The sequence below is a fragment of the Helianthus annuus genome, chromosome 9 (assembly GCF_002127325.2).
Source record: "Helianthus annuus cultivar XRQ/B chromosome 9, HanXRQr2.0-SUNRISE, whole genome shotgun sequence".
NCBI classification, from domain to species: domain Eukaryota; kingdom Viridiplantae; phylum Streptophyta; class Magnoliopsida; order Asterales; family Asteraceae; genus Helianthus; species Helianthus annuus.
Window position 1 is genome coordinate 134,200,352 of NC_035441.2, and position 72,089 is coordinate 134,272,440.

The window sequence follows — 72,089 nt, forward strand, 5'->3', positions numbered from 1 at the left end:
CCTTTGTCTTTCGGATCCTCAGTCTTTTTCACCTTCTGGGCAGTTGGTTTCTTCCTTCGTCCGCGTTTCCAGTCCAAAATTCCCCTCCTCTTTTTAGGCTTTGGTTTCTCCTGTGGCTGGGCCTGGAACATTATTGGCTCCTCAGTATCTGCTTGATAGCCGGATAGGGCCCCGATTGTATCCATATCGGTGGTATGGATAGTAAAGTTTCGGAGTGCCTCCGACAGTTCATTCATGCTGTTAGCACACATGAAGAAACACACAAAATTTTAAGTTAAAATTTTATTAAATTAAATCCTCACATAATCACAAAATGGCAATCTAAAAAATTAAGTATTTCTAAATACTTAATTAGCTTAAATCAGTGGCTCTAATACCACCTTTTTCTGTCACGGCCCCCGACCCAGTTTCCCGGTTCGGATGTCGCGGGACAGAAAACCCGTGGTATTTGTATTAAATTTTGGCAGCGGAAATTTTAACAGGATCATTTAAAACTGAAAACATCCTTTTATTTCATTTCAAATTTCGGGACAAACCCTGTAATTTACAATAAAGGAATTTTACTGGGAAATTCCCTGGTTACAAAAACATGTTTATTTATTTACTGAGCCACTTTCTTCAAGCTGTAGTGCTACGCGGCACTTTTCCTGGTTCACAGTAAATCACCTGAAACATGTTTTAAAAAAAATTATCAGCGGGGAAATACTGGCGAGTCATTCAATTTATACAAAATGACACATTGTTATAATTTACAGCATTAAGAGTTTTCACATTTGCCCCTATCTATTAGTTAGCTGGTTCAGTTATCACTCGACCGTATCTATGATCGTGGACATATCACTAAATTAGGCTTGCCCACCAAATGTGATAAATCATTAGTAGTAATGTGCACAAAACCCCCACATGCTGCCAGTAATTAAAGATTAGCAAAGACTTAATCACTGCAAAGTATAACTGGAAAACATTTAGGGTTTTGTAAAACAATTTGATAAAAAGAGAATGACTCACATTGCAAGTTTAGTTGGACAGAATTTTGCCTACTGATTTAGCCTCGTAACCTAGTTAAATAACAATGCACACGAAACTAGGTTAGTAACTTAATACAACATTTACGATAAGCTCGAGAAATCAAAACCCTCACGACAAATGACAAAGTATAGCCCGAATTCGGGCAGCACTTAGACATCCATCGGATCGGTTTCAATCGATCGGACATCGTATCGTAACAGTGATCGAGTTATTACCCCGTAATCGTAGCAGCGTTTCCCTACTTTGATCTACGAAAATAAGCAGAATGTTTCGTTTTTTGAAGAAGTTTACGAACACAGATGAAAGCCCCATGCACGACCTATTTATAGCTGAAAATTGAGTCTCTCGCGGCCCGCGTAAACATGAAGAAGAACCTACGGGGCCCGCGAGGGCCACCCTAGCTACGGCTAGGGCTACCGTGTCACGTGTAGGCTTGCCACGTAGCCCTAATCGTTATCCGGAGACTCTCAAGCTGTCGCGGCCCGCGTAAGCTTTCCTTAAGTCTTACGCGGCCCGCGACAGCTCAATAAATTCAGATTTCTTGGTTTCTCATAAGGATTAGGGTTTTAGGGGTCCGGGTTTCCACTTACGGAGTGTTTTAGGACAATTTCGTGCAGGTCCTTACAACTATTGTCTAGATATATTATATATATATATATATATATATATATATATTCAAACATACACACATACTATATATGTCACACCCCAACGGATGGCGGAAACATCGGGGCGTGGCACTGAGCGAAACAGATTGTCAAGAAGTTTCCATAACAGCTATGATTACCAATTATTTAAAGCATCATGTCCCATACCATGACATAATAAGTAGCATAGTTATTACAGACAAAATCAAGTCAAATAGTTATGTTCCGACAACTCAGATTTCAAATAAAAATAAATTTTCTTTATTTATAGACTCTTTCCTAGCCTCGATTTCACAGCAAGCCAAGCATTTTAACATCTTAAGCACCTGCCACATACGTTAATCTAAAAGTCAATACACATAGTGTAAAGGTGAGCATACAAGTTTAATAGATATAATATAGTTCGAAATTATTTACGCGTAACCAGCACGTACAACATGTGAAATAAAGCACGTAAGTTATTGACATGATCCTATCAATACCAATGACTGCGGGTTAACTGCGCAAGGCAGTTCGTAATACATATTCACCACTGTGAATCATGTGATTAATTGTCCTTAACAACCCCTGAGTGAATAGGTGCTGAGTCCAAACTATAGTACAATCGTTGCTAAGGCAGGTAGACAGCAATCCATGTGTAAACATAATAAACAAGCAATCATTGAGTCACGTATACATGCGGTAGCGGTTAGCGTTAAAGTATTGCATAGTGTGTTTGATGTGATGTAGAATAAGTAACGTATGTAACACCCAAAAGTGCGTAAAGCAAAAATGGTTCTAGTATACTCACAGCGATGATGGATTGATGGAAGCGCTAGAGTGAGTATAGCCTGATCAGAACGATAGCATAAACGCTAAGCGGCGTGTAAAACGGTGCAAAGTGAAAAGTGTTGGATGGTAATCCGATCGGATGGCAATCGGATCGGATGGCCAGTCGATCGGGTGGTAATCCGTTCGTATGGTCATCCGATCGGATGGCGATTCGATTGGATTGCCACCTCGTTTGGTGAGGATGTGTTTGTGTTTGATGGTTTACCTATTGAAGTTTTCGTTGTAGCATTTTGAAAATAGAGTAGTATCTCTACCCTTCAGGTCGGTCGATCGAACGATAGTTCGATTGGATGGCGATCCGATTGGCGAGGCTTCTCAGTTTGAGAACAAGTTCACAGCAGGACGGTCACTCGATCGGATGGCTATCCGATCGGGTGGCAATCCGCATGTATTGAACATGTTGAAAATAGTTTTAGTGTTGAAGTCCAAACATCACATGGTCAGATGGTATTCCAATCGGATGGCAATCCGATCGGATGGCAATCCGATCGAATGGCAATCCGATTGGACGGCAATCCATTCGATGTTCAAAACCTTCTAAGTTGAAATAAAAGTTAAGTGTGGAACCAAGGTGCAAGTCGATCGGGTGGCTGCCCGATCGAACAGCAATCCGTCCAGTCGAACTGATCGTCTTTACACTTGGTTGTTTTGATAGTTTGCGGTTTTCTCGAGACTTGTACGATAACGTGCTAAACAACAGAACCTCGTCATGGCTCAAGTAACCCGATCGGATAGGATCACCCTGGTCCGACCAGGTTGACTGTCCGAGACGGTGTTTCATGTTTAACCCGAAATCGGTGGTCTCTTGGATAGAATTCAGATCTTGAACCAACGCATCAACAAGAAAGAGTAGAAGATCAGTACAAGCTCCGATTCTATCGGTTTTGAGTGCATTGAGTGTAAAAGAGTTGAAAGAAAGTTAGAAAACCATCTTTCAATCCTTTTCTCCATGAATATGTTCAGATATATGGAAGATCTTTGTTTATTTATGTGGAAATCGTTCAGATCTAAGTTGTTCTTGGTGGATTGAAGCCAAAACATGAAGTTCATAAGAACTCCATGATGACATCATCCTAGAACACCTCAAATCTAGTGATTTCACGGTTAAAAGTTAAGATTCAAAAGATAGAAAGGTGTAGGAGTGCGTGTAGACCAAGAAAGTACAAGATTTAGGTTGAAAACTTACAACAATCGCGAGAAATTGAGAGAAAGAGCGGTTGGAGCGAGTTGAGTTGAGTGAGAGCTATCACATCAAGTGATGTGACATATGAAGGGTATTTATAGGGTTACCAAAAAAGGAAAGTGGGGAAAGTGGCTGGTCGATCGGGTGGCAGCTCGATCGGGTGGCAACTCGATCGGGTGGCAACTCGATCGGTTGGCCACTCGATCGGTTGGTCACTCGATTCGAGTGTTCGGCGCGACGAGTTTTGCTGTTTCGATTCGCGTGTTGAGCGTTGCTATGCGATAAAGTTTCTCACTAATCCCAACTACTATATCTAACATACAATCATCCTAAATATCTTGTGTTTAGCGTTTGCGATTTGATTGCGATAGCATTACGATTGCGTTTTGATTAATCACCACAACATAAACATAAACATAAATAAACATGCACAAGTAACACATAAAGGCACACACACGTAAAACAATATCTAGAACGCATAATTTAAGCTGCGAATGCGATTGCGATGCGATAAGCGATAAAGCGATAAAACATGCGACAAACATCGATTAAACCTCGATCATTAATAAGTACTCCACATAATACAACTAACGTAACAACACAAAGAGACTATCTACAAGTGAAAGAAGTCAAAACAGGAATTGAGCAACGAGTGACAGATCACAATTAGCAATCTTTTCTTCCTTTGACTTCAATGTTGACTTTGACATTGACTTTCGAAACACAGGGTGTTACAACCTCCCCTACTTAAGGGAATTTTGTCCCGAAATTAGGCCGAAGCCGTAACAAACAACTGCGGGTACTTCGCCTTCATGTCGCCTTTGAGTTCCCAAGTGAACTCTGCGCCTCGTTTGCCTTCCCATCGGACCTTTACAATGGGAATGCGTGAGCGTCTGAGCTGCTTGGTTTGGCGGTCCATAATCTCGACAGGCTTCTCCACGATGTGTAGTGTTTCGTTCACTTGAAGATCTTCAAGAGGTACGTACAAATCATGCTCAGCCAGGCACTTTCTGAGGTTCGAAACATGGAAAGTCGGGTGGACGTTACTAAGTTCCTCCGGTAGTTCGAGTCTATAAGCCACTTTTCCGATCCTTTCAAGAATCTTAAAGGGTCCCACATATCGAGGCGCGAGCTTTCCTCTCTTGCCGAATCTGACCACACCCTTCCAAGGTGATACCTTTAGGAGTACGTGATCGCCAACGTCAAACTCAAGGGGCTTGCGTCGTCTATCGGCGTAACTTTTCTGTCGACTTCGAGCTTTCAACAGATTGTCTCGAATTTGGAGGATTTTGTCAGGCGTTTCTTGCGATAGCTCAGGACCGGTTAATTGCGAGGGTCCGATCTCGTGCCACACAATAGGCGATCGACATTTTCTTCCGTATAATGCCTCAAACGGTGCCATTTGAATGCTAGAATGATAATTGTTATTGTACGGGAATTCGACTAAAGGTAAGTATGCGTCCCAATTACCACCGAAATCTATGACACACGAACGGAGCATGTCTTCAAGGGTACGAATCGTTCTTTCAGTCTGACCGTCGGTTTGGGGATGAAAAGCGGTACTTAGATTAAGCGTAGTACCGAGAGCTGTTTGAAACGTTTCCCATAGACACAAGGTAAACTAAGCATCACGGTCAGGGATGATGTCGCGAGGCGTCCCATGTCGACAAATGATCATATTGGTGTAGATTCGGGCTAATCTTTCTACCTTGTAGTCTTCTCGTATCGGCAGAAAATGAGCAGATTTGGTCAAACGATCAACGACAACCCAGATGCTATTGTGACTTGATGGCGTGCGCGGAAGTTTCGTTATGAAGTCCATAGCTATACTTTCCCATTTCCACATAGGGATCGCGGGTTGTTCAAGCAAGCCAGAGGGTCTTTGGTGCTCGGCCTTGACTTTCGAGCAAGTCAGGCACTTCGAAACATAGAGAGCAATATCCCTCTACATGCTCGGCCACCAGTACTTGTAGTGAAGGTCCTGGTACATTTTTATCGGCACCGAGATGAATAGAATATCGGGATTTGTGGGCTTCGTCCATCAAAATCTGTCGTAAATCGGTCCGCTTAGGGATCCAAATTCGGTCCAGATAATGGAATATCCCATTCGACTTATTCACTAGCTGGGCTCCATCGTTGAGAATCCTTTCCTTCTTCATAGTGCGTTCGGTAAAACAAGCATGTTGGGCTTCGGGGATGAGGGTTTCGAGATGATGTTGGGGTGAAATATTACAAGCGCTATGCAAATAGCTTCGTCAGCTTAAAGCGTCGGCAACGACATTTGCTTTGCCAGGATGATAACGAATCTCACAGTCATAATCGTTGAGAAGTTCTACCCATCGGCGTTGACGCATATTTAGCTCTTTCTGGTCAAAGATATGTTGTAGGCTCCTATGATCGGCGAAGATCGTACACTTGGTACCAGACAGGTAATGTCGCCAAATCTTCAACGCAAAAACAACTGCGCCTAGCTCGAGGTCGTGGGTTATATAGTTCTTCTCGTGGATCTTGAGCTGACGAGATGCGTAAGCGATAACCTTCTCTCGTTGCATGAGAACACAACCAAGACCAAGGTTCGAGGCATCACAATAGACGATAAAGTCATCGTTTCCGTCGGGTAAAGTGAGGACGGGAGCATTGCAAAGCATATGCTTGAGGGTTTGAAAGGCAGTCTCTTGTTCAGTTCCCCAAACAAAAGGCTTGTCTTTATGTGCGAGAGAGGTAAGCAGCACGGCGATTTTAGAGAATCCTTCGATAAATCGGCGATAATAGCCCGCTAGTCCGAGAAAAGAACGGACTTCGGACATGTTCTTAGGTGTAACCCAACTCTTAACAGCTTCGATCTTCGTGGGGTCGACGTGAATACCTTGACTATTAACAATATGACCGAGGAATTGAACCTCCTCCAGCCAAAATTCGCACTTGGAGAACTTGGCATAGAGTCGATTCCCGTGGAGCAGTTCGAGAACCAAACGTAGATGTTGCGCGTGTTCGGTTTTCGACTTGGAATAGATCATGATATCATCGATGAACACGATGACGAAGTGGTCAAGAAATGGTTTACACACGCGATTCATCAGATCCATGAAAACCGCGGGTGCGTTAGTTAAATCAAAAGGCATAACAACGAACTCTTAGTGGCCGTAACGAGTGCGAAAAGCGGTTTTGGGTATATCCTCCTATTGAATGCGTAGTTGGTGGTATCCTGAACGTAGATCGATCTTCGAAAAACATGTAGCACCTTGTAATTGGTCAAACAAATCATCAATTCGAGGCAGGGGATAATGATTCTTGATTGTCAACTTATTCAATTCCCGATATTCGATGCACATCCGGAACGACCCATCCTTCTTTTTGACGAATAGGACTGGTGTGCCCCAAGGAGAGGTGCTCGGGCGAATGAAGCCTTTATCAAGCAATTCCTGGAGCTGACTCGAGTGTTCACGCAATTCGGACGGAGCGAGTCGATAAGGAGCTCTAGCAATAGGATTTGCTCCAGGAACGAGGTCGATACGAAAGTCGATATCACGACTTGGAGGAAGACCTGGAAGATCATCAGGGAATACATTTGGAAATTCACGTACCACAGGGGCATCGTTTACTCCCGGATTACCTTTCTTTTCCTTCTCTGCTATTACAATGTTAGCCAAGAAAGCTCTGTATTCCTTGCGGAGATACTTCCTAGCTTGGACACATGACATGAGTTTGAGACCTTTCGAGGGAGTTTCACCATACACACAAAGTTGATCACCATTTGCGAGCGAGAATCGAATCATCTTATCAAAATACACAACTTCAGCATGGTTTCACGAAGAAAGTCCATGCCTACTATGATGTCAAAACTACCGAGCTGCATCGGAATAAGGTCGATAGGAAAGATGTGATTGTTGAGTTTGAGAGTACAATCACGGAGAACAGAATTGACAGTGACGGTTCTTCCGGTGGCAACTTCAACATCGAACGTCGAGGGGAGATGGGAGTGCTTACGATTAAGGAGCTTCTCGAATTCAAACGATGCAAAACAATTATCGGCTCCAGTATCAAACAAACACGAAGCATAAATACCATTCACGAGAAACATACCATTGACCACATTGTTGTCAGCCTGGGCCTGGCGCACATTGATGTTGAAAGTTCGGGCGCAGGCGGCTTGTTGTTGTTGCTGCTGAGGCTATTGCTGTTGTTGGGGCTGCTGCTGTTGTGGCTCTTGCTTCACAACTCGGTTTGCGCACATGTTTGCGAAGTGGTTGGGATCACCACACGCAAAGCAGACTCTATCATTGATCGCGGGTGCCTGAGCCGCTTGTTGACATTAAGGAGCGGGAAGTAGAGCTTGTTGAGCAGTAGCTGGAGTTGTAGCTTGTCGAGTACCTGTACGGCAGTTGGCGGTGAAGTGGCTGTACATGTTGCAATACACACAAAATCTGCAGGCGATACCCACTGGATGATGGTAGGTACATGTCGGGTAAGCAGGGTGAGGACCAGTATAAGCACGCTTTGCAGGTGGTGCTTGAGTAACTGGTACTGCAGCTGATCGGTGTTGAGTCTGCTGTGGAGCTGGTACAGCTTGTAGCGGGGCAGCAGTAGTGACGGCACAATTCTTGTTGCTGGAGTTGCTGTTCTTCCTCTTGCGATGAGAGGACTTTGATGACTAAGGAGCGGCGACGGTTTCGGTAGTTGCAGCGGTGGTAGCTTGATGCAAGTTCTTCGACGCTTTGTCCCAGACACCAGCCTTAACTCGCTTGTCGTTGATTTCAGCGGCGAGCAGATAAGCTTCCTCGATTGTTGCTGGTTTCGCAGCTTGCACAAAATCTGCGACACAATCCGGCAGAGCTCGGATATACTTCTTGATCGTCACATCAGCAGTCTTGACTTGATCAGGACAGATTATACTAAGCCGCTTGAAGCGAGCAGTTAAAGCAGCATTGTCACCATCCTTCTGTTTTATATGCCAGAATTCGTCCTCCAACTTTTGGTGCTCATGGGGAGGGCAAAACTCTTCCAACATGACGTTCTTCAACTCATCCCATGTCAAACCATGAGCTGCATCATTTCCGCGATTGTTCCTCTCTGCCGTCCACCAGTCTAAAGCGCGGGACTTGAAGACGCCGGTAGCATTCAGAGTGCGGAGATTGTCCGGACAGCCACTCTGGCACAGGGTGACCTCGGTCGAATCAAACCATTGAAACAAGGCCGTAGGGCCATCTTCGCTAGTGAATTCTTTCTGTCCGCAAGCTTTAAACTACCTGAAGTTGAAAGCAGCTTTAGGGGTTTCAGTCCTGGACTCTTCGGATGACTTGCTAGCATTCTCGTGTAGGTCGCTAACAATCTGAGGGATAACCTTCGCTATCTGTTTAGCGACGAGAGCAGCAAGGCATTTGTCTTTCTAGTTTTGGCGAGCAGCGCGTGAGTGATGGGATCCATATGATGACATTTTCTGCAACAGACCCATAGGACTCAGACACAATATAATCAAATCTCACCTCACACGCCTAATACTACTAAAGCTCAGGAACACAATCACGTAACATAAACACATATAGGTCACATAATCATAGATTCACATATGCACAAAAGCACATAAGCACGTAAAGCACGAAAGCACAGAAGCACAAGAGGCAGTCAGAATACAGAAACCTATCATTCAAAGTCCGCGAGCGTTCGAGAATAGCGATGGCGATTAGCGAGTACACAGCGAGTGGTATAGCGTGCGTCCATCCATAAGTAGTAACGATTTGTTAGCGTTTAGAGATAGATGTTGTCGTGTGTGTCGATTAAAGCGAAGAGCGAAAGCGAATAAATCACCAAAAATCGAAACCACCTAACAGATAAAACCATATAAAACATATAAAATCCACATAAAAGCGACAAATATCAGAGTCGGCACTAGCAGGCTCAGAATCGAAACACATAAAAATCGAGAATGGATTGTCTGCGGCTGATAGACATCGACTATCCAAAGTAGTTCGACTATTCACAAGGACTTTTGGTACACACTTTAACCTTTGGACTGTGCTCTTGCCTCGATTTTGGGCGAATGGCACGAATCCTTCCAGTTATAGTGTGATTTCAAGTCGTTGGAGTCTGTCGAGACTTTCGTGAGAGTTTTGTAAAACCAAAGTAGAGATCGGAACAAGTCGTCAAGGTTCGGGTTTCACCCCTAACTAAACAACTCCGTTCCTGTTTCGATAAAATAAGGAAGAATTATGCGTCAAAGTATGGATTTCAATCCTGAGTCAACACAAATTCTCCTGTTTATAGATAAAATGTGGGTCGAACAAGCAACTTAGTCGAGAGTTTGCGGTTTTCACACCTAATCTCGACCTAATCGCTCGTTCATTTTCAAAAATTAGAGTGCAGTGATAGTGTAGCGTAGGCGAGAATAGCGAGAAATAGCAAGCAAGCTCGTACATAACCCCTACAGGGTATGCACAAGTCGGCTTGTTGGTACCTAACTATAGACTAGGTCGTTTCTAAGACATCGACTCGGACTAGGTCGAGTCTTGCCTAATTCCCTATAGTTATGGCTCTGATACCAATCTGTCACACCCCAACCGATGGTGGAAACATCGGGGCGTGGCACTGAGCGAAACAGATTGTCCAGAAGTTTCCAAAACAGCTACGATTACCAATTATTTAAAGCATCACGTCCCATACCATGACATAATAAGTAGAATAGTTATTACAGACAAAATCAAGACAAATAGTTCTGTTCTGACAACTCAGATTTCAAATAAAAATAAATTGTCTTTATTTCTAGACTCTTTCCTAGCCTCGATTTCACAGCAAGCCAAGCATTTTAACATCTTAAGCACCTGCCACATACGTTAAAGTAAAAGTCAATACACATAGTGTAAATGTGAGCATACAAGTTTAATAGATATAATAGAGTTCGAAATTGTTTACGCATAACTAGCACATACAACGTGTGAAATGAAGCACGTAAGTTATCGACATGATCCTATCAATACCAATGACTGTGGGTTGACTGCGCAAGGCAGTTCGTAATACATATTCACCACTGTGAATCATGTGATTAATTGTCCTTAACAACCCCTGAGTGAACAGGTGTCGAGTCCAAACTATAGTACTATCGTTGCTAAGGCAGGTAGACAGCAATCCATGTGTAAACATAACAAACAAGCAATCGTTGAGTCACGTATATATGCGGTAGTGGTTAGCGTTAAAGTATTGCGTAGTGTGTTCGATGTGATGTAGAATAAGTAACGTATGTAACACCCAAAAGTGCGCAAAGCAAAAAGGGTTCGAGTATACTCACAGCGAGGATGGATTGAAGGGAGCGCTAGAGTGAGTTTAGCCTGATCAGAACGATAGCATAAACGTTAAGCGGCGTGTAAAACGGTGCAAATTGAAAAGTGTTGGATGGTAATCCGATCGGATGGCCAGTCGATCGGGTGGTAATCTGTTCGGATGGCCATTCGATTGGATTGTCACCTCGTTTGGTGAGGATGTGTTTGCGTATGATGGTTTTCCTTTTGAAGTTTTCGTTGTAGCATTTTGTAAATAGAGAAGTATCTCTACCCTTCAGGTCAGTCGATCGAACGGCGGTTCGATCAAACGGTGATCCGATTGGCGAGGCTTCTCAGTTTGAGAACAAGTTCACAGCAGGACGGTCACTCGATCGGATAGCTATCCGATCGGGTGGCAATCCGCATGTATTGAACATGTTGAAAATTGTTTAAGTGTTGAAATCCAAACGGCAATCCGTTCGATGTTCAAAACCTCCTAAGTTGAAATAAAAGTTAAGTGTGGAACCAAGGTGCAAGCCGATCGGATGGCTGTCCGATCGCACGTCAATCCGTCCAATCGACCTTATCGTCTTTACACTTGGTTGTTTTGATAGTTTGCGGTTTTCTCGAGACGTGTACGATAACGTGCTAAACAACAGAACCTCGTCATGGCTCAAGTTACCCGATCGGATAGGAATCACCCTAGTCCGACCAGTTTGACTGTCCGAGACGGTGTTTCATGTTTAACCCGAAATCGGTGGTCTCTTGGATAGAATTCAGATATTGAACCAACACATCAACAAGAAAGAGTAGAAGATCAGTACAAGCTCTGATTCTATCGGTTTTAAGTGCATTGAGTGTACAAGAGTTGAAAGAAAGTTAGAAAACCGTCTTTCAATCCTTTTCGCCATGAATATGTTCAGATCTATGCAAGATCTTTGTTTATTTATGTGGAAATCGTTCAGATCTAAGTTGTTCTTGGTGGATTGAAGCCAAAACATGAAGTTCATAAGAACTCCATGATGACATCATCCTAGAACACCTCAAATCTAGTGATTTCACGGTTAAAAGTTAAGATTCAAAAGATAGAAAGGTGTAGGAGTGCGTGTAGACCAAGAAAGTACAAGATTTAGGTTGAAAACTTACAACAATCGCGAGAAATTGATTGAAAGAGCGGCTGGAGCGAGTTGAGTCGAGTGAGAGCTGTCACATCAAGTGATGTGACATATGAAGGGTATTTATAGGGTTTCCCAAAAAGGAAAGTGGGGAAAGTGGCTGGTCGATCGGGTGGCAGCTCGATCGGGTGGCAACTCAATCGGGTGGCAACTTGATCGGTTGGCCACTCGATCGGTTGGTCACTCGATTCGAGTGTTCGGTGTGACGAGTTTTGCTGTTTCGATTCACATGTTGAGCGTTGCGATGCGATAAAGTTTCTCATTAATCCCAACTACTATATCTAACATACAATCATCCTAAATATCTAGCGTTTAGCGTTTGCGATTCGATTGCGATAGCGTTGCGATTGCGTTTTGATTAATCACCACAACATAAACATAAATAAACATGCACAAGTAACACATAAAGGCACACACACGTAAAACAATATCTAGAACGCATAATTCGAGCTGCGAATGCGATTGCAATCCGATAAGCGATAAAGCGATAAACATGCGACAAACATCGATTAAACCTCGATCATTAATAAGTACTCCACATAATACAACTAACGTAATAAACGTAATAACACAAAAAGACTATGTACAAGTCAAAGAAGTCAAAACAGGAATTGAGCAAGGAGTGACAGATCACAATTAGCAATATTTTCTTCCTTTGACTTCAATGTTGACTTTGACATTGACTTTCGAAACATGGGGTGTTACAATATATATATATATATATATATATATATATATATATATATATATATATATATATATATATATATATATATATATATATATATATATATATATATATATATATATATATATATATATATATATATTAATAGTGGTACGGGTTCATCCAAAATTCCATATTGCGCTCGTCATATTTCCAGACGAGTCGTTTTCTTATCTGCCTCATCCTCTCACTTCCTTCTAAAATCCCCTCATCAAAGGTTCGGAGTTCTTGCACATTCTCTGTGCTCATGGGTGGTGGAGGGGTTGGTACTGGGTCTTGGAACTGGGACATGGGTTCCTCGTAAGGGTAAGGGTTTTCTAGAATCTCCCTGATGTATTGGTCTTTATCATAATAGGGGTCTAGAGGGTCCAGGTCTGGGTAAGCTGCTATATTTGGTATGGGTTCCTCTGGTATTGGGTAGCGTTGTTGGTAATCCTTGTGGTCATTAAACCAGGGGTCGTAGTCTGGGTTGGAGGGATGGGGTGCTGGTACTCTAGGTATCTCAGCGGGGTCAAAGGCTGGTGCTGGGATTTAGTTTTCTAGGTTGGCTTGAATTTCCATTGGTTATGTGGGAAACAGTGGTAATGGCTGGGGTGCTATGAGTTGCTCTAGATTAGGGTTTGCAGCTATAGTTGCTAAGATATGAAAGTTTGCTAGACTCCTATTGAGCATATCCATTGTGTGAGCATCCGTTTCTCTCTTAGTGGCTGCTAAAGCTCGCTGTTGTTGTAACTTTTTCATCCTCTTCCTACGTCCATGTGCTCCTCTGCTGAACCATCCTCTCTTCTTGGGAGGGAATGACTCTTCAGATTGGGCCTTGAACACGAATATCCCGTCTTCATTGTCAGCCGAATACCCTGAGAGGGTAGGCTATGAAGAGGTGCCTTCGTTCCTAGGTGAGCTGGACAACTGACGGTAGGCATCGGAAGGTCCTTGGTCGCTCATACTGTAAACTAACAAATTGTCAAATAACACACAACAATAATGTACAGATATGCACGTATCCATGTAAATTATTTTCTAACATATTGAATAAATTTTGGTGTCAGCAGAACACTTTTGTAGCTGAATCAGTGGCTTAGCTCTGATACCACCTTCTGTCGCAACCCACATCCCCTATCTACCTGGGAACGGGCGGCCGCGGCCAGTTTCAGTGGTATCGGTGTTTATCAGTTTGGCAGCGGAAATTACATCAGGACCGTAGTTAGGAAATATTTTATCAGAGTAAAATACCACACTTTTGTAATATTAAATACATGGGAAATTCCCAAGTTTCCAGTACACATATTTTCATAGGAATAAACCCTATTTTATTTAAATAAAAACATCTCTTTATTTAGGTAACTTTTATAGCCACTTTTCCAAGCCTTCAGTGTTGTCCAACTGGCTTCTATTTGGCTTTCACATTTTGTTACCTGAAACGCGTTTAAAAACATTTTTGTCAGTGGGAAATACTGGTGAGTGAATCCCAGTTTAATCAAGACAGGTAAAACCATTTTACAGTATTGAGGGCGATCTCACAATTATATTTGTTTCCATCTACTTTAATTACCACCCACGGTACTGTCAACCCGACTTGTGGTCATGTTACTACTCACAGTGTAGTAACAAATTTTGTATACAAAATCACAACATACCGACGATAATTGTAGAATACAAATACTCAATTACTGTTTAATATAATGTAAAATATTTGAGATTTTGTAAAAACAATTTGTAAAAAGGAGATTACTCACATTGCTAGTTTAGACTTTTTCCTGTGGTTTCCTGGTTATAATCTAATAAATTAAACAATGCACACGCTTTAGTATAATAACCCAATATTTACATTAGTAATACCCTCCCCGAGACAGAATTCCAACGACTACGTCGGGCAGAACCTCGACAACCGTTACAGAACCCTAGATCAAGCGGGCGGCGTATCTAATACGTAACCGGGGGTTATGATATTTACAACGAGGCAGAACTTCGTTAATTAGGGGGTATAATGCCCGAGTATAGTAATTGCTATGTAGAATTGAGAGAGAAAGCACGAGATTGAACGATTGAAAACTGAAGGTCGAAGGCCTCCATTTATAGGGCCTGATTTCGAGTTTTTCGTGCCCTGCGTAAGCTTCCGCCGGGGGCTTCGCGGCCCGCGAGCTAGGGTATGTAGGCCCTAGGCTTGCTGAATCGGACAACTAGCCTCGACACGGATTGCATGTGGCGGCTCAGGGGCTCGCCTGATATCCTAGCTGTCGCGCCCCGCGTAGCCAGAAGACATAGTCTTCGCGGCCCGCGAGCGCCTAAATTTTCTTGTTTTTATTTAATTTTTAATTATATAAGATATTTTGGGCTCGGTTTTCGCATACGGGGTATGTTTTAAGACATATATGGACATTTTAAATATATTAGGGGTGTCAGAAATAATTTTGGAGGGTTGTTATAAAACCAGGCCCTCCGGTCACACAAGTTGACTACATGAGATATGAAAAGAATCGTCCTCTGGGAAGAATACTGAGCTGGATGTTTGTGAAAGAACTTCATTATGTTGCGGTGAAGAGAGAGCATGGAATTCAGTATTTCAAATCGCTGCTAAGTATTCTTACCTTGCCATTTTACAATGTAGCAGCGTTAGCACGACTGGAGCTGATAAATCAGTCAAATTTTGAAGGTGTTTGCTCGGAAAATTGAGGATGGAACGACGAAAGGGTTGGAAGGATGAGTTATACAAGCCACAGTTCCCAATGTATGAACAGATAAAGTTTACGTTGGATCCAACGACCAATACAGCTAGGTGCAGGCTCGTGTACAAGCCGGTGAAGGTCTTGGATAGGATTCAGCTGATGCAGATGGAATAAGATACTGTTGAGAACATGGCTCTTTGGTGTTATGACTCAAACACACACGAGGCAGTCATCATCTTCTGGAACGAAAAGGAAAATGTTCGTAATCTCGACCCGATGTGGATTGTTAACATGTCGGCGACTGACATCGACAGGTTGTTTCGTCATGACATCTTCTGTGACACCCGGCTTTTCAGGCCGTACCGTACAATTGTAATATGTGTTGTGAATAGGTAACAGGGCTATAATTGACAGGTTATGATGTTTATATGTGAAATTTAATGTGTTGGTAAAATTAAACTTTGATAAAAATTATGTTGGCAACGGCAAGATAAACACTTATCGCGTAACGGTTAAAATGCGAAACGAACGTCAGTGACCACCCGATTAGTGTTAAAATCCTAAAAATAGTCTGTTATGATTAGAATAAATATTTTCATCATATTCGTGAGGAAAAATAAATTAAAACACTAAGAAACTCTATTTTTCGAGTTTAAGCGCGTACCGCGCGATGCAGCGCGTATACCGACAAAATACTTTCAACACAGCCCGTCAAGGCAACTGAAAATCATTTTAGCAATAATTTGATAAGTTTATTCTTATAGAATGACAAAAATAAATAAAAACGCTTAAATTCCTATTTTTGCGATTTTAAACGCGTACCGCGCAGCACAGCGCGCATACTGCCAAATACCGACAACATAGCCAGTCCAGGCAAATAAAATATTATCCCATAATATTTTGGCAAGTTTATTTTTATAGAGCACTAAAAATAATTTAAAACGCACTAAAACGGGTTTAAAGCGCTAGATAAAATACCCGGTATCCAGTAAAATACCTGTTTTATATCTAATTTACATATGAATACATATATATATATATATATATATATATATATATATATATATAAGATTTATGTGATGTGGGTGTGTGTAAGGGACAAGGTGGCGGCCTAAGAGCCCACCTTTTTCTCTTGAATGCCAAGTGTCTACTCTTGGTAACATAAGTTATGATTAAACCTTCACAAACACACCAAATCCTTTCAAAACCCAAGATATGATTTCAAAATTTACTCTCTCTCTCTCTCTCTCTCTCTCTCTTGAGCATACCTACGGCCAAACACCCTCTACATCACAACCGTTTTCATTTTCAAACAAAATCTTGAAGATTCATATCCCTTTCATGGTGATTTCAAGCTAAAATGGGTGTTTAGAAGTGATTTCAAGGCATTTCAAACAACAATCAAGACCCACATCACCAATCCTCACCAAAAATCATTCAAGAACTTGAAGGTATAAATTTACTTTAAAAAATTTGTTTTGATTCTTGATATTCTTGATAGAGATGGAAGTTTCTCTTGATCTTGAGTTTAAATCACAAACTTGAAACGTTAAACAAATGAGTTTTATTTGGAATGAAACAAAATGGATGTGTATATATATATATATGTATGTATGGCCATGTGTGTGTATATGTAAGTGTTTGTATTTTTGATTTTTGTTGAAAGATTCTTGAGTTACATGATTACTTGAAAAGTAGGATGCATGTAAGAATCTAAGTGTGTCATATAAGAATGTTCTAAAGATGATTTAAGATTTGAAAAGTGACATGATGAAAAGTGAAATTTTGGTGGTTTATGTGTGTATATATATTTCGTATATGTATGTATGTATGTATATATGTATGTATGTATGTATGTATGTATGTATGTATGTATGTATGTATGTATGTATGTATGTATGTATGTATGTATGTATGTATGTATGTATGTATGTATGTATGTATGTATGTATGTATGTATGTATGCATGCATATAAAAGTTTGTCATATGTTCTTAAATATGAAGGATATTAGCATTTATGTATGAATGATTGGATGATGATGATGTGTGTGTTATGTTTTGTAAGAACATGATATTAATGTGTCTTGATGTATTATTAGATCATAAATAATGTTGATGATGTTGTACGAGTGCATTAGATGCACATATGTGGACATGCATGTTAATATGAAAGCATGAAATGATCAATTGAGCATGATTTGATAAAAATTAATTTTGATCAGATTATAAACCTTAAAATAAAGTTATTTTGAAGTGTTTTAATGATATATAACTTTGTCATAATGTTTGTGTAGGATCGTTTTCAGACCCGAACGAGTCGATCAGAAGAGTTTATCTCAGTTTCAGAGGCGGAAACTAAGAAACTGAGTTCAATTCAGCAAGGAATACACTTTAAATTGTCGATTGTATAGATTGAATGACTTTTACAGTAATTCGACACTTCGGCAGCACTTCGTTGCAAACCGGAAGACTACTTTGTGATTTCGCTCGAGGCTGCCTATTTATAGGCTTTTGATTCCGCTTGAACATGCCATGACATTTCAAGCGGAATAACATCAACAACAACTCAAGCGAAATCAGCACTTAACCTTCGAGCGTAATCAGTATATATGTGATTTCGCTTGAAACTGACCTAGGTCATTTCAAGCGGAATCTCTATTAAACTCACTATCTTGTTTTTCGTGCCCTGATCTAACTAGAACAGTACAAGACTCGATACAAGACGAACACGACAAACGGATGCACCAACAAAATCCCCTTCGGATGTTGACGGAGTCTTCAGTGTCGAGTCTTCGCATCTTCAGTCTTTATCTGCCTTTGGGCTTCTCTTTGAAGTATCTGACGCTGTAAGCATCCTCAATCTCTATCTTCTCTTCTCGTTCAATCTTCCCTCGGATGATGACGTCTTTTCTATTCATCAGCACCAACATACACTCCCCCTCAAATGTTGAATCTTTAATCTCATCAGTTCAGAATCCGTTCCAAGATCGTGACCTGGCTCTCCTCCAGCTCAGGTTATCTGCACAATCTCTACCTCAAACATAAATTTTCTAATATAAACCTTTAACTCACTTAGACACCACTTGTAGAAATCATAAAATGATCTAACATTTAGTCTCTGATGAACCACTTGTAGGAATATAGTTTTTACCATTTGCAAAAAAAACATTTTCTCTACAAAAATTTCTGATGACCACTTGAAAGATTTAAACTCTTAAAACACACTCTCCCAAACCAACTGTCGTCATGTTTAGCACTTGGAATTTTGAAAGTCAGCTCTTCAACACCAGTTATTGAAAATCTATTTGAAATTTTTCAAAATTTATGCTAAAACACACACAAAATCTTTTTGGGATTTTTTACTATACAGAATGCAGTAAAGAAATATTTACAAACATATTTTTGTGAGTTTGTGTAAGAGGATCATATCAGTTTTTGAGACGAATCACCAATACCGTTAAGCTTGATTTCCTTTTAAGTTCTAAACAATTCACCTAGATTGTCAGTATACTTGTCCACTTAAATTTTCACACAAATTTCAACTGTTCCGAGATACGATATTAATGTTTTAAGCACTTAAACTTATTTGCGTGTCCCACTACTTAAATATACTCCTGTATCCAGATCCCATATTCAGTCTTACAGGTGAGTATACCACAGATGATATCTGTAAAGGGGTTAGATGCGAAACCGTGAGAGCTCAGGTCAGAACTTCCGTTCAGCAGAGAGATGACGGTTCGACTTTAGGTGTGTCCCCTTTAGAGGATCTTTTCTTCAACAGCAATGATTATCAATTTTATTGTTTCATCAATTTGCTGAGGGTTGTGCTATGTTTCAAGCATTTGCAGAAAGTATTATACGGGGACTAGGTCAAAATTTCTATTCAGCAGAAGTCCCGGGATAATACCACAGATATCACTGAGTATAAAGACCTAGTATCTCAGAAAGAGGGACCTTTCAAACAAGATTTCGGGGGTTACCCATATATCCAAGACATGTTACCCACGAGATAAGCAAGTTTGAAATTTTAGGTTTATATCTCGTCACAATCTATTAAATGTGTAAAAACCTACTGGCATATCCGCAGTGAGATTGTTTATCACATGATTGACTTATATTTCTTTAGCATGTTGTGATAGTCCACTGATGAACTATCATTTCGTCTTTTATACACCAAAACTCATTTTGATTTTATCATGTTTTTGTCTTTTTCAAATTTTCTAATGTTTTTGGATTTTCTGAAATTTTTACTCCCCCTAAAATGCAAACACATTTTTAAAAAAATTTGAAAACAAACTGTACAGAAATTGACAACTGTTGTTTCAAGCTTCAATTCGCCACCCACTTAGCATAAACAATCAGAACTCCCCCTTTCAACAAACTATTTTCTCATTATGATTTCAAAAACACTTAAGTTTGTTTTAATCAAAATGATTTTCTGGAAAATAAGTTTGGTTTTACTACTTGTAGGAACGCGGATGTGGTTCATCATATTGTCTTTCAACCACTTGTGTTATGATATCATCAAGTTCAAATTAATGACCTTGACTAATCATTTCAACAGAACAAACCTCAGTACCACTTGTATGTAAACACAAACAAATACAAAAATGATGCCGATTCATGATCCACGATTACCAACTTGGGATCTCCGGCAAGTCAGGTTTTTCTATTCAAAGAATATATCCACCCAAGCCTGACCAGCCTTGGGTGTTATCGAGCTACCAACACTCGGTTTCCTACCTCCCATCTTTTTCTCATAGAACTCTTTAACCCCTTTGACTTTTCGGTCAATCATTTTACCAAAGATATGTTTTACTCTGGGGTGAAATGCCTTTTTAACATCAAAAACCTGCTTATCAGAATAAAATTGGTTAGAAATTTCAACTTTTCCTCTTCTTAAAATTTTCAGCCCGAAGTAGTGGAAAATTCTCATCATCCACAATCGAAACTGATTTTTCACCATTTTCTGCAACCTGTGGCTCCTCTGATTTTGTGGAATCAGATTCATCGCCAGAAGATAGCTCCTCTGATTTTGACCTATCAGAATCATCGCTAGAACTATCAACAGACTTCTTAACAACCCATTTTTGGTTGTCAGATTTAGCTCTCTTTTTGTAAAACTTGTTTGAACATTCACCAATTTCAAATTTTGAATTTATGAATAATTTTGTTCTATCAATTGGTGGTTCAAACTCAACCACTTTCTCTTTGAGTTTAGAAACTCCCTGTTTGGTTTGAATTGCTTGCAAACAGTTCACCGCAAGATATCCAATTCTACCACATTTGAAACAGGTTCGAGTTTTCTTTCTCTGACCAGCATTCTTCATCTCTTCTTGCTTCTTTGCAAGGAACTCTCTGTTTGATTGTCTCCAAAATGCTTTCTTTTCTTCTTCTTCTTCTTCTGATGTACCTGAAACAAATGTCATTTTTGATTTAAAATCACGAACATATTTTTCATTTTTCTGTTTTTCTGTTGGTGTAAATCCAAGGCCTTTCTTTTTGAAATTACCGTTATGGTTTGGTTTCTTTTGAAAACCAGAACCAGAACTGTAACCCTTTTTCTTGTTTAATCTTTGCTGAACTCTTAAGGTGTATTTTTTAGGTTTATCAGTAAGATTTAAATCTTTTATTTCAGAAATATTGATTTCTGTTAGTTTGAAAACCTTGTTTATCAGTTCAGTTTTGACACCTCTTATTGGAAATTCATCATCAGAATATAATTTGTCCGAATCATTCAAAGTATATGCTACTTTAAATATTTCATCATTCAAATTAGATTTTGATAACAAGAATTCTTTATCATAAACTCTTTTGCCCTGTTTTTCATTTTGACTCGGAATGCTGGACTCAGACTTGGACTCTGACATAGACTCCGACTTTGACTCCTCAGTTTCATCGTTATCTAACACATGATCCACCACTTTCTTCATCAATTGAGATTGTTGATCAGTGTCAGACGATGTAAACGTGACATCAATATTTTCTGGCAAATTGACTGACGACTCCGACTCCCACTGTAAGTTTGTAGCCTTTTGGACTCTTTCAGAATTTGGATTTCTGGGCAATATACATTTTCCAGCGGGGGTGGACACTTGTTGTAACTGACACCTCGTTTCTTACCAGAATTCTTTTTGTCAGTCTTTTTCTTTGTGTCATTCTTCTTCTCAATCTTCTTTTCTGGAGTCTTTTCTTCAGAAACTTTTCCAGCATTCTTTTCTTCAGTCACTTCATCTTCTTCAAATGCCTTCATGCCTTCAACAGTTGGATAAATCCTGTCAATGACATAAGAAGTACATGAGTAACTTTTCAACAAACGGTTTACTCTTTCAGTTTCAATTCTTTGTAATTCCAGTTTCTATTCAAGAGCAGCACACTTCTCGATATAGTTGTTCACAACTTTTTGCTTGATCATAAAAGCTCCTTGAAGTGTCTTCATTGCTGTAGCCTGCTCTTCATTGGAATCATTGTACATGTTCATTGCTTTGTTCAAGACATCATAAGATTCCTTCAACCTGTTCATGTTGTGAATCAATGAACTGTTTTGTTTCTTCATAACTTCATAATTTTCACAAATTACTGGACTCTTCTTTGCAACAGCTTCTTCATCAATCTTGAAAGCTGGAACTTCTTTAACTTTTCTTCTCACTACCGGTAGTGTTTCATCATCACTGCTGACCGGTGTCTTTATCTTTTTCTTTTTCTTCTTGGCTTTCTCATCTTCACTGTCACTTTCTTCCAACATTTTAAAATGAGCTGCCAATCTTCTTGCATGATACTCTCTGTCATCGTCACTATCTTCTTCAACTCAGGCAACAAAAGCTGTGTGAATAGGAGCTTGGTTAGGAATATAATCATCCCAAGTAAAATTCTCCCAGCTAAACCCTTCAGGTAGCTTTTCGTCATCTTGATCAATCACACATGCTTTTCCATCAGCTGGTATATACTTATCCCAGTTGAATCCTGTTGATGGCTTCTTCTCATCTTGATTTACCATACATGCTCTCTTTGAAGAATCATCGATCACATTTCTTCCATGAGCAGTTTGTGCCTGATGTTGATGTTGAGTTGGTTGTTGAGCAACTTGATGGTAGATGGCCTTTCGGTAGTAATAATTGTTGTTGTTGAACGGATTTTGAGCTCCACTTGCCTCATGATTGGTGCACTCCCTCTTGAAGTGTCCTTTTTCCCTGCATCGAAAACAAGTGACTTTAGATTTGTCAAAACCTAAAGTAGAAACATTAGCCTCACGAATATCATCTCTTCCAGTGATCTGCTTGAATTTCTCAGCTCTCCTCAACACGCTAGCCAAGCACCACTTTATGCCCATCAGCTCTATCTCTTCAGCATCGATCTTGTCGTAATCCTCCTTAGTCAGCATTGGATTCCCGATCCGACCTGCAACAAAACTACCATAAGATTCAAGAACAGTTCCCAACAAAGACATATGGCTTTTAGCTAACTCTTCAGAATATTCCTGATCATTTTCAATATTCAACACAATATTGCATTGAAGCTTTTTGCCATTTCTTGTTGTTGAAACATTCGGATCAAATGATGGAAATGATGAGAAACTTGTGTTGCTGTTTGACCCTTTTGATGAACTACCAGATGAGTTCTTTGTGTTGAAAGCAGTTTCAACTTTTGGTGACAAGTTGGTTGTTTTATCACTCAACCCTGCTTTGTAGTACAAACTAATGTCTTGTTCACCATCAAACACTTTCATTCTAGAGATTTTTATCTGTTCCATTTCCTGAGCCTCCAACTTTTCAATGAATTTGCTAAGTGTCAGGTTGCTAAATCCCTTCTTGTTCCTTAGCATCATCAAATAAGTTCCCCATGTTTCGTGTGGTAAAGCATCAGCCAGTTTCTCGATCAACTCCTCATTATCTTTGTTGATGCTCACCCTCCTCATGTTCACCAACAGATTGCGGTATCTTTCGATAATCTGCTTTGTGCTCTCGTTCTTCAAACCACGAAACAAATCAAACTCTTTCTTTAGAAGTGATTTCTTGTTCTTGATCATTTCCTGACTACCAACAAACTTTGATCTTAGAGCTTTCCAAATCGAATAAGAACTTCCGTTATGTTGCAATAAGACCATGATATCTTCTTTCACAGCTTGTTGTAGCAGACTTAGCATCATTTTCTCATTCTTATATTTCCTTTTGTCATCCGCACTCATGTCTTTGATCGCAATCTCTTCTTCATCGTCATTTGTCGGTCTCACGTATATAGTTTCAACACATTCCCAAGCATCTAGATAGTTAGCTTGTACCCAGTTTTCAAACCGTCCTTCCCAACCCTTATATTCCTCAATGTTCATGAGCTTAGGCGGTTTTTGCATAGTCCCTGTTTCGTTTTCTAGCATCGTGTTCTGTGCAACAGTGATTGGGGTAACCGGAGTAGCAAATGCATTATAAAAATCTTCGTCCATGTTTCGGATTTCAAGAATTCTCAAAATAAACTGTTCAAGCGGAATATCAGTTTAAGCGGGATCACAATTCAAGCGAAAACACCAATTTGAAGCGGAATCAGTCAACACTTTTCAAGCGGAACCCTGTTTGGAGCGGAATAAACTGTACTTTCAAGCGGGATACCGTTCCAAGCGGAATCACTAAGAACTTTTCAAGCGGAAACTGATTTTGAGCGGAATCACCAGAAATTCCAAGGGGGATCTTGATTTCAAGCGAAATCAAAATACAATCTCAAGCGGAAACACAATTCTGAGTGGAATCAAGACCAAACTTCAAGCGGAATCACTGTGACGTCATCATTCAATCGAACACTTTCAAGCGGAATTAACAAAATGACCAGTTTTAGATTGAATTTTAGCTTGAAACTTTTAAAGATTTGTTAAATCATGATTACGCATGTACTGTGAAAATTTGAGCCAATTTTAACCGTGAAATGATGTTCAATTTGAAAAGAAGGTGTAGAAAAACAGAAACGCAGCTGAATTGGTATGAACTCTTCCTCCTGAGCTCTGATACCACTTGTAGGATCGTTTTCGGACCCGAACGAGTCGATCTGAAGAGTTTATCTCAGTTTCAGAGGCGGAAACTAAGAAACTAAGTTCAATTCAGCAAGGAATACACTTTAAACTGTCGATTGTATAGATTGAATGACTTTTACATCAATTCGACACTTCGGCAGCACTTCGTTGCAAACCGGAAGACTACTTTGTGATTTCGCTCGAAGCTGCCTATTTGTAGGCTTTTGATTCCGCTTGAACATGCCATGAGCATTTCAAGCAGAATAACATCAACAACAACTCAAGTGAAATCAGCACTTAACCTTCGAGCGTAATCAGTATATATGTGATTTCGCTTGAAACTGACCTAGGTCATTTCAAGCGGAATCTCTATTAAACTCACTATCTTGTTTTTCGTGCCCTGATCTAACTAGAACAGTACAAGACTCGATACAAGATGAAGACGACAGACGGATGCACCAACAGTTTGCTAGCTTTGCATGTTGTACTTGGTGCATTAAAAGTTGTAAAATACGTAAAATCGCATGATTTATGTGACTTACACAAAAACTGCACTAATCTGATTATAACCACTATTCTAATCAGTAAATAACATGTATTGTGTTAAAATATCAAATCGTTTCGAGTTGGAATGGTTATAGTAACGTTTAACGCAAAACCATGCGTTAAAACGGTCAAAAATCGGCTTTTCGGGTGACTTTTATAAAACAGATTTAGATCAGTAAATAAACTGATGTTTATAGTTTAAAAACAAGTATTTTAACAAATTTTAAGTTTACTTGGTGTTTGGTTGGTCATACATGACTTCCGACGCCCGAAAACGTTACCGAATCGCTAAAATACGCATTTTTCGATGAACACTAGTATGGGTGAATTTTGAGTGAATCTTATGTGATAAAATGTGTTAAGTGAATTAAACATGTAAATGTGATGATATGTTAAGTGTTAATTTGATAATGGGAAATTTAGACTATGCATGTATGTATGTACGTTTTGTGCGGTAGAAACGGTAAAATTGCGTTAAATGTGTAACTTGTTTGTCGAGCATGAAATTTGGTACATATGAGATGTTTTATGTATATTTGCTTTAAAAATAACAAAATAGATAAGTTAGTAATATTTTGTGTGTTCGGTGTTAAATTCTATGAACGTTTATGTATAAATATTACGACGCGCAAATCATAGATATATTACGTATAAACGGGGAGAGTTAACGGATTTACACAATAATGGTCACCAATAAAATTGTTCAAGTCGCAAAAATCATAAATATATATATATATATATATATATATATATATATATATATATATATATGTATATGGATTCATATATATATACATATTTTAACGTGCCAACATAATAAAAAATGGTAACTTTTCGAGAAAATCTCAAAGTTATGTGATAATTCTAAGAAACGAAGAAACTTAGGATTTTTGTGTTAAATATATATTGATATATAGGGTAGGGTTCGGCTACAAAGTCCATTTTTCCTACAAAGTGTACAAAGTCATAAAACACCACAATTTCAGCCATAAAACACACCAAAAACCCACAAATATCAGAGTTAAGATCACTAAAACACAATCTCCAAACCCTATCAGTCCATAGAAACTTCAAACACACCGTCATAGAAATATGAATATAAAACACAACATGATAATCAACATAAAACACACTAATGTTAGTCATTCGATAATCAAAGCCTTATCATTCAAAACACAACACAATACCCACAAGTATGGCGTTTTAGTAATCTTCACTTTGTTATTTGTGGGTTTTGAGTGTGTTCTATGGCTGAAAATGTGGTGTTTTATGACTTTGTACACTTTGTAGGAAAAATGGACTTTGTAGCCAACTCCCACCCTTGATTTAGAATTGTTCCTATATTAGGACGTATATAATCAATCTCTAGGATTGCGGTATTAAAATACGCACCCAAAGGTGAGTGTCACTAAACCCCTCTTTTTACTGTTTTGTATATATTTTGGGGGTGGAACACGTCGTTAAAAGGGTTTAATAATGTTTTCGAAATAAAACATACCTTTTAATATAATATATATTTTCGCTGAAAATATATGAATTTGATAAGTTATACGTTTCGAAGTAAAATGTTTTTGATGAATGAATATTGTATGTGCGGTATTTCTTAAGTGAAACGAGACCGTACGGATTGGGGATGAATTCCGGACTGGGTCTCAACATTTGAGTGATAGGGGAATTCGTAAATCGTCGTGTATTAAATTGTCATATTAGTAGGATATATATATTGTACGTGAGGCAGACATCATATTGTTCTTCGGGAAAGAACCCTGCGCCCATGATGTCGTTTAATCATTTAAGTAATATACGCGAGGAATTGTTGGTAGATCTATCGGGTTGACAACCCCGTCGTGACCGGTCACCCCGTGTCAAGTCAAGCGACGAATTTTGATTCTGTTTAATGTCTAGCATTGATTATCCCTGCATGGTTAATATATAGTTCGTATCGTCTAGCTAACATACGAGTCTGAAAGTTGATGCAATAATTTAATATACAAAACTTGGGTAGTAACAATATTGTCGGGTTCGAGAAACTGCGACGGAAGGCCCATGAATTTTATTAAGAAAGTAAAATGGACTTTCTAAGAATTAAATGGATGTTTTAAATAAACACCTAATCAGAAAGTTTTCCTTGAAATAAAATTGGTAGTAAGTGAATATGTGAACTCACCTTCCTTTGTGTTGACCCTTGATTTTAACGTGTTCTACAGGTACTTGAATTCGGCTTCGGGAAATCATGGCGTGTCTTGTGTTTGATGATGCATGTTGTTTTGTTTAAATATGTTGGACAACTTTTAAACTTTCTGGGACTTTTGTAATAAGATCCGCAAAGATCAAAGACATCTTAACTATGTAGTTGTGTCGTGTCTTAAAACGCAATGTTTAATAATTTATGTTTAAAATAAACCAATATGTCCAACAATAAAATGCATCGCTCGACAACATATAAATGGGCACCAACTTCCGTCTCCACTACGTTTAATATTCCGCTGCGACGTTTCTGGGGTGTGACATCTTCTACGAAGATAAGGATGCAAGTCAGGCTCTACGCTTTCAATGCGTCGCCTGTTTCTGTTACTATCGGGGTATTCACGCGGGAAGCTCGTGGTCTGAGACAGGCCACTAAGGGATGAAGACCAAAGACCAAGCAACAGACAAAGGGGAGTTTGTTGGTGCAGTTTTGTGTCTGTAGCTTGTTCTTATTACGTTGTAACTTGTACGGTCTTTATTTACGGTCTGTAAAGTTTTGGTCGAGTCGGCCAAGTCAAGATATCCTCCTATCTTGACTTAGCACGACGTTTACTTTGTTAGCATTATAAAACAGTTTGCATGTGTGCAACTGTTAGTGTTTTGATCTTACTGTTATGTTGTCTGCAAGTTGCTGTCTGTATGAAGGTTCCCCACAAAGAATCCTTGGTCTTTGTGGGATTGGATGTTTCACGAACCATGAGATTTATAAGGTTTGTTCACCACGAAGAATGACTCTTCGTGGTGATTGATGGTTCGTTGTAATAGTCCACGAAGACTCCATTCTTCATGGGCCTGTTAAGTGTTCATGAGCCCAGTAACCTTCTTCGTAGGGTTACTGGGTGTTGGGCCTATAAATACAGACACTTGTTTCACAATTCAGTAAGAGAGTCCTTTGAAGTTGTAAGCACTGTGTGTATGTGTTGTACTGATTCTCTTCACTTAATCAAAGCTTGTGAATCTTTGGTTACTTGTGTTTGCTTTACTTTGCTTTAGTTTGCATAACTACGTGGATTTCGCACTCGTTTTTGTGTTAACAAACAAGGAAGTAGGTTATCTTGATCCTCCAAGTGGACCTATATTGGGGTGTGACACGTTTGACTACAAACTAAACACTAGTTTATGACCAATTTTTTAGAATCTCTAAAATCAAAACTAAAATTGAATGAATAACAACATAAAATCAGACAAAATTTATGACCATCTATTAAAGTAGTAAATGAGCAACAAATTAACTAACATATTCACTTGAAGAATAAATTGTTGATCTCATTTATTACCATGATTCCACATTAAATACCAACATTCTTGATCTCATTTATTAAGATCATTCCACCTTAATACAAACAATCATTTGTACATGACTGAACATGTAAATGACAACTTACTCCAAGTCTTGAATATCGCTTTTTTACCCTCTTAGTTTCTTTTGGAGGTCGGCCAACGAACTCAAGACCTCCACCAAATAACAGATCCAGCAACATCTACATGATCACATTATACAACAGAGTAAGTAAAAATTTCCATTCTTAAAAATAAGCTTTTTTTACTTTCCGTTCAGAATTAATCCAGAATCCTTTTAGATTTCAACAGCTGAAAAGTCTTCCGTAACATCACCAACATGCTTTCAACAGATCACAAAACAACTAATTAAAATTTATTCAACCTGTTATTATAATGCCAGAAATAAGGAGTATAGTTATGATTTGCAGAAAGTAACAAAAATTACCTTTCCATTTCCTTACACTTTCCATGTTGTATAACAGACATCACATTCTCATGAGTTGCCATTTTAGAGATGAATTTGTCAAACTATAGAGCATAATCATTCCACACAGTATATCGCAAAACCGTAACCCTACATGAAAACAATATTCGTTTGACAACAAACTAAACACTAATTTATGACCAATTTTTTAAAATCTATAAAATCAAAACTAAAATTGAATGAATAACAACATAAAATGAAACGAAATTTATGACCATCTATTAAAGTAGTAAATGAGCAACAAATTAACTAACATATTCACTTGAAGAATAAATTGTTGATCTCATTTATTACCATGATTCCACATTAAATACCAACATTCTTGATCTCATTTATTAAGATCATTCCACACTAAATACAAACAATCATCTGTACATGACTGAACATGTAAACGACAACTTACTCCAAGTCTTGAATATCTCTTTTCATCCTCTTAGTTTCTTTTGGAGGTCAGCCAACGAATTCAAGACCTCCACACCAAATAACAGATCTAGCAACATCTACATGATCACATTATACAACAGAGTAAGTAAAAGATTTCCAATCTTATATAAAGAAGACATGATTACAAAAATATACACTACCAACCTTCAAAGATTTTACTATCTCTCCTTGAAAAATATCTTCATAAGCTCTGAAGTTAAAACCATACTCAACACCTTGCCAATCTCTCACAGGTGTAACAGTTGTGCATCGATAAATATTGATTTTATAGTCATGTGCTCTACCTTTATATAAATCTTTATTTTCACAAACACCAAATTTCGACAGGGGCACAACAGCATCTTCTTGAAGTTGTCCATTCAAAACAGATATCGAATGACTTTTAGTACCTCCTTGAAACTTAGCACCCTGAAGAACATTTAAACAAAGTATTTTTTTAGCATACAAACCTACAAGAACATTTATAATACAAACTTATAAACCATAGAAACAAGAAATCACACATATACATCCATGGAAAAACACAAATACACATTACCTTTTCATCAATGAAGATGATCCTCGCTTTCATGTGCCACAAATCTTTCCAAGGATTCAAATCATCAACAAAACTAAAACAGTTAATCTCAACTGATGTTGACATGCTTCTAATTTGGAAATCGGAATGAATTCAAATTCAAAATACGAAAGCAGAGAACATGAGAGTGTAATAAAACATGAAGAGGGAAATGAGAAAAAAAAACTTATAAGAAAAAAACTTGTATATAAGAAGATGATTCGACATTCATACAACAACATCTTCTTGAAGTTGTCCATTCAAAACAGGTATTGAATTACTTTTAATACCTCCTTGAAACTTAGCACCCTGAAGAACATTTAAATATAGTATTTTTTTTACCATACAAACATATAGGAACATTTATAATACAAACCTATAAAGTAAAGAAACAGGAAATCATACATATACATCCATGGAAAAACACTAATACACATTACCTTTTCATCAATGAAGATGATCCTCGCTTTCATGTGCCACAAATCTTTCCAAGGATTCAAATCGTTAACAAAACTAAAATAGTTAATCTCAACTGATGTTGACATGCTTCTAATTCGGAAAGCGGAATGAATTCAAATTTCAAAATACAAAAGCAGAGAACACAAGAGTGTAATAAAGTATGAAGAGAGAAATGAGGAAAAAAAAAAACCTTTATATAAGAAGATGATTCATAGAAGAGAGTGAGTGATATGCATTAATTGCAAATTACGTATTCCCAGGCATTTTGAATCTAAAATTACCAGGAATTAACATCTGCTGATATATAGGCATTGTATGAACCTTCAACCTCTGTTGGCTTTAAAGAATGGATTGATATGAACAAAGGTTTTGATGGCAGAGCTTTAGATAGATTTTAAAGTGTTTTATATATTAAGACTTATGATGCAATAATAACATAAGAAAAGCATTGTTGGACAGCCTCTATGGCTGCCACATCAGCTTTTCTTATGTCACTGGGATTTCTCCTTTTATAGAAAGTATAGATAGATTATGTTAAAAAAATCCGAATAAATCTAATTTTATATACCAAATAATAAAAAATTATATCTTTAAAAACAATGTGTATTAAACATGTTGAATAAATGTAATTTTGTATAATAAATAATAAAAAATATCTTTTAAAAACCACGTGTATTACACAGGTTGAATAAATCTAATTTTATATACCAAATAACAAAAATTTATTTCTTTAAAAATAGTAACAGATATACTCAATAGATAAGACTGTGGGGTATGGGGCTTGGGTTAGGGCGTGGGTTGGCTGAAAACGCCCAAGCCACCACCCCGGGTGGGCTTGGGTTGGGGCGTGGCCCAAGGGGCTGGAGTTTAAAGCCGGGCATGGGGCGGGTCTAGCAAGGTGACATGGCGGGCTCTCAATGGCCAAACCAAACTAGCCGTTGGCCAACTGCTATGTTAAAAAAAATTATTTTTTCACTATAAATATCACACTTGAATTCCTATTTTTACCACATTCAACCACAATAATCATCTTCAATTTCTATAATCATCTCTATTCTCATTCTACAAAACGAAAAATGCATCCTCAGTTTTGACCCGAACAACCCGCTTGCATTCCAAGAAAATAATCCTAGCCCACCACCCAATCGTCCAATGTCTCGTCCATTTTTAATACACTCTCTATGCCCGATATGGCAAGTTATGCATCGTATATCGGGAATCGTTTGTTTACTAACTTCCCACATACCGACGATTCAATACCTAGCCCGATGAACCTTCACAAACGCCCATCAACTTTTCACCAACCTCCATCAACCTTTCCCAAACCGAAACCGTCCCCGAAACTCAACCACCCACCGATGGTCCTTCCGCATCCCAACCCATAAAAAAAAGAAGTCATAAGAAAAAAACCGAGGCGGAGAAAGCACTTGAAACCGCCAAAGGAAAACAACAAAGATGGGTCGTTAATGAAGAACTTGCATTGGCGAAGGCTTGGCTTCATCAATCTCAACATCCAACTTTAGGTATTTTTAAATATTTTGTAGCCCTTATTTTAATATTTATGTTTATTTTTTATATAACTTTGTAATATATTAAATTTTGTTTTTATTAAAATAGGAAATTCTCAACATCAAAGCCATTTGTGGGAAGCGATTAGTAAAGCATTCCATCAAGAAATGGGAAGGGAGGCTTATCATGAAAACGATAGCTTATCCTCGAAGTGAAGCGAGATAAGCGGCCAACTTACAAAATTTAGTGCTTTTTAAATAAAGCAAAATGAAACACAAAAAGTGGTGAAACCGAAGCCGACATTGTGACAAATGCATTGGTTGCATTCAAAACAAATGTGGGGAGCGACTTCCGTTTCATGCATTGTTGGGAGATTTGTAAGTACCATCCAAAGTGGGCGAATATCCCCAGTGGTAGCGAAACGAACACGTCTTCCAAAAGGTCAAGGGCCTCGTCCCAAGCCCAATCTGATGTACGAGATCAAGAGTTTGAGGACCCTTTGGATGATTCGCCAAACCGGTCTGAATATGGAAGAGATGTCGCAAAAAGGCGCGCTCAAAAATCAAGATCGGATACGGCATCGCCTTCAGTTGGGAGTTCGGGCTCGCGTAGGGGGATATACAGCGATCAGTTAGATGACATTGCATGCAAGCTAGATACATTCAACGTATTCCAACAACAAAGGGCCGAAATTCGAAAAAGCAAAGAAGCTAGAGATGCCCTGAAACAAAAACGAGATGATTTGAAATTTCTATCCCAACCCATTGATCACCTAGAGGGAGAAGAGTTGGAACTAATCTTCGAGATGAGAGAAGAGATAAAGAAAAAATATAAGCGTTAGGAATTTTTTTATGTAATTTTCTTTATTTAAAAATATTAAAAAAATTAAATTTGTTGTTTTAAAAAATATTCAAATAGCGGTTTGGGATGGCCACGCCCCAAAGCCCCGCCCCACTATACCGTCTTCAATGTGGGTCATTCCAGCGAAACCCCCCAAGCCACATGTTAACCCATGCCCCAAACCCCCGCCCCACCATACCCACGGCCTAACCAAACTACTTTCTTTAATAATCTCTATACCACACTTATTATAAAAATAACAAACTATGGTGTAGCTACTTTGTTTAATTCATGACTTAAATAATTTAATTTATAGGTAAAGTTCAAATTACCATATTATAAATTACCATAATATTTATGCTTTATGGAATGTAATTCATAAAGCATAGGGAATTTATGGAATGTAATTCATGCATAGGGAGTTTTTCAAAAGAAATTCTAATTTTTCACTTCTAACCCAATGGTTTACATTGTTTGCATTTTAAGCTTTTTATTTTTTACTTTTAACCCAAAACTTTTCATCTTTTGCAATTTAACCCCAACACATTTTTATTTTCAACTTTGATCCACGTATTTTTCATCTTTTGCGAAATTTTTGTTTTACGTTTCGTTCTAATTTTGCGAGTAAACACACCGTAACGTACGTATGGGTTTCAAAGTTTTTTTTTTGACTATTTTTTCCCATTTGACAAGACCGTCACAACACGTTTATTTTCCCTGTTTGACAGGTTCGTCGCAACGCACGTGGTCTTAAATCGACTTAGTTACTCTTTTCTATTTTTACATTTCAGTCTAATTTTTTCGCATTAACATGTCGCAACTGGCATACGTGGTTCAACGATTTTACGTATGCTTTTCGTTCAGTGTTATTTTTTTCGTTTTTATTTATTTTGTTTTTACGAGCTTTTCCGGTGTTGTTGGTCGCTTGTAGTTGTGTAACGCGGGGGCCCTTAATACTAGTTATGTTTTATTTATAATCATCCAACTAATGATTAATGGTTGATAAAATATAAATACTAAAGATCAATTTGTAACTAATCAGGTGGTGGTCCATTAGTAAAGACAAAACCTTTAAAAATACCTAGGTTAGAAAGGGAAGGTCTTGATTCAAGTCCCACAACAGGGGATTAAAGAAATTATCCGTTAAAAAAATGGATTTGTAAAAATTCAAATATGATTAAAATTTATAAATTACAAGAATTGTTATTTTGAGAAGTTTTTTTTATTGGAAAATGATTTAGTACTTTTGAAGGGACACACGTCCCACTCATGCAATGGTTGTTGACAAGTGTTTATCAACAAATATACAAGTGTTGAAACATTGTACTTCCGTTTCATTGTGAAAATAACCAGAATAATCTTGTTAACTGGGCCAACACTTCAACTCTTGTGAACAACCAAAATAACCACGCATTATTTCTTTCTTTTTTAATATTTTTTGCGTAATATTTATTAAATATTGTTTTAAAATATAACTTCAATTTTTTTTTAGGATTGGTGGATCATGGACATCAGAAGCAAAGCTAGAGTAAGCTTTTACTTTTCAAACAAACTAAAACCAAATTATTTTCAATTATTAGTTAGTAATCCATAAATATTTTAAAGGAATTTCTTGGTTTTCTTTTTTTTTTTTTTTTCTATTTTGTTGTGTACATTTTTAGACTCTTAGTGGATCATTGGATGATCCACAAAAGCTTCTAAAGTGGAACTACGATGGATCAAGCACTGGTCAGGCTCATGGCCATCACACATCACAATTGTTAATTATGATTCTATTTTCATTTATTCCCAAATCGAATTATTAACCAATTTATCATATATTACTATGAATTCAATAGTCCTCAAGCTATTTTCAAGGATCCTTTCCGGAGGGGCAACAATATCTTGGTTAGTACTTTCATATTTAATTAATACTTTACTTGGGGTGTACACCTGTTATGATCTACTTCAGATCGAATCGATTATGTACTTGAATGAATTGAAGGTGTTGTGTGATGCTTACAACCCAACTGGTGATCCGATGTAAACAAACAAGAGATTTTAATTTTCATAGGTATGGGCTTGAGCAAGAATACACTTTAATGGAGAAGGACACCAAGTGGCCTTTGGGTTGGCCTCGAGGAGGCTTCCCACCTCAAGTAATTATTTAGAGGGTGTTTGGGGTTAAGTTTTATGAATAGATTATGCGTTGTGAATAATCAGAAACAGATAATTAGCTGTAACAAAATGTGCTGCAGAAAGATAGAGTTTGGATTTAATTATGTTGTTTGATATCATAAAAATCAGATAATCAACTATTTGAGTGTTTGGCAAATATATATATTTTAAAAAATAAATAAGTGAAATGACAAAAAAAGACATTAACCATGTTTGATATCACAATAATAAGATAATCAGATAATCTCGTTTTCCTGCAGTAAGAGGTGACCTACTTTTGAATTATCACGTTTTGATCTCTACAAAACGTAAAAAAATCAGTTTTTATTATTTTTTTTACCAAACACTCAAAATAGATTTTTTACGATTTCAAAACACAATAATCAAAAAATCAGATTGAAAAAGCAATCCCAAACACACCCTTAATCTAGCTTTTTAGATCAGTTTAATTTAATTATTACAGCTTTTTAACCTGATATTTTTGGTTGATATGTCACATTTTAATTCATGACTTAAATAATTTAGTTTATAGGTAAAGTTAAAATTAAATAATCAGTATCCTGTTAAAAGAAATTAGTATAAAAGTCTTAAAATGTATAAAGGTAAAGATCAAATAGGAAGTTAATTTTCGCTAGGAAGGATAGGAAGCAATCTCAGCCGTTCATCATCTTTTTTTAAATTTTTGGACGCGTTGGCTTTTTCGTCTTTTTACATTATCATATCTTCGTTCTAATTTATAGATTCTGTTACTTCTTTTCATAGTTCATCACTCTCATAACAGAATTGAAGATTCCATAAACCTAAATCGCCATCGATCGCAAATTCACCTCTTTTCAAACATTAATCTTCTTTCGTTTGTCAATTCGATAACTTCAATGTCTTCGTCAGACTCTGCTGGTATGTTTAGCTTCAATTTTGAGTTATTTTTTGTTATTTTTGTCCAAATTTCACTGTTTTACGTTTTATAATTCGTGTTTCTGTAATTAATATTTGATATTTCATAAGTTTAATTGTTATTGTTGTATAATTTAACATAATTTGTTTGTTTTGTTTCTTCATCATTTTATTGCGTTTTAGTTAAGAGTTGCGTTTTATGATATTAATTAAATTATATGCATACAAACTTGTAGTTTAAGATTTATGTAATATAAAGCTATATAAAGCTATAACTGTTATTGTTGTACAATTTTTGTTTGTTCATCATTGGATGCGTTTTACTGAATGTATTGCGTTTTATTCTTTTATTGATAATAGTTCATATACAAACCTTAAAGGTCTGTATTTCTAAATTATTATTAACATATTTTGAGATTTAACAGTAAACATATTATTATATAGGTTGTATTGCGTTTTATGATTTTTTTGTAAAGTGTTTCAGATCACATGATGCGTTTTACTGAACGTATTGCTTTTTATGCTTTTATAAACTTTAAAGTTTTGTATTTTTTAAATTTTTATTAACATATTTTTAGTTTTATCAATAAAAACATTATTCTGTAAGAGATATTGCGTTTTATAGTCTTTTTAATTGTTTCAGATAACATTTCCAAGTGGGAGGAACGTGTATGCATAAACAGTGGAAGAAAGTTTTTCAAACCTAAAGTCAGTGGATCTATTACACCTGCTGTTGGAATGCTTTTTAAGTCATTTGATGAGGCATTTGCATTTTATCAGAGATATGCACTTGCTGCAGGTTTTTCTGCAAGAAAAAATACCTCTTGGAAAAATGTTTGTGGTTTAGTAAAAATAAGATATATTGTCTGTTCAAAAGAAGGATTTCATGTTAGCAAAGAAATAGATTCTGGTTCAGTTGAGAATAGTAAAACGATTGTTAGACGTAATAGAGGTTCAAAAAGAGTTGGATGCAATGCTCATGTGAAATTAATATTAGAGAACAATAATATGTTTAAAATCTACTACTTTGAAGAAGAACATAATCATATCTTTGTTGAAGATGAAGATATTCATTTCTTGCCGGCTGCCAGAAGTATCGATTATGTGAAAGAAAGTTTTATATCTGGATTGTCTGCAATCAATATTGGACCTGTTAAAACATTCAATATTATGAAAACAATGTATGGTGGTTTTGGTGAAGTTGGAGCTAGTAAAGTTGATTGTAAGAATTATAGAAGGGATTTGAATCTTTACATTGGAGAGTATGATGCAGAAATGGTAGTTAGACGTCTTATTAGGAAGAAAGAATGTTGTCCTGGTTTCACATGTGATTATGTTATTGGTGAAGATAGAAGATTGAAAGGGCTTTTCAGGGCTGATGAGCAATCAAAAAAAAAATTATACAGTGTTTGGTGACATATTTGGTTTTGATGCTACTTATAAATCAAACAAGTAAGTTTTTTTAATTTATTGCGTTATATATTCTATTGCGTTATATATCCTTTTCTAATTTTTTTAATGCTTTTTTAATTTGTTTTTTATTCAGGTATGATTTGGTTTTTGTACCATTTACTCGTATTGATAATCATTTTAGGAATGTCACATTTGGTGGTGCATTACTTGGTTCGGAGACTGCAGATTCGTATAGATGGCTTTTAAGATGCTATGCTTTTGGAAGTGAGCCTAAAGTTGTTGTTACTGATCAAGATGCTGCAATGAAGAGAGCTATTAAGGATGTACTTCCAAGAAGTAGGCATAGGTTATGTATGTGGCATATATGGGAGAAATTGAAGACAAAGGTATTAACTGCGTTTTATGATATAACAAACTGCAATTTTATAATTGTTTTATTATTGCGTTTTATGTATTATACAATAAGATCCTCTAACATTTTTATCAATAGAATTACAAAACAATTGCGTTTTACAATCAATGCATTATGTTTATCATTTTCAATATATTGGTTTTTAAATTATTGCGTTTTATGTTTAATGATTTTATAACTTTTTATTCAGGTTGGTCCTGTTTTGTCATCAAACACTGATTTTAATACAAGAATGACTCATGTTGTTTGGAATGATACTATTATTCCAGAAGATTTTGAAACTGAGTGGCATTCAATAATGTCTACTTTTGGATTGGAAAATCATGAGTGGTTAAAAGATATGTACGATCTTCGATTTGATTGGATTCCTGCTTATTACCATGGAGAGGATTTGGCTGGGTTTATGCGTACTACGTCAAGATGTGAAAGCGAGAATTACTTCTTTGGTCAGATTTGCAATCCAAGATGTACACTTGTTGAATTTTTCACTCATTTTGAGACTGCAATGGATATTCAAAGGCATGAGCATAGGAGGAATGATCATGATACAAGGTATATTAAGTGTAAACTCTGGAGTGACTTTGTATTGGAGAAACAAGCATCAGAAATATATACCCAAACAATTTTTAAGGATATTCAGATTGAAATTAATGCTGCTATTACAAAGTGTATGTCAAAGTCTGTTGATACTGTGGGTGATGTTCAATATTTTTAAATAAAGGATTTCAGACAGCCATGCACTTCTTTTTTCAAGGTATTTTTTTAAATTTATATTGTTTAAATATCTACTGCGTTTTATTTTTCATGTTTTATTGCGTTTTAACATTATATGATCATATGGTTATATCTGTATAATATTTATTATTCATTGCGTTTTATATTACATTTCACTAATTTTATATAGCTTTTTAATCTTATTTACAGGTGCAATACATCAAAGAAGAAGATGGTTTAAGTATAAGTTGTTCTTGCAAACGGTTTGAACAATTTGGTATATTGTGCCGCCATATATTTTACGTATTACGGTATGAGGATATAAGTGAGTTTCCTAGAAGATATGTTCATAGAAGATGGATGAGAGATGTTGTTTCAGTGGGATCAAATCATTCCAATATTCGATTTGATGAAATTGGTAGGAATAGTGAAATTGATAAAGTTTATAGAGAAATCGTTGTTGCAAATGAGTATGTTGTTAATAGGCTGGTTGGCGATTTAGATGAACTGTGTCGTTACAGGGATCATATTAAAAGTTATATTGATAAAGCGGATGAGGTTATGGTTGCTGCGCCGCCTCCTAGTCGCAAAGAAAGATTTGCTTATATTGGAGGGAACATAGAAAAATCAGATTCTATGATTCATGTCCCGATCAAAGTAAGGACCAAAGGATGCGGTGTACAAAAAAGGATCAAGTCTAATCGTGAGATTGCAATTCAGAAATCATCAAAGATCCAGAAATCGTGCCGTGTATGTGGTGGAAAAGGATATAACAGTCGAACATGTAAAGATAAGGTTTCTTCTAATGCTATAGGTTCTAGCAATGCAATGTAATTATGTATACAAATTCTGTCAAAATCAGATATCAATAAGTAAAAAAAAATTGTCATTGCGTTTTATGATGTATAGGTTTCATCTCTTTTTGTTACTACGTTTTGAGATATCCTTCATAAATATCAGTTTGTTTTGTTTAATTGCGTTTTATGATAACAACAATATATTGTTATTGCGTTTTATACATAGAACAATCATAACAAGAAATGCAAGTGGTTATCATAAACATTGCGTTTTATACATAGAACAATATATTTTAAATTGTTTTTTTATTATTGCTTTTTATTGTAACACAGATCATATATCAAATTAAACAAGAAATGATGAGAACCCTAAGCTTCCATCAGGAATTTCCAAATCACTTATCAGCTATTTTTGGTTATTCCGTTATATACATAGAATAATACAATATACTTTAAATGGTATTTGTTGATTATTGCGTTTTATTATCATACAGTTCATACATAAAATTAAACAAGAAATGCAATTGGATATAATAAACATTGCGTTATATAGATGATGATAGTTTTTAAACCCACAAACATGATGTTTTCAAACCACAAAATTAAAGAAAAATTACTAGCATGATCAGCTTCATGGATCAAAGTTTGTTTCTTCATCGGATGAGAACCCTAAGCTTCCATCAGGGATTTCCTCATCATTTTCAGATTCAACCCAAAGTTCAACCTGTGAGACTACTGCGTTTTGGAGCTTCTCTGCAAATTTGCTACCAGAGTTGTTGATGATTGGTATTTCAGATAACTGATTCAAAAACTTTAGATCCTCACTGGTAGATATGTCCTTTGGTTCATACATCTCCACTTCACCATCGTCCCAAGTCACTGAAACTTTGAAAGTTTCCTCAATGAACTCCCAAGATGTAACCTGGGCATCTTCAGTTGCAGTTTGATTCGGATCACCATATCTCTTGTGTAGAATTCTGAACAGTGCGGCTGTTTGATTTGTGTAACAAGAAGGTGGTATACCTATTTCGTTCATTCTTTTCAAAACATTTTCATTGCAATTATGAAGAACAGAAGCAACGGAATGGTATTTTATTTTTTTTCCATCAAGGAATTGAAGAACGAAATTGCCACTTTTAACCCACCAAACTGATAGTTGTGGATTAGCCATTTTAGGGTTTGTGTGTGTTGGGTATTTGGTGTATTTTTGGTGTATGATGAGAGCAATGTGAAAATAGTTTAGGGTTTCTGTTCTTATATATTGGTAGAGGAATTTGAATAAACTGTTTTAATAATAAAAATGATTATTTTTATTTTTTTCTTTGAATTGAATGTTCAATCATACACAGTATTTGGTATTAGGAATCCAAAAGGCTTTTTAAGGCTTTTTAAGGCTTTTGGTCTAATCAACTGTATCAATTTCTATCATACAGTATTCATATATTGTATATTATTTTATTTTTTTATAACATTTCGTTTTAGAAGATTATAATATATTATTTTTGTTATTGTCCTTATTGTAATTATGTTTTAATTTGTTTTTTGTGTTATAAAAATTTTTAAAAAAATTGCATTGCGTTATAAATTATATTGCGTTATATGTTTGGAAATGAATAATTAGAAAAAACATTGCGTTTTATATTCAAAACATACTAAAATTAAAATTGACAATGTTGAGTTATAGCATACTATTAAAATGTTGCGTTTTATAAATTGTATATATATTTTATAATTTTTTTTCAAAATAATGTTTAAATAATTTTAAAGGATACATATTTCGTTTTAAAATAACAAACAAATAAGTGCATTTTAAAAATATCATCAAAATATTGTGTTATATGAAAAAATATTGCGTTTTATAATAAGTAGCATTTCTAAATCAAAGTAACTAGCAAGATCAAGAAAATAATGAGTTATATTAAAAACATGCTAAATGAAAAAACATTGCGTTCTATAATAAGTAGCATTTCAAAATCAAAGTAAACCAGCAAGAGAAGGCCTGTCTTTAATCCTATCTAAACTAGTGTCATACGATTGTTTTTTAAGTTTCGCACTGAGGTCTCGAAACTTCTTTGAGTCCTCAATAACATAATCTCTTTGTTCGTTGATTTCGTGCAATAATATCTTCGCGATGAACTTTCTTCTTAAATCTTCAAGTTGTGCGGTCTGCTTGTTGACTGGTTTTTTGTTTTTACCCCTTGCAGGTTCTTCATACTCCACGTTAAACCCACAATCCCATTTTTCGACCGGTTCTCCATGATAACATTCCATATGACGCATAGTGAATATACCACAGTCAATGCCATTATATTGTGTCCTCCATTTCATCTGCATTCTAACAGGGGTTATTCCTTTTATATCATCTGCTTTTTCATGTCCAACAGATTTAAGGTAAGCTGCCAAAGCATTCCTCTACAGAAAAAAAAAAAACAAAACAAAAAGATTAGGTGGTTTATATTTGTGTTTTAAAAGCATAAGTAAGAATACTTACTGTATTTTCAGGCACATCCCCATATTTAGCTTTATTTGTTTCTTTTTTGGCACTGTTGTCAATGATGAATATTTGTTTCTCTTCAAGATTGAAGGAGATCACAAAGAAATGCTGTATATAGAGAATCGGGACAAGGATAATTTTAAAATCCTTTATGCTTTTTAGCTTTGCACCTTTAAGAATTTTTTCTATGTTCATTGTGAATGCTTCTATCATCTTTTCTTTATTTGTTTCTTCCTTATTATTTAAAGGAAAAGCCTGCGTAAAATTAATCAAATTAACATATTATTGCGTTTTATGAAGTTAATAAAACATACAGCTGCGTTTTATGAAGGTAATAAAAATTACAGCTGCGTTTTATAAAACTTCATTCAAACAAAGTAAGCATTGCGTTTTATTAAAGAAATAAAACTGCAATTGCGTTTTATAAAACTTCATTCAATCAAACTTCAAAATACTTCATTATACGAATACAGAAAAATTGAGTTTTATATATCATACCAGCATTCGAATAGTACAGAAAAATCTTGGAGTTTTGTTGTCTTTTGATCTTCTTTTTTCTTCTTCATTCAAAATATATGACCAACAATTGATTACTTCTCCGGCGATTTCCAATCCTGGCCTCATTGTTTCAACAGCATATCTATATAGAAATACATGATCTTTAATTTCAAAGAGAGTATCCCTGCAAAAAAAATAATAATAATTAAATTATAATTTTTTTTATTTTTGTTTTTTTGTTTTAGTGTATATAAATGAATTTTTACATCATTTCTCCTTCTGCATGGAAAGCATATCCCGATATGTTGTTTTCGTGTGCCGTTCTTGCTTCCTTCATTGCTACTTGTCGTAGATAGTACGGTGAACAAAATACTTCTGGTACATTTTTCTCTCGATCAGGTCGTACCATCCTTGTGATTATTTCTTCTGTTTTGCTTATATCTGTTGTTGGTTGTTCTTGATGAACTGATTTTGCAGGTGTTTTATACGGTTCTTCTTGTGGGTTGAGGAATGATGTGTTTTGAATTAGATCACTGATTTGCTTTTCAGTATTATCCTGTTCTTCAATTCTATCAAACATTGTTTGTATTCCAGTAATTTGAACATCTTTTTCGGTTGATCTATTTTCAGATTCCGCTTGAATTTCGGTTTGTGCAGCGTGAGGAGTAGCATCAACTTCAACTTCATTTTCATCAACATTTGAAGACAACTGAGAAATTTTCAAATCAAAGGATGGTACCTCATTATCCTGAATTTTCTTTTGATTTGATTTTTTTTTCTTCTTCATCTATCTTTTTGATCATCTCCAACATTAATGATGAAGTTTCTTCGCTAAATGATGATTGTTCCATTGAAGGTTTTTCAATGTGTGCTTGCAGAATAGATGCAGGGTCATTGTTACTGATTTTTTCTGGATTGGAGGACTGGACTACAGCTGTGTTATCCTCATTGCGTTTTGCATCATCATCATCATTGCGTTTTATAATCAATGGAGTTGAAATGATTTGATTTTCAGTGTCTTCATTTTGGCTCAAATTTAGAAATCTTGATGGTGTTTCCATCATAGTTGAATCAATATTAACTTTCTTGTGCTTTTTTGCTTGATGGTTTAATTTTTCCATCAATGACACCCATTCGTTTATTTTGTTATGAAGAGCTTCACTGTTTGGATATTCTTCGACAATCTCATCTATGCGTGATTGGATGTTTTCGAAAATTTCTTCAAATCCTTTTAAATGATCATCCAAAACAGTCACAAGATATTCTTCATGTGATTTTTTATCTTCAATGTTCTTCATATTTTCATCGCCACTTTTTGTTGAATGAATGTCAGAAAGACCTTCACTTTGACTTTGTGATGGCATGAAATTACGCAGTCGGCTTTGACTGTCTACCCACATTTTATCTTTATTTCCTATTGATGTTTTAATGAAGAATTGCCCCCATGATCCTCCACTTTTTGTTTGTGTTTTCTCAGTTTCATTGGTTTTAATTGGGCTGTTTTGAACATTTTCTTGATTCTCTTGATCAATCCAGTCTGTTGCAGCTTTAAGTAATGTGATTGGTTGTTCTTCAGCATCGTCTTCATCATTTTCTTCAGATTCATTTTCAAAAATTTCTTCGTTTTCATTCTCGGATTCAGTTGGATAAACATAAAATTCATCCTTTTCATCTTTCTTTTTTTGTTTATTCTTTCTGACTTTTTTCTTTTTATCCATTACAAGACATCTCCCCTCATTTTGTGCAGCAATTTCCAATTCATCTTCAAATTCTTGTAATGTTGTAGAGTCAATTTTATCAAGAGAGAACTCTTCAGTGTTTTCAGCATCGTCAAATCTTTGTTTTTTGTAAGCATATAGTATCTGTATGAATCATTGGGTTTTAGAAATATAATCAATTCAAATTTTGTTGCGTTTTAAAATATAAATCATTGTAAACAACTTACAAAACTAATGCTTTGTAACTTTAAATATATTGCGTTTTACAAAAACATTGCGTTTTACACTAGAAAAGAAGTTTTAACAAACAAAGAATATAAAGAAACAAAAATGAAATATCATTGCGTTTTATAATATACATTGCGTTTTATGAAGTATAGTTTTAAACAAACAAAGAATATAAACAAGCAGTCTAAACAAGCATTCAGCAAATATGTAGCAATAGTGAAAGATCAGATTTCATACCGCTAACAATGCAATAGGTCCATTGAAGAGCTTCTCATTCCAGGCCATTGTCTTTTTGTACGCCTTAAAACGGTCAGAATATATTCACACCAATTAAAATCCTGGGTTTTTTTGTCACTTTTCATTGATTGCAAGAATCTTTGATTAACATTACTACTTTGCATTGCCTCCGCCATGATCGTAAAAAATATAACCAAGAAATTTAGTTTGAACAATCTTCCAAGCTCATTTCTTGATTTTAAATAACTAATCAAGTTGTGCGCATACATTCTCTTCAAGATATCTTTGCTGAATTGACCGCGCCAGAATTTAAGATCAGTGTCTTTTGGTCTCAGTTTTTCCTCAATCTCTGTTTTTCCATTTGGTATTTGAAGTACCTTTTGGATAAATTCAGCTGTGATCTTAATGTTTTCATCTCCGGTATTTATCTCATCATTTTCAGCATCAAAGTTTTTTACCAGCCAATATCCGAATTTGCGTGGAACTGAATGCAGATTGAATTTTAGTATGCTCTCAAACCCTATTTCTCTAACAGCATTCCTTTGCTCTTTTGACAAACCTTCAATATAATCTTTTAGATTATTGACTGCACATCTTATGTTGATTTTTTTTCCGTCGTAATCATAATATGGTTGTTGTTCTGGTTGTTCTTTTGTTTTATCTTTCCTCAGTGATCTCTTTGGTTTTGATTCTGCCTTTTCCTTCTTTTGATTTTTTGTCGGGTTAACTCTTGGTTGTGGATCAACAAAATCATCATCTGATACATTGAATTGTGTTAAAACATATATTTTTTTCATGAAATTTGTTAAATGCGTTTTATGTTACCTGAATTTACTTGTTGTTCGGAAGTATGCAGAACAATAGCTCGACTAGATTTTTTATCATTGGAATCAGAAACTGTCTCTTCTGATGATTCGATCACCACTTTCTTTCTTCTCCTTTTTTGTTTTTCCTCTTGTTTTTTAACTTTAAATAGAATAATGAAACAATGTCAATTAACAAATTTATGATAAAAAGCATTAACTAACACTATAAAGATAAAAAGCAGTGATTCCCAGGTTTTAGATAAAACGCAATACTTTAAATCATATTATTTAACACAGCAAATTAACATTACATAATCTCATTTTGTTTTTTATGATAAATTAATATAAAACGCATTAGTGAACAATATCAATTAACAAATTTATGATAAATCGAATTAGCTAACACTATAAAGATAAAAAGCAGTAATTCACAAGTTTAAGATAAAACGCAATAATTTACATCATATTATTTAACAGGCAATAGTTAACAACACATGTATCTCAGCAAATTCAAAGATAAAACGCAATGTTCTAAAATTCGATTACAATTATCATAATAATAATCTCTTTGTTTCTGCAACGTTATTAAGGTAAAACGCATTAATTCACAATATATAAATCCCATAAGAAGCATTAGCATCTTAGATCATAGTTTTAACATAAAACGCAATGTAGTCTCTACTAACAAAAATGTTAAGATAGGGGAAGATATAACTCATTAACTATTTTTCGGAACGGATATGATATATTAGGTCTACTGTACTTCATAAAACGTAACTTGAATTCAGTTAAAGAGCAAAAATAGATAAAATTACCATTGTCTGAAATATCTTTTCGTTTTCTAGTTCCTTGTTGTTTCATTGTTGATTTTCGGCTAATATTTTCTTGTTCATCTATGTTCTCTTCTGCTGATGATGTTTTTTGCTTCTTTGATGATTTAGGGTTTTCAGAGGCGGATTTCTTTTGAGTAACTCGAATGTAAACCTTCAAATTTTCTCTCGACGACGCCATGAACTTCAATGGAGTATGATTTTCTCAAATTTCTGTATGTGTTTGATCGTTCAATGGAAGTGTAAAACGTAATGCACTATTTTTCGAAGGATTTCTGTGTATATTCAACGGCGGTTATTTGGGAATTTGACGATAATACCCCTGAAACCCCCGAGAGCGTGTTTAAATGACAGTTTTTAATTTGATTTTGATCTAGACCGTAGATTGTGCAATTGGACGGTTATGATTGCTTCCTATCCTTCCTAGCGAAATAAACTTCCTATTTTATCTCCACCCAGTAAAAACAAAAACATAAATAAGACTTTTCAATAATTAGTTTACACAAAAAACAATATATTTTAATAACATAGTAATTTTGAAAACATAAATATTGAGTTAGACATCTGAATGTAATCTATTGAAGATTTATTTTATATAATACAAGATTAAAATAATATATAAGGGTTATTTTTATCTTTAATCAACTTATGGATGATTTTAAATTTGTTAGGAATAAAATAATATATAAGGGTTAATTTTTATCTCTAAATTTTGTGTTTTCAACAACTTTAAATTAGTAAATTTAAATTATTTAAGATTAAAATAATACATAGGGGTTATTCTTATCTCTAAATTTGTGTTTTCAACCAACTTATGGATGATGACTTTTTAATTAATAATATCTATTGATTTAGGCGTGAAAAAACAATTGAAATCATCTTATGGAGCGACATGTGTCACCAAATAGTTTACTTTATTATATAAAACTAGCGGTAAGACCCATGTGCAAACACGGGTGGCTTTTAGAAAACCATGCATAACACATTTTAATAGAAAGTAAAAAAATAATTACTGCAGACGTACAAAATTGATATAAGAGTTAATTACATAGTTAGTCCCTGTGGTTTGCACAAAATAACATACTTAGGTACTAATAGTCTAAAATCACCTTCTAGGGTATTAACTTTTCATTTTGTAACGTTTGGAGGTATTAACTTCTAGGGTATTAACATAGTTAGTACCTGTGGTTTGCACAAAATAACATACTTAGGTACTAATAAAATGTGATTTTAAACCTACAAATAACGTTAATACCTCCAAACGTTACAAAATGAAAAGTTAATACCCTAGAATGTGATTTTAAACTATTAGTACCTAAGTATGTTACTTTGGGCAAACCACAGGGACTAACTATGTAATTAACTCTTGATATAAATTAATGGTCAACAGGAGTTCCATCATGTAGTCATGTAAACATTTTGACCATGTTTTTCCATAACAACCAACCATGTATAGTTAGGAAAAACGTTTATAGTAACATGTTTCGTAGGTAGTATGCTCTTCAACTCATGATTAACAAAAAATCTATCGATAAGCTGCAAGTACAAAAATAACTATTTACATTAAAACTGTTTAGATACAACCATTACAAAAACCCATATATATAATTGTTTAAAATCACAAATGATAAGCTTAGTAGAAAATACTAAAATAGTTTGTAACAACAACCACAACACAAACTATATGGACACCTTCTTCAGAATCAACTTGCCAACATCAGGTTCGTAAACGAATGTGCATTTCTGCGGTGCCTTGATATCGTTCGGAATGAGGAACTTTTTTCGCCATTGACTTGCGGCATATTTGAAGACTTGGCCATGCTTCTCAGGTCGGAAATCAATGACAGTGTCTACTCCTTGCAGATTCTGAATGGTCAACTTCAATGACATGTCAATACGCGACATCACGGCAACTGTTGCGTTAAGGCGCTAAAAATAGAAAAATACAATAATCAATATGAAGATATACATGTTTTTAAAATAACAGATGCATAAAATGAATAGATAACATAACTTACAAAGCGGCGATCAAATTTCCATACAAACTGTACTGGATGATAATCAGGATCATCTTTATCATCATCAGAAGAACCACCACTATCTTCATCCTCCTCGTCATCAGAAACATCATCCATAGAAACGTCATTGCCAGAAGAACCATCACCTGAGTCATGATAATCACTATCCATGTCCAGTGAATCACACTCATCATGAAAGGCCGGTTGTTTATCAGGTAACTCAACTACTACAGGAGTAGCATTAGATGTCTGACCAGCAGGCTTATCAACACCACCAGCCGTGTTTTCCATTGCAGCTTTAGGTACCAAAACTTCACATCGATTTACATCAAAGAGAGTCAAATGAAAGTTGTATTCAAAAAGTGTAACACCCCGTAATCGGGATTTGGTAATTAAGCCATGTAAATAATAATGAACGGGTAAATACCGTTAATGGTGAAAATAAATCCGGTGAATATTAGGAAGTAAATAAACAAACCTAATATCGAATAAAAAGAGAATAAAAGGGTTTAATGAAATAATGTTTATAAGAGACCCGAGCTAACGAGACTTAAAAACAAAACGGGTGGTAATCTCCCGGAACCCACTAAGTTAACTAGGAGTAATTAACCTAGTTAATTAAAGGAAAATATTTCTAGAAATAAAGAGGTTAAGGCCTACTTGTAACAAACCAAATCATGAGGGGCTAAAGGTGGGGTAATTAGAAAAGTGTTTTAATTAAAACACTTATATAAAAAAAAGAAATAAAAACACACACAGGTGTGTTCGATCGACAGGAGGAGCAGGGAGAAAGGGGTGAAACCCTAACTCAACAAAACCTGCAAATCAGAGGATCAAACGAAGGCCAAATTCGGATTGGAATATACATAAACGATCACCAGGTCAAGGGGATCGAAAGGTATGTCGAATTTTTGACATTCATGAAGTTGTGAAAAGTCGATTAACTTTACAAGATGCAATTTAGGTATGAATTGTAGAAGTTATGGCTAGATTAGAGATGTATACTTGCTTAGGAGCAAAACCCTAAGTGAAAATTCTGCATATATTGCTATGATTTGAATATTTAGATGAATTACCACACTTAGATAAGTGGGTTTTAATGTTATGATGAAATTGATGGTCTAACTAGGTTTAGAATCATCATGCATGATGATGTTAAGAAGGTGTTTGGTTAAATCATGAATTTGGGTACATGATCATAAATGACTTGAAATGGGTTTTGAACGTTAATATGAAATTTGGTAAATATGTTAATGGAACTAGGTGTATGAAATCATATTGTCTACCAATTGATAAGTAGAACTTGATTATATTAAGTGTTGGGATAAATGCTAGTGATATGATGAAACGGGTTTCACTCGTGTATGAGGAACCCTTAGTTCTTACAAAAATAAATGAATAAACTAGTCAAGATAATCGTTTAAACTAGTTTATTAGCCATGTAAATGGGTTGCAATTGATGGTTTGGGTCGAATTTGAAAGGACCCTAAACATGATTTTCGTGCTTTTTATATGTATTTTGACTAATCTTAAAAAAATCATATAAAATCAACCGTTTATCCGATTTGGGTGTTCTATACCTTTTCGGAAAGCTTATGAAGTAAATTTTTACTGTTTTCAATCATAAGAAACAAATGTGGTTGTTAAATTGGCCAAATAGGCAAATTAAAACTGCTGTTCAGAACTTGAAAGATGTCGAAAAATGAAAATATAGTTGCTGAGCTGATTTTATAAAAATCATATAAAATCATAGAAAATTCGTTAGAAGGTGTACCTTATATGCTTGCGAAGGTATTGGACCGTTCTACGATCCATCTTTGAACATGTTGATCTAATCCAGATTTTAAACGGGTCAAAATGGTCAATTACAGCAGCTGAATAGAAAATTGCTGCACATAAATAATGTTCTTATTAACCAAGAAAAATGCATAGGATTGTATATACCTTCTTTAGGCATGAATTATTGATTGTTGGGAACAAATAGCACTTTATGTGACATGCTTAAAGTGTTTAAAATCACTTACTAACTAGTTTTATAAGTAACTTCACTAACGGGTCAAACGGTTAGTGAATGAAAAGAAATATGGTATGAAACTAGTTGTTGAATATATGGCATGCTTTGATTGATAAGTGTGTAAAAAAAGAGGGTTCCATAGGGTGATGGCCATTATATAGAATGACCAATCTAACCATCTTATGGATGTTATGATATAGTTGACTCTAAACAAGCAAGGTGGGAGCTTGGAAAGGAACGGGTCAAACGGATCATGGATGGAAAGAATGTTTGCGCGGAAGCGAGGTAAGTTAAGCTTACACTCCCTTTTTAATTACAATACACTTGTGAATATTGATTGTGAATAATTGTAAGTAATTGGAATATGATGTTCCGGCAAAATACAATGCAAGTCGGAATATGTAAAAAGGTAAGAAACCATAAATTATGGTAAAAAGGGGTAAAATGGTAAATTAGTCGGGTGAAGACTAATAAATAACGAATTTTGAACAATACGTTATGGGGTGAATTGTAACGTGTAAAAGTGGTTTAGTAATACTCCGGACACGAGTTGACGGATATAATAAAAGATGTGAAAAGACACTATTTGGTATAAGTCATAACGGGTCAGACAATTCAAGAAATGTCTTTTAAGTAGTAAGGACTCATGGTGCTAACCGGAATGGGTTCAAGGGGGCGAAATGGTATCAAAATACCATCATATGATGATAAATGATCATTTTGACTAAACGGGTCAAATGGTGCGTTAACACCATTTGACGATAATTTCTGACGATCGCTTGTTAAGTTTTGGTGATTACAGGAAAGTAATATAAGGTTCGCGACGCTTTTAATTAGTAAGTTAATAGTGAAAGGTATTTTAAACGGATCAAAACTTTGACCCGAGCCAGGTATGTGCAAATAAGATTATAGTTTTAAGTACGATTTTTGGTCAAACATGTTATTAAAAGTCCATCGTCGTCAAAAGACTTGAAACTTGTCTTTTGCAAAATTTCTAAACCAGAGATTAGAACACGGAACAAGTAGTTTATCACATTATATCCACCACAAATATTGTTGTGGTGGAAAACAAGTAGAAACCATAGTGTGGAAATAAGATGCAAGCAAAGGATGGGTGTAATTTAAGCTTAAAAGTGCATAAGTAACCTTAACGGGTCAAAATAAGAGTATAAACAAAAACGGGTTAAGAATGTGTATAAACTTATGATTTGAACCTTGTACAATAGGAAATAATTATAATATGTTACAAAAAAAAGAAAACAAAGCCGACAAACAAGTTATTTGATGAAAACACGAACGGGTCCAAAAGTGTCATAGTTAAATTTCAAGCCGAGAGCTTGAAATCTAAAATTTAGTGAAGTTAGATGTCGGGTTTTCTCTTCATAAGATGGAGAATTAAATTACGAATGCGTAGAAAAAAGAATCACGTTAAACGGACATCTTGATTGAAAGTTATGCACATTTGCGTAAAGACTTGGATTGCTGGAAAATGCAGGTTTCAGATCTAAACCTGCTGGAAAAACACAATTGTCGCGCCATGCGACGGAGTAATGGAAATCTGTCGCGACACGCGACAGAGAGTCGCGGCCCGCGTAAGCCAACATCAAGTCTGTCGCGGCCCGCGACAGACTATAGAACTGGCAAACTGATTATTATTTTGGGGTTTGATGTTTAAAACTTGTTTAACCTATTATTTAAGCATCAAAACTAACTTTTAGGTTGGTTTTGATCACAGGTAAATACCAAGTGTTCCCGGATGAAGATCAAGCTCAAGGAAGAACCGAACACGATCAAAGATACAAGCTTCCGCATATCATTTCGTCGATATTTTAATCAACGAACTCTGTTTCATTGCGTGTAATATTTTTAAATTGTAAAAGATTTAAATTACCCGTATTTTCCACGGATACGAAATCTTAACTACATGTTTATTTTCGTAATTCATACGAAAACCATTAAATAATACTAAGGGTGTTACAAGTTAGTAATCAGAGCTCAAGGTTAAAGAGTAAAGTGTGTTCGGTTCGAAACTTGATCGCAAATCCGGTAAGTACATGTATGTTAATAGTTTAGTAGGATTAAAGTGTTGTGAACAACACAAAGGGTATCGTGTAATACATGTTACACCAACGAAAATGATTACTATAGTTAACGAAATCACGTGCAGTAAAAAGCCTTGTATTACAATACGTGCATTTATTAATGTCGAAATTACTAACTGTTGTAAATGTTTTAGTTCAAGGACACTCGCATATGAAGATAGCGAGAGTTTAACAAATCGCGGATTTGATAGAGGAACGGTCCAAAGAGTATGCTCATCAAGGACTTAAATCGCGTAACGGTCGCGCACAAGGCTAATGGCAAGAAAAGCCCGTTAGGGCAAGCATTACCAGGTGCACATTTTAAATTTAACTGCACAAATAGTAATATGCAACAAATATGTAGAAATTGAAAGTTGCATATGTAGATTAAAAACTTGGAAAAACCCGAATAGAAAATGTATTCGTGATATTGTTTCCAAGAGAAACAAATAGAGGCATTACTTACATAGGGCGTGATGTGAAAACTATAAAAAGGTCATGTGTGTCATGTGTTAATCGCTTACTCTAGCCAAGTAAGTAGTGGCATATGATACCATGAACTTCTTATAGCGGACACATTTACATCCGATGTAGTAAGGACAGGGTGAATGAGACAAACTAAAAAGTACCCAAACTAAACAAATGAACAAAATAGTTGATAATAATGTAAACGCACAGCCGGGTGACGGAAGCGTATTACATTAGGATAATGAGCCCGAGAGAAGGGACAAGGATTAATGTAAATGATGATATAAATGAATGATCAAAAGAAAATTCACGAAAATAAGTCATCTTGGACGAAAGGGCCATGGTGAACAAAATGGGCAAGTAAAACCAAAGTATAGATGATCCGCCGGGTCATAAAAACAAAGGTGTTGCCCACACGAAAAAGATAATCAAGGTTGTTAACTTTAGTCGTAGTAAAGCAAGGATAACGATGATAATCGTCACTCATAATTAATAATGCCGCCAATGGTGGTCACGTAAAGAATAAAAAACATGGTCGAATAAAAGCGACGGATTTCGCTAAGATGACCAAGTAAATCAAAATGAAGTCTTAATGCATACCGGAAGGGGTGCAATGATAACGATTTCGGTAAAACACCCGGTTGATGGGTAAGGAATTAAACGCGTGTATAGACTGAGAGACAGGAACGCGTATGGAAAGTCAAAAAGACTCGGGTTTTGGGTCATGACTAAAGGACGATAAGATACTGCAAATAGAAATTTTGATAAGTTACGTTCAACTATTTCAAAGCTGAACGGGTCGAATAAAGAACGAATTCTAAACTTAAAAAAAGGGGGTGCGTTGACACCGAAAGTGTATTTCTAGAATGACATGAGTAAAAAAAATTTTAAAGAAAAAGCCTACGATGCTAAGTAAAAGAACCGGCGAGTCACTCGGGTAAAGCGTGGAAAACTGATTACAATTCTCCATGTAAAATATTCACGGTCAGGAATACAACTTAGACGGAAATTCCTAGACATGAGGAAAAGACATAAGACAGAGAAAACGTAAACTAAAATTTAGTTTTTAGTCAAAAGCACGTTTTAACAAACATAAGTAGTATGAGGGGAATTAGAAAATCTTAAACACACATAAGGCGGGGGATGGCAAAATAGTATACCTAGGAAACGGGGTATGAAGTGAAGGCGACTAATTAGTCTAGCCGGTAAAACCATTCGAAGTCAAAATATGGTTAGGAAACTATGTAAAGCGCTCGTCAGAATAAGATTAGCATGAAGTAAACATATTGAGGAATTAGTGACCGGGTAATCAAATGACAACTCGGTCAAATAGACGACAAGAATAGGAATATATGATAAAAGTTATGGCCCATAAAGCCATTTACATGAAAGACGCTCACGTCAACACAAATGATCACTGTAGACCGAAAAGAAAGAAACCCTTGAAAACGAAGCTAGGTTCGCTTGTTTTAATCTACGAACTACATAAAGAAGGTTTCGGGGACGAAACCTCTTTAAGGGGGGTAGACTTGTAACACCCCGAAATCGGGATTTGGTAATTAAGCCATGTAAATAATAATAAACTGGTAAATACCGTTAATGGTGAAAATAAATCCGGTGAATATTAGGAAGTAAATAAACAAACCTAATATCGAATAAAAAGAGAATAAAAGGGTTTAATGAAATAATGTTTATAAGAGACCCGAGCTAACGAGACTTAAAAACAAAACGGGTGGTAATCTCCCGGAACCCACTAAGTTAACTAGGAGTAATTAACCTAGTTAATTAAAGGAAAATATTTCTAGAAATAAAGAGGTTAAGGCCTACTTGTAACAAACCAAATCATGAGGGGCTAAAGGTGGGGTAATTAGAAAAGTGTTTTAATTAAAACACTTATATAAAAAAAAAGAAATAAAAACACACACAGGTGTGTTCGATCGACAGGAGGAGCAGGGAGAAAGGGGTGAAACCCTAACTCAACAAAACCTGCAAATCAGAGGATCAAACGAAGGCCAAATTCGGATTGGAATATACATAAACGATCACCAGGTCAAGGGGATCGAAAGGTATGTCGAATTTTTGACATTCATGAAGTTGTGAAAAGTCGATTAACTTTACAAGATGCAATTTAGGTATGAATTGTAGAAGTTATGGCTAGATTAGAGATGTATACTTGCTTAGGAGCAAAACCCTAAGTGAAAATTCTGCATATATTGCTATGATTTGAATATTTAGATGAATTACCACACTTAGATAAGTGGGTTTTAATGTTATGATGAAATTGATGGTCTAACTAGGTTTAGAATCATCATGCATGATGATGTTAAGAAGGTGTTTGGTTAAATCATGAATTTGGGTACATGATCATAAATGACTTGAAATGGGTTTTGAACGTTAATATGAAATTTGGTAAATATGTTCATGGAACTAGGTGTATGAAATCATATTGTCTACCAATTGATAAGTAGAATTTGATTATATTAAGTGTTGGGATAAATGCTAGTGATATGATGAAACGGGTTTCACTCGTGTATGAGGAACCCTTAGTTCTTACAAAAATAAATGAATAAACTAGTCAAGATAATCGTTTAAACTAGTTTATTAGCCATGTAAATGGGTTGCAATTGATGGTTTGGGTCGAATTTGAAAGGACCCTAAACATGATTTTCGTGCTTTTTATATGTATTTTGACTAATCTTAAAAAAATCATATAAAATCAACCGTTTATCCGATTTGGGTGTTCTATACCTTTTCGGAAAGCTTATGAAGTAAATTTTTACTGTTTTCAATCATAAGAAACAAATGTGGTTGTTAAATTGGCAAAATAGGCAAATTAAAACTGCTGTTCAGAACTTGAAAGATGTCGAAAAATGAAAATATAGTTGCTGAGCTGATTTTATAAAAATCATATAAAATCATAGAAAATTCGTTAGAAGGTGTACCTTATATGCTTGCGAAGGTATTGGACCGTTCTACGATCCATCTTTGAACATGTTGATCTAATTCAGATTTTAAACGGGTCAAAATGGTCAATTACAGCAGCTGAATAAAAAATTGCTGCACATAAATAATGTTCTTATTAACCAAGAAAAATGCATAGGATTGTATATACCTTCTTTAGGCATGAATTATTGATTGTTGGGAACAAATAGCACTTTATGTGACATGCTAAAGTGTTTAAAATCACTTACTAACTAGTTTTATAAGTAACTTCACTAACGGGTCAAACGGTTAGTGAATGAAAAGAAAAATGGTATGAAACTAGTTGTTGAATATATGGCATGCTTTGATTGATAAGTGTGTAAAAAAAAGAGGGTTCCATAGGGTGATGGCCATTATATAGAATGACCAATCTAACCATCTTATGGATGTTATGATATAGTTGACTCTAAACAAGCAAGGTGGGAGCTTGGAAAGGAACGGGTCAAACGGATCATGGATGCAAAGAATGTTTGCGCGGACGCGAGGTAAGTTAAGCTTACACTCCCTTTTTAATTACAATACACTTGGGAATATTGATTGTGAATAATGGTAAGTAATTGGAATATGATGTTCCGGCAACATACAATGCAAGTCGGAATATGTAAAAAGGTAAGAAACCATAAATTATGGTAAAAAGGGGTAAAATGGTAAATTAGTCGGGTGAAGACTAATAAATAACGAATTTTGAACAATACGTTATGGGGTGAATTGTAACGTGTAAAAGTGGTTTAGTAATACTCCGGACACGAGTTGACGGATATAATAAAAGATGTGAAAAGACACCATTTGGTATAAGTCATAACGGGTCAAACAATTCAAGAAATGTCTTTTAAGTTGTAAGGACTCATGGTGCTAACCGGAATGGGTTCAAGGGGGCGAAATGGTATCAAAATACCATCATATGATGATAAATGATCATTTTGACTAAACGGGTCAAATGGTGCGTTAACACCATTTGACGATAATTTCTGACGATCGCTTGTTAAGTTTTGGTGATTACAGGAAAGTAATATAAGGTTCGCGACGCTATTAATTAGTAAGTTAATAGTGAAAGGTATTTTAAACGGGTCAAAACTTTGACCCGAGCCAGGTATGTGCAAATAAGATTATAGTTTTAAGTACGATTTTTGGTCAAACATGTTATTAAAAGTCCATCGTCGTCAAAAGACTTGAAACTTGGCTTTTGCAAAATTTCTAAACCAGAGATTAGAACACGGAACAAGTAGTTTATCACATTATATCCACCACAAATATTGTTGTGGTGGAAAACAAGTAGAAACCATAGTGTGGAAATAAGATGCAAGCAAAGGATGGGTGTAATTTAAGCTTAAAAGTGCATAAGTAACCTTAACGGGTCAAAATAAGAGTATAAACAAAAACGGGTTAAGAATGTGTATAAACTTATGATTTGAACCTTTTACAATAGGAAATAATTATAATATGTTACAAAAAAAAAAAAAAGAAAACAAAGGCGACAAACAAGTTTGTTTGATGAAAACACGAACGGGTCCAAAAGTGTCATAGTTAAATTTCAAGCCGAGAGCTTGAAATCTAAAATTTAATGAAGTTAGATGTCGGGTTTTCTCTTCATAAGATGGAGAATTAAATTACGAATGCGTAGGAAAAAGAATCGCGTTAAACGGACATCTAGATTGAAAGTTATGCACATTTACGTAAAGACGTGGATTGCTGGAAAATGCAGGTTTCAGATCTAAACCTGCTGGAAAAACACATTTGTCGCGCCACGCGACGCAGTAATGGAAATCTGTCGCGACACGCGACAGAGAGTCGCGGCCCGCGTAAGCCAACATCAAGTCTGTCGCGGCCCGCGACAGACTACAAAACTGGCAAACTGATTATTATTTTGGGGTTTGATGTTTAAAACTTGTTTAACCTATTATTTAAGCATCAAAACTAACTTTTAGGTTGGTTTTGATCACAGGTAAATACCAAGTGTTCCCGGATGAAGATTAAGCTCAAGGAAGAACCGAACACGATCAAAGATACAAGCTTCCGCATATCATTTCGTCGATATTTTAATCAACGAACTCTATTTCATTGCGTGTAATATTTTTAAATTGTAAAAGATTTAAATTACCCGTATTTTCCACGGATACGAAATCTTAACTACATGTTTATTTTCGTAATTCATACGAAAACCATTAAATAATACTAAGGGTGTTACAAAAAGGTATCTTATAGCAACAACACATTTTTCATCAAAACCTAGAAAACCTACAACCTTCTTCCATCCATCACCAAAGAAATAACACTTGCTAATACGATCCTTTTTCAATAAAAATATCAAACCAATTCCACGCATTGATATAAACCTTCATCGCTCCCTTTAGCTTAGAAACACCAATAGTGTTCTTCACAAAATCGGTGGGTAGAAGCTACAATAAAAAAATGCTAGCATTAACATCCTTAAAAATAATCTACTTTATTTAAAAACATGAAGAAATAGATATGACTATAACTTACCAGACGTTCAACTGTATTTTCATTGATAAAATGGCAGAAAGACTCAATATACTTTTTATGCACAAAAGATGAAATAGCGCTGAACATAACAAACTTTTGCAGACAATGCTGATAAGGTGCAACCTTCATAAAAGGTGTTAGCAAAAAAGTATATGGTCCGATTTTCCTAAATACAAGCACCGTTCCTTCGGATAAAGAACGATCAACAACAACTTTTTCCTAGCCTTCCATGAAAGCAAAACGACCATTGTGTCCGGCAAAATTAACCAACCAAGTCTTATCATTCACACACCTTATGACAGCATTGTTATTATCAACAGCAGATGATAACCATGACTTGCAAAAGATTTCAGGTTTAACCTATAAGATAAACACATACGCAATCAAGTAATGATAAGCTTTTTCAAAATACGTATTAGTAAAACAAATTAAACATGAATTTAAAGCATAAACATTAAAACAGTACCAAGAATTCCTTGGTGACTGATGAAAAACACTTGTAGAAAGACATTCTCCCTGTTTTTCTGTTGAATCTAAAAAAAAGACATCCATAATGATACAAAGTTTAAAATATTTAAAAGTTACAATGATTAATCCCGAAACAAATGAAATGAAAATAAAAAAACATAAAACAATAACAACACAAAATCATTTTAAAACAAAGAATATCTACTGAAACAAAGAACATAAATTCGGGATTTTATATATCCTGGAAACAGAGAATATCTACTGAAACAGAGAATGTTTGTTGAACCAAACAACCTCTGCTGATAAACACAAAGACTGTTCAACCAAACGTCTGCCAAAGAGAACCTCTGCTGATGAATACAAAACTATGATGAAGCTAACGTCTGCTGTGGATGAACAGATGATGCAGTTCAACAGAGGATGTTTAACAGAAGAGCTTTAACAGATCATGATCAACAGATGATAAGGTCTGTTGAAGCAAAGTTTGTTCAACAGATCCTAATGTATTCGTAAGACAAATTAAACATGAATTTAAAGCATAAACATTAAAACAGTACCAAGAATTCCTTGTAAGTATTACTTAGTAAATCTTGAAAACAAAGAACATAAAAATGGGATTTTATATATCCCTTAAACAGAGAATATCTACTGAAACAAAGTATATTACTCGCACAAAAAGAAAACTTCTAAAACTGCATTGAATAAACCCTAACGATACTATATAACTGAGAATCTGGATTTTATGATAAACACTAACATCGGCTAATATCTATGCTTGAAACAGAGATTATCTGCTGAATTTTTTTCCAAATAATGATCCTTTGACATGTTCTCCATAATAATACAACTACTTAATTAAATCATTTTTCAATTTGTATTCGTAACTATCTATAATGGTGTATCTACAATGATTCGATTCATTTTAGACTGAAAAAAGACTACAAACTTCATCATAAGTTGAATGTACATACATGTTCTTAGTAAATCAACAATGAAATCGGTCGATTGAAGTCTGTCGTAGAAGAAGAAGGCGTTGAATGTTGAACCCTAGATGAACACGGTGATGAAGAGGTATTTTGGATGAAGATTTGAAAGATGATAGTTGTTGATGTGTAATGATGGTCTGTATGCACAGAAGTGTTAGTTCCCCCAAATTCAACTGATTTAATATAGTTACACAAACACTCCTCATTGATTTATGATATTTACATAAGGGTAACATAATGTGTAGTTAATTAAAATTAAATATATTAAAATTAAGGGATAAAATTGTAATATTTATACTATATATAGATATATTAAAATTAAATATGCTTAAAATAATTATATAACCAACATTTTTGCAACTAACTGAATGCTGACGTGGCAGTAGTTACAAATATCTGATGGCTAACATCTGTCCACATCAGAACCTCTCTTATGATATTGGATGACAGTTGTTTGGAAAACTCTGTTGCCCAAAAACAGAAGTTAGAAATAACATAAGTCAACAGTCGTTAGCATAAACATAAGTTATGATTGTTGTGACAGTTAAGATGATCACAATGGAAGAAGATAAAATAGAAATGGAAATATATGCAGCAAAATAACAAACTTTTTTCTCATAAGAATGAGAGGAATGCCTTTAACCTAAGCACTTCTAATAATGGATGACAAATTGTTTGGAAACATCTGTTGGGCAACAACAGAGGTTGGAAAAATAGTAAATCAATAGTCATTAGGATAAACAAAAGTTATGCCAATAGACGATACCTTTCAGCAGTTGTTTTTAGCAGTGGTAAATGAACAGTCGTTAGGATAAACAGTTGTTTCATAAGAATGAAAAGATGATGAACAGTCGTTAGGATAAACAGTTGTTCGTTAACATCTGTTGACCCATAGCAGAGCTTTGTGGCTTATTTTAGACATTCTTCATCAGCATATGCTCTTTTTTGCCAGACTTTAGCTACAACAGACCTTTTACAACAGCAAGTATTGACTCTTTCTAATTTGGAGGATCAAATTATTCAAAAAACTCTTATTGATGATCAAATTTTATACATTATTTTGTCTTTACACTCATCTGTTCAGCCTTAAACCAAACTTTAATCCTATTAAACCTCTGTTGACTTACCAAACATCTGTTCACACACAATTCAACATCAACATTATCTAAATCAAACTCAGACACAATTACACATCTACATCAATATCGGTCTGCAATCCTCAGATGATATTCAAAACTATATAATAATACTTATGCTTGCTAAAATAAGTAAAAGTAAAATGCAACAACAAAGATTAATAGGATTAAAATGTATTCATTTATTCAACAGTGATAAATCAACAGTCATTAGGATAAATAGTTGTTTCATAAGAATGAGAAGAATGATGTCAGCAGCATGCTTATACAAAGATTATAATTACAACGTTCACCTAGTGAGCAACATCTAATAACCTAATAAACTTCCAACATCTGCTATTAGCCTAACCACTGCTACTATGAAAACCTCCGTTGAGCAACATATTTTGAATATCATCTGTTGTTCGTTAACATCTGTTGGCCCATAGTAGACCTTTGCGACTTCAGACATTCTTCATCAGCAGATGCTCTCTTTTGCCAGACTTTAGCTACAACGGACCTTTTACAACAGCAAGTATTAACTCTTTATAATTTGGAGGATCAAATTCTTCAAAAAAAAACTCTTATTGATGATCAAATTTTATACATTATTTTGTCTTTATAATCATCTGTTCATCCTTAAACCAACCTTTAATCCTATTAAACCTCTGTCGACTTACCAAACATCTGTTCACACATAACTCAACATCAACATAATCTAACAAACTCCCAACACCTGCTATTATCCTAACCACTGTTACTAAAAAGACCTCTGTTGAGCAGCATAATTTGAATATCATCTGTTGTTCTTTAACATCTGTTGGCCCATAGCAGACCTTTTCTTCTTAAGACTTTCATCAACAGCAAATGTTGTCTTTTACCTTTTATAGCTACAACAGACCTTTTCCAACAGCAAATACTGAAGTTTTGTAATTTTTAGGAGCAAATTCTTCAAAAAAACTCTTATTGATGATCAAAATTTATACATTATTTTGTCTTTGCACTCATCTGTTCACCTTAAACCAACCTTTAATCCTATCAAACCTCTGTTGACTTACCAAACATCTGTTCACACATAACTCAACATCAACATAATCTAACAAACTCCCAACCTCTGCTATTATCCTAACCACTGTTACTATAAAGACCTCTGTTGAGCAGCATAATTTGAATATCATCTGTTGTTCTTTAACATCTGTTGGCCCATAGCAGACCTTTTCTTCTTCAGACTTTCTTCAACAGAAAATGTTGTCTTTTACCTTTTATAGCTACAACAGACCTGAAGGGGTATGGTCCCAGATCTCGCGTCAGCATCGACCGCGAGTGACCATTACCCTTATCAAAACCCCCACTAGCTAACAACCTACCTATGTCCGTGCGGGAACGCATCGACACAGTGGTTGAATCCAATCTGTCCAGTGATGGAGGAGGACTTACCTGGAATATGAGAACGGTATAGCGATGCGGCTGGCACCGCATCTAGTGTATGAAAACAGAAGTATTCACTGCGATGCGGCCCCGCACCACATCCAGTGAACACTTCTATCAATACAGAGAAGCTAGATAACAGCAGCAGTCACCACAGACGACGATGCGGCCTAGCACTGCATCTCGCGTATTTCTTGATCAAAGAGTAGGACGCGGGAACGTCTACGGTTACCGCAAACAGCGATGCGGCTTGCACCGCACCCTGTCTACTCATCAAGTGGGACTGACACCACAGAGTAAGTAGCACCAATGGCAGCCGCCTGTCAGGACTACGTGAGCAGCAGACTGACGTGGCGTCGCCTCCCCGGCCGACATGTCTGACACACCTGCAAAGGTGCAGCATGTCGTCAGTCTATCCATCCACCTCCTCCTTCACTCATCGGCTATAAATACCAACCCCAAACCAGGTTTGAGGTATCTCTTCACAACTCTCTCACTACTACTACTACTACCATACTTTGCTTCCCAAGCAGACTACTGATTCTCACGCCGGAGAGTGGTAACAAGGAGCACCCCCACCTCATCCTCCTTGTTGCGAGTCACGGTTTGTTTCCTTGTGCAGGAGATCAACCCACCGGTGATCCAGCCAGCGATCCTCGAGAGGAAGGGATTAACCCTTCTTGACGAGACCAGTGAGTTAACCCTGCCCGGTTAACCATTGTTTCATCATTGGCGCCCACCGCTACTCTTAGCACTTTTTCAACCATCCTTCTCCCTCTCAAAAGATCATGAATGATCACCAAAACAACACTACCGGGAATAATCTACTCCCCACCAACCCAGGAAATGCGGGGACTGCTCCCCCAGATCTAAACCCGGGCCACATTGGCACATCAACGCAAAGGGGTCCATCCCTAACGTTTGGACACGACCTATCACAGTACGCATCTGTGATCCCTCCGGACATGGACCCTCACACCTGGTATGACCAGCAGGCCGCCATGCTGGCCGCAACATATAACCGAGCATGCCCTGAAGCGCAAATACAAGTCGGGCCTACCCCGGCACCAAACACACCTTCGGGTCGTATTTTACATTACGACGGCAGGGCACCCTCACGTCCAGCCTCCAGAAGCAGGCGTGAGGACCGCGGATCCTCTTACTGTGAGGTCCGCACATTAAATGAGGATGATTCCTCATATGGGTCCCGCACCAGAGGACCAATACAAAGCCGCCTGGCCCCCAAGGCGGTAACAGGCGGCAATCCACAGTCCACCGCAGTTCCGGCATCCAAAGCCGGCTGGGACCGCTGCCCCAGTATGAAGGTTATGGCCGGACCGACCCGGACGACCATACATATGGCGGGGATTCGCATGACACCAGCAGCAGACCGGGAGGACGCAACTATATCCCTCCCACTCATCCACGCAACACATCTTAGGGCTGCAAAGCGCCCTGAGAACCAGCCCTACAGGCCGAAAGTTGCGGCCGAAAGTTGCTGCCGAAAACTCCAAATTCGCCCCGCGAATTGCCCACGCCCATGTCACCACAACAAAATTCCCATTCAACGTTGGGAAATACAACGGTTCGTCCGACCTGGATGACCACATGAATGTTTTCATGGGCGCGGGATGCAACGGCCAGTGGGATGAACCCACTTGGTGCAATTTTTCCCCCAGACCCTCACAGGTCTGGCCAGGGCTTGGTTCGATTCTTTGCCAGTAGCGTCACTGGCCTCATTCGAGGACTTGCATGCGAAGTTCCTCGCTCATTTCAGCCAGCAACGACGTCACGAACGTGATTCGTTAGACGTCATGAATATCTGGCGCAGGGACGACGAATCTCTAGAGGCATTCGTCGTCCGATACAATAAAGAGTGCCTAGAAATAGGTGACGTGGCAGACCAAATGGCACGGAACCATTTCATCAAGGCCGTCAGGGACAAGCAGATGGTTATGACCATCTCTGGCAAGGAGGGCTTGCCTAAAAAATGGGAAGATGTCATGGCCGCAGTCAAGACATACGCCCAGACACAGCGGTCCCTTGAACCGCATATGTCCAAGGTACAGCCCCAAGCCGAAACCTCCCACCAGGGGTCCAAGCGTAACAATAAACGCAACCGGGACGTTGGAAATCGCGACAGCATTTCCAAACCATACTTCCTGCGGACCAACCCGTTTGACCCAAGGAACCACAATCCCCAACGGGACAACCAGGCGCCAAAGAAAGATTCCCGGGACCGCAACTGGACCGAGATCACTGTGTCGTCAAGCGAAGTCCTTCTTACGGACGCACAGCTCTTGCGACCGGCCCAACCAATGAAGTCCAAGAAAAATCAAGATCTCACTCTCTATTGTGAGTATCACAAAGACTCGGGCCACACCACAAACAACTGCATCAGTCTCCGGCTGGAGATTGAGCGAGCCTTAAAAGAGGGGAAACTGCAACATCTTTTGCCAGGTGGGCAGAAACCCACCAAGCGCATCACCCCTCATGGCGAAGGCACCTCCTCAGGGAAGAGGACCATGTATGTGGCCTCAACCCACATGATCAACGGAGGTAAAGGTAGGCCGCGCAAAGCGGCGAGAAGACCGGACAATGACTGGAAAGACGAGCAAGTCGTCTTTCTAAAAGTCCGAGGCGGCCCGCGTGACAGGCGCGCCGTCGTTATCACAGGCCAACTGGCTCATTACTGCACCGAGCGTCTATTCATCGACCCGGGCAGTACTTCCGATATCATCTATGAGCAATGCTTCAACCAGTTCGATCAGGAGGATAAAGATCGGTTGCAAGTAGTGGACTAGCCGTTGGCCGGGTTCGCAGGGGAAACTGTCTTTCCCCTAGGCCAAATTACGTTCCTGTGCGCCTTACCAGCGGAAGGCACACACAAACAGAAGAGGTAAACTTCATGGTTTTACCTCATACTTCCAAATATGACGTACTCCTTGGGAGAGAATCCCAGGGTGATTTCAATATGATTACGACCGTACCCCACTCTGCTATCGGTTTCCCAACCGAAACGGGGGTCGCGATAATCTATGCACGCAGAGACGTCATGATGTCGGACGAAATACGTCCGACCAAGATAGCAAGGCCTACCCCCAACAACCAACCGGAAAAATGGGTTCTCAATGCGAGATACCCAGAACAAAAGGTTACGTTGGGCCACGCTTTGTCCGCTAACACCAAAGCGCACCTGAAGCAGCTTCTCTTCAGGAATCAAGACATTTTCGCGTGGACACCCGCAGACATGACTGGGGTCCCGCGTGAAATCGCGCAGCATTGCTTAAATACCATGCCAGGTATTAAGCCGGTGATCCAAGGCCAATGCCACCTTGGATCCGCTAAAAACCAGGCGATTCATGAGCAGGTGGAAGAACTGCTCTCCGCAGGCATCCTGCGGGAAGTTAAATACCAGACTTGGTTATCCAACCCAGTCATGGTAGAGAAACCATCCGGGGGCTGGCGCATGTGCGTCGATTACAAAGACCTCAACAAAGCCTGTCCCAAGGATTGTTACGCACTTCCAGAAATCGACGAAAAAGTCGATAACCTCGCACCTTTCAGATGGAAGTGTTTCCTCGATTGTTATAAAGGCTACCACCAAGTACAGATGGCAGTCGAGGATGAAGACAAAACGGCATTCCGCACTCCCACCGGAAATTATTGTTATACAAAAATGTCGTTTGGGTTGCGCAACGCGGGCGCAACCTATCAACAACTGATGAACGACACTTTCCGCGGGCAAATAAGCAAAAGTGTCGAAATCTACATGGACGATCTAGTCGTCATGAGCATGGAGGAAGATACCATGCTCACTGATATTGAACGAACATTTCAAACTCTGCGAAGCGTTAACATAAAGCTCAATCCAGGGAAATGCTCGTTTGGAATGGAAGAAGGCAAATTCCTTGGATTCATCGTAACCAAAGATGGATTCAAGGTAAACCCGGAAAAGGTTCAGGCGATCGGGCGCATGCCGTCGCCTTCAACGATGAAAGAAATGCAACGGCTGGCCGGCAGGCGAGCCGCACTAAACAGATTCTTAGCCAAGCATGCAGCTAAGTCATATCCTTTCATCAAGACCCTGCGGAACTGCTTAAAGAAAGAACAATTCCAGTGGACCGCAGAGGCCGAAAATGCTTTCCGGGAAATGAAGGAGTGTTTGATACAACTCCCAACTCTAACCACACCACGCAAGGATGAACCACTCATATTATACTTATCTGCCGCAGACAACGCGGTAGGTGCAGTACTGATAGTGGAGCGGGAGGGGGTTCAAACACCCATCTATTACATCAGCAAGATGCTCAACGACCCAGAAACAAGATATTCAATAATGGAGAAATTGGTATTAGCACTAGTACACGCATCAAGACGGTTGCGATGCTACTTCGCAAACCATGTCATCACAGTGCTAACCAATTATAGGATCGGCCCGATCCTATCCAAACCTGACATTTCTGGGAGATTAGCGAAATGGGCAATCGAGCTGGGCGCGCACACGCTGAACTATAAACCGCGCCCCGCCATAATAGGCCATGTCTTAGCTGATTTCGCCGCCGAGGTACCGGCCAATCGCATTCAAGAATGCGAAGAAGCACAAAATCCCTCGCCAGCACCATCTTCCTCCGAAACTTGGGCACTTTTTACTGATGGTGCCTCCAACGAGGAAGGTGCAGGCACAGGTCTGCGACTCGTCAGCCCTGATGGCCAAGAACTTACATATGCAATCCGCCTCGATTTCAAAAGCACAAATAACGAGGCAGAATATGAGGCCCTACTGGCAGGACTACGTTTAGCAGTCAAACTCGGCGTGCAACATTTGGAAGCACACGTCGACTCTTTGTTGGTTGCAGGGCAGATACGCGGCGACTATGCCGCAAAGGGGATATCATGATCCTCTACCTCGAGCAAGCCCTGCAACTAACATCAAAGTTCACTTCATTCAATATCCGACATATCAACAGAAGTGAAAACAAATCTGCGGATGCACTCTCAAAACTTGCATCCACCAGCTTCCAACACCTGGCAAAGGAGATACGCATCAAAATTCTGCAGAATCCTTCCGTACCCCTGCGCCAGGTCAATGTCATCCAATACGGCACAACATCTTGGATGACACCAATTATTGCATATTTGCAATCAGGTGTGACTCCCGAAAGCAAGTCAGAGGCACGCAAGCTACAATACAAAGCGTGCCATTATCAAATGGGAGACAGTATCTTATACCGTAAATCATACCTAGGGCCACTCCTACGATGCGTCAACCCCCAGGATGCCACATACCTCATCAGAGAGATACACGAGGGAATGTGCGGTATACACGCAGGACCACGCATGGTAGTGGCCAAAATCCTGAATGCTGGGTATTACTGGCCCGGCATGCACCTGGACGCCGTCAAAGAGCTGCGCAAATGTATTAACTGTCAATGACATGCTCCAAAAACTTTGCGCCCCAAGAACAACCTGGTCCCGGTCACCACCGCATGGCCCTTTCAGAAATGGGCAATCGACGTGGTCGGACCCTTCCCAGACGCACCAGGTGCGGTCAAATTTATCATAGTAGCGGTTGATTACTTCACAAAATGGGTGGAGGCGAAACCGCTCGCCTCAACCACTGCTATGATAACAAGGAAATTCATTTGGGAACACATCATCTGCCGTTTCTGTCTACCAATGTGCATCGTTACCGATAACGGCACCAACTTTGCTGCCGATGAATTTCAAAAATGGCTAGAAGAACTACACATTGAACACATATTCTCATCTGTGGCGCATCCACAAGGGAATGGCCAGGTTGAGAGTATCAACAAAAGTCTAGTCGAAGGCATCAAAGCAAGGTTGGGAACAGCCAGGCGTGGCTGGGTCGATGAACTCCCAAGTATCTTATGGGCTCACCGCACAAGCCCAAAAACGAGCAATGGAGAGACACCTTTCAGCTTAGTTTATGGCTCAGAAGCAGTGATCCCCGCGGAAGTAGGCATCCCTTCTCCCAGAATGTTGGCTATTGAAAAAATAGACAACAGTATGGAACGCAGGATTGACTTGGACCTCTTGGAAGAAAGGCGTGAAAACGCGGCCATCAACGAGGCCAAGTACAAATCCAAACTTGAAAAGTACTACAACTCACGCGTCCGCGTTTGTACTTTCAACCCAGGAGACCACGTCCTCCGCGACAACGAGGCATCTAATGCCGAACGCCCAGGAAAACTTGCCCCCAAGTGGGAAGGACCCTACCTCATCAATGAGGTCTTGGGCAAAGGCGCGTATAAATTACAAACGTTAGAAGGCGAACCTATCGCACGTACATGGAATGCACAACAGCTTAGACGCTGTTACATGTAAGCCATGTTTTTACATTTTCATGTAACCTATCGGGCCGCATGCCATTTGCAAATAAATAAACGAGCAATTCAATACAATATTGTTTGTTACTACTATTACAAATGCGTGTTCCACTTTGCGGTATCCGCAAAAACAGATTGGCAAAATCTTCATTCGCGATACCCACACAAAGTGCTAACCACACACAAATTTTGTAATAGGCCAGCAAAAGGCAGAATATTAAGTTTCTATCCGGCTCGATAGACAAGTTTTTACAAAACTTGCACAATTCCTAAACCCTAATAGGGCAAACAATGGAATTGACGCATACTCATAAGACAACGGTATGGAGTATACTCAACCCCATTCACAACGGGTAGAGTTCCGGACAAGTTTTTACAAAACTTACACAATTCCTAAACCCTAATAAGGCAAACAATGGAATTGACGCATACTCATACGACAACAGTATGAAGTATACTCAACCCCATTCACAATGGGTAGAGTCCCACATACACATGTTCAATCATGCAAGAAGTAAAAACCCTTGTACAAATTGAACAACAAACTTTATATTCAAAAACTTCAGGCACCCACGCGGTGCATAATGGATTTACATAAAGTTTCCAACATATACAAGAGGAAAACAAAAAAAGGGCACACAGGCCAACCTAAGTCCTATTTTGTACCACTGGTACCCGCGCCATCTTGGCCGCCACCAGCAGGATTTTCCTCTTCTGCGTCGGCATATAGCATCCGCAACCGGTCTACATAATCCGCGGCCTCTAAACATTCGTCCAACTTCTCCACACAAGAGAGAGACGTGTCATAAAAGGAGGCAACGGCCGCATCAAGGAGCGCTTCGGTGTCCACATCATGGAACCCGGACCGTTGGTCAGTATAGCCGCCTTTAGACATGACGTTTATATGACCGATACAGCGGCTATAACCAGCTTTAAAACCGGCATCGCGGGCACGTTGCTTGACCAAGTCTAAACCAGTTGCGGTCTCAGGCGCATCCATGATAGCTTGAAAAATCTGCAACAAAAGAACAGTAAGATTCACATGCTAATCCGAGTAAATATAAAGGCACGGGATACTTACATGTGCAATACCGTGACTCTGCATCCATTCACGGTCAGCCTCAAGCTGGTTAAACGAAGAGGTCAAGGCATCTCTAGCCTCGACAGCCGCATTTGCCCGCTCTTCCGCTACAGTCACGCGGGCCGTGAGGTCCGCAACCTTGACCTCGTGGGTCTGAACCTCGGCCTTTCAAAAGCAAGAAAAAATTTACACGAAATCAGTAAACATTCTCAAAGGGCAGGAGGAAAAATAAAACAGGAGAAACAAATCATACCTGAAGGCTGCCAACAACCCGATCCAAACGGGTGCGCTCAGCATTCGCCTCTTGAAGAGCCTTCGAAGAGCGGCTTTCCATCTCTTTGGCCTCTTCAAGGGCCTTTGCAGCAAGAGCCCCCGCTTCTTTGGCCTCTTCAAGCGCCTTTATAGCCCGGGCCTCCGCCTGTTGGGCTTTAACCGCAATCACCTCGGCAGCAGCCTTCTCTTTGCCCAAAGCAGCATTCGCTGCCTTGGCATTCGTCAGCTCCTGACGAACACGAAATAGTGTTTCATTCACCTTGGCCCAAGATTCTTTCCATGACTTACGCTCACTAGAAAGAGTTTCTCGCCAACTTGCGCGCTCCTCAGAAAGTAACTTGGCAAGAGTACGAACCTGTTTTAGCTCAGCAGTTGCAGCCGACTCTGCGGTCTGTTTCTGCTTCTCAAAAGCAGCTCTATCCCTTTCAAGCTGCTCCGCACCCGCACGAGCAGCCTTCACCAACTCTTCCGCTTCGGCCCGCAAGCGACCGACTTCCTCCTCCCTGCGGCCTAACACCTTGTAGTCTTCCAGAATGGCATTCGCCACTATGGAGCTACCCACTAACATGGTAGAAATTTGGTTGATCCGCAGCTCACGGGGTGCGGCACGGGCACGTTCAGCTTCAAATGGGGTGCCCGGACCACCCAGAATTTCCTTACATGCAGAAGGATCATTAGAAATATCATCCCCCTGCAAAACAGTCCAGGGGGGTCAATGATAACACGTACTCTGATCCGGGGTGTACGTACGGTAGTAATATTCCAACTCAGACTCTCCAGGCGGAATTGGAGGTCCTTCATAACCCGCACCCCCGGACGCGGAACCCGAAACCTTCTTAGCACTGGGAGACTTCTGCGATCCAGCCCCAGATTTTTGTGGTCCAACATCAGAAAACCTCAAGTCCAACCCTTCACCATCATTTGGACTGATTAGGTTGTTGGAGGAATCCACAGTATCAAAAATCTGGGATGCAGCCTTCTTCATCGTTTCCTCCACCTGCACGGTGGGATCAGGAACCATCTTAACAGAAGGTGCCGCAGGCTCCTTTGGTACCCCCGCATCCGCAGCTGTGGTATGCGAGGGAGACAAAGGAGCATCAAAGAAAGAAAATCCTGCATCTTGGGGTTCTGCAATACAAACAAGGCAATAACTATTAATAAACAAGTTGTGCTTACAAAACACTTGCAAAAGTTATACTTACCAGCAGCGACCGCAGACTTCTTTTGTGTCGGCGCAGCCCTTTTAGACTGCAGCTTCCGACGTTTCAATTCACCACCACCAACAGCTGTTTGCTCCGGTTCCCTCTTTTTACCGGCAACGGTGGAACCCGCAGCGGTCCCACCTACAGCCGCACCACTACCTGGAACACCCAAACCCTCAAGGGTGTCAGATACTACCACGTAATCGGTATATCTGCGGTAACAAGAACGATAGGTACCTGCGGCCTGTGACACCAAGGGAGGGGCGGCTGAGCCTTCAGTTTTCTCCTTACCGCGACCCCGCGCGGTTTTCTTCACTTGTTTCTTCTCCACGTGTTTCTTGGGGATACGCTTTTCAAACTTCCCCAGATCCCCAAGAATACGTGCATTGAAACAATCAAGCAAACAAGTTACAAAGGTGAGTTTTGAAAACAAGAGCAACTTAGAAAATACCTGGGCCTTCTGGCACGGGTGCCTTCAACACATCACGGGTGGGAACACGGAAATTGCCAACAATCTCCAGGTTGAAACCTTCGCGTACCTCACACGGGATTAGCTCAACCTTGCCCTCAAAATCGGGCTCAAACATCCTCCACAGGCCAATCGCATTCACTGATAAAACACATACACATTACTAAAAGGGTAAAGAAGCAAGGAAAATAATCAAGAGTAACAGGCTTACCACCACTCTTTTCCCGCAGAACGGGCCTTGCCTTCCTATCCGGCCTGCTGAGCATCATCCGCAACACCCACAACTGGTTGTTGTCTAACTTCTTGAGTTCAATAGGCCGCAGCCTAGAGAACCAATCCACAGTCTTCGCGGTGGCAACAGGAATATCCTCATCAGTGACACCCACATTTACATCCCGGAAAGTCATATGGGCATAGACCGCACAGGCTTTGACGTAAAAAAACTTTGTCTTCCACTTTGAGACACCCTTGGGAGGTGTCATCAACTTCAAACTCCCATGTCGTTGATTAAAAGAGAAAAAACCGGTGTTCACCGTTAACTGGTAAAACCGCCGGAAGTTCCCAGCCGTAACGTCCAACCCATGGGCACGAAAGGTGTACTC

At 37.7% G+C, this 72,089-nt stretch overlaps 1 protein-coding gene, 1 long non-coding RNA gene and 1 pseudogene across 2 annotated transcripts; all 3 read left to right on the top strand.

Annotated features, from left to right (window-relative positions):
- The first annotated feature begins 34,374 nt into the window (after positions 1-34,374).
- On the top strand, positions 34,375-35,210 carry LOC110874700 (annotated as a pseudogene).
- Positions 35,211-35,902: 692 nt separating this feature from the next.
- LOC110876403 (protein FAR1-RELATED SEQUENCE 5) lies at positions 35,903-39,294 on the top strand. Its single transcript, XM_022124577.2, has 5 exons — positions 35,903-35,924; positions 36,565-37,333; positions 37,468-37,720; positions 37,937-38,437; positions 38,671-39,294. Exons 1-5 carry the CDS (start codon positions 35,903-35,905, stop codon positions 39,292-39,294), a joined length of 2,169 nt encoding a protein of 722 aa, XP_021980269.2.
- Positions 39,295-54,593: 15,299 nt separating this feature from the next.
- LOC110874701 lies at positions 54,594-57,806 on the top strand. The gene is made up of 3 exons (XR_002556152.2): positions 54,594-54,715; positions 56,032-56,116; positions 57,574-57,806. It is a non-coding gene; the product is annotated as an uncharacterized LOC110874701 (long non-coding RNA).
- Positions 57,807-72,089: the final 14,283 nt, after the last annotated feature.

Excerpts from the sequence above, each read along its gene's own strand:
- LOC110876403 (XM_022124577.2), top strand. The coding sequence starts at position 35,903 with ATGTCTTCGTCAGACTCTGCTG. Across the intron at positions 37,334-37,467 it reads AAAAAATTATACAGTGTTTG|GTATGATTTGGTTTTTGTAC; the intron begins GTGACATATTTG and ends TTTTTTATTCAG. Across the intron at positions 37,721-37,936 it reads GGGAGAAATTGAAGACAAAG|GTTGGTCCTGTTTTGTCATC; the intron begins GTATTAACTGCG and ends CTTTTTATTCAG.